Here is a 72,089-nt window from a genome sequence, read left to right on the forward strand (position 1 = left end):
CCCTAATCAGCAGCAGCCAGCACCGTTATGATGTGTGCTCTCTCCCTACACTACAGCAGACTGACGCACCGCGCTGTGTCTCTTGAGCTTATAAAGACCTGGGTCACATGCTTCAGCTGGCCAATCACAGCTACTAATACATTAGTAGGCATGGCTGTGATGGCTTAAGGCACACCAGTTAAACGCTTGTTGATTGGCTGTTGAAAGCCCGCCATTAAAACTGCGCCATTAAATACAGAAAATAAAATTACCAAACATGGATTTTAAACGCGAACATACAGTAAAGTTTTCGGGTCCGTGTCTGGGTAACAAAAATCCAATTATCCGGTACGGACCCGAACAATACAGTCTGTGTTCGCTCAACACTATTAACGGAAAAATTTGGCAATATTTGTGTTAAATGCTCCAATAAATATAAAGTGCAAACAATTAACGGAAAAATGCAACAATATCTGTGCTAAATACTGCAATGTATAAAATGCAGACAATCACTGTCTGTGATATTATACTCAAATAAATATAAAGTACACCTGTGTTTGATACTAAATTAAATGCCACAACATTAATTTAAATAAATAAATGCAACAGTGAATAAATTACATAATCATCAGATCCAGTGAATACAAAAATTAAGTGTCAAGTGCTGGTGCAGATCATTAATCAATTGCTTCTCCTTCTGTTGAATAGCCCTTAGTGATACAGTTCATATATATAGTGACCAGTGTCCCATGTGCAAACAAGCTACACTCGTAATTCCTCACTGTGCCCAAAATCGTGCTCCCCTCTCTCCTCCCTATTCACCAAAGGTAGGTAGGGTATGAGCCTCACAAGTCCCCACTAGCGGTTTGCACTGCACCTCCTGCAGAGATGTCGGTCACTCCACTGTATCTTCCTATATTCCTGAGTTATCTCCTCCTCATATCCATGCCCCAGCCGCCATATGAAAGAAACATACTCCCATAGTGTAGCATATTTGTAAACTTTTATTGAATAAAAAATAAGGTTGAACTCAAAGATTATCCGTACAACAAAGCGTTACTTCCTAGTGTGGTGGACGCCGTAACCAGCATGCGTTCCAACCACCGGAAACAGATGTGAGGTCAGACGTATAGCTCGAAGCTTGACCGGTTTCGCCCCTCCCACAAGGCGTCCTCTGAAGCTTATGAAGCTTCTGTGGGCTACTGCAGCTTATGTTTCAATGGAAGTTTTAGAAAAAACAATCTCTCTTCTGGTAGCATTCGTTAGGGATGCCGAAATGTAGGAGCTCAGTATTTGAAGTGATTTTAGTGCTTTCAGGGACTCTTTCCATGATTCCTATTTTTGTTGTTTCTCCCTCGGTAATGGGTTGTCCCAATATGTGTTTTCAGAAGTACACTGTCTTTGAGGTATCTTACCCTGAACGGTAAAGGGTGCTATAAAAACCTATAGGTTTTTAGATGCTGTTAACAGCAGACAAAACTCCTCACTTGAAGTGCTTTTCACAAATTGATACTTGAAATGTGAACATCTATTGGTTGACATTCCAAAGCAATCTGAGGCTGCATTGAATAGGGGAAAGATCCATTCTTAGCCTGGATCCCTTTACACTAACAGCACGGTCTTCAGAGGGAAAGGCTTTCCTTACCTTGTCACTGCTGCAAAATAATTTTGTGAAGCCTGAGGTTGCAAGTGGCAAGCATGTCCTAAGTTCTTCTGAGAGGATCAATTGCTTTTTCTTCTGTAGGCAGATATTTCAGCTCATCTACATAGAAATTATTTTCCACAAACTCACATTTATCTTCTTGAGCTATTCTCAGCCAATAAATTGCTACAGCATGAAAAGAGCTGTCACCGAAGACATGTACTTTCAGTTGGTAGGGAGGAAGGGGAAAAATGCTTCTAAGTGTAGTAGTTTAAAAAACACTTTAAAGTATAACTAAAGGCAAATATTTTTTTTTAAATTTTGGATAGAGTGGAGAGGGATTAGAACCCCTATCAGTTTTTATTATTTTCTGTGTCCCAAATTTTTGATTGTTCCCAGAAAAGTAATAGAGGGGAAATGTTCCAATAGGGACATTAGTTCCAGTGACTCAGGAGTCCCCAGGAGGATCCGCTAATTTGCAGGCATTTCTCCTCACTTTCTGTTTGACTATGGGACAGGAAGTGAAGGTAAATTTGGTGACAAAGATAGCACAAAAAAACCTTACAGGGGTTATAACTTTCCCTTACTCTAGCCAAAATTAAATAAAAAATGTTGCCTACAGTTCTACTTTAATGGGTAAAAGTAAACAACTCACAAGAGTACAAGTAATTGTGCTTTGTAAAAACATATAAGTCCCGCTGTGCACTTCTCGGGTGGTCCCGTTGGATGTCTCTGTGCAAGCTACAGGCTGGCGGCTGTGCCAGTGGATTCCAGCACTGACCACAGTGCTCATGGAGGCTGAGGACGCTGAAGACCAAGGAGTGACATCACTTCCGGGATGCAGGCAGAGGAGGTGGTACACATTTAGAGCATGTGTGCTCCTTCATCAGGCCATGCTGGGGGCCATCTTAGTTATATACAATACCTTGAAAAAGTATTCATGCCCCTTGAAATGTTCCCCTTTTTTAATGTTACAACCAAAAACATAAATGTATTTTATTGGGGTTTTATCTGCTAGACGAACACAAGGTGGCACATATTTTTGAATTGGAAGGAAAATGATAAACGATTTTCAATTTTTTTTTTTTTTTACAAATAAAATATCTGAAAAGTGTGGCATGCAATTGTATTTAGCCCTTTGTAGAATCACTTTTGCTGCAACTGCAGCTGCACGTCTTTTTGGGTATGTCCAGCTTTGCACATCTAGAGAGTGATATTTTTGCCTGTTCTTCTTTGCAAAATAGCTCAAGCTCTGTCGGATTAGATAGTGTCTTGCCACAGATTCTCAATTGGATTTAGGTTTTGACCTTGACTGAGCCATTCTAACACATGAATATGCTTTGATCTAAACCATTCCATTGCAGCTCTGGCTGTGTGTTTAGGGTGGTTGTCATGCTGGAAGGTGAACCTCCACCCCAGTCTCAAATCTTTTGCAGACTCTAACAGGTTTTCTTCTAAGATTGCCATCAACTTTGACCAACTTGCCTGTTCTTTCTAAAGAAAAGCATTCCCACAACATGATGCTGCCACCACAATGTTTCACAGTTGGGATGGTGTGTTCAGGTTGATGTGCTGCGTTAGTTCCCCCCCACACATACCACACATAGCGTTTTGCTTTTAGGCCAAAAAGTTCAATTTTGGTTTCATCTGACCAGAGCATCTTCTTCCACATGTTTGCTGTATTCCCCACATGGCTTCTCGCAAGCTGCAAACAGGACTTTTTATGTTTTGTTTTTTTCCACTCTTACATAAAGGCCAGATTTGTGGAGTGCACAGCTAATAGTTGTCTTGTGGACAGATTCTCCCACCTGAGCCGTAAATCTCTCCAAGTTCCTCCAGAGTTATCACGGGCCTCTTGGCTGCTTCTCTGAATAATGATCTCCTTGCCCGACCTGTCAGGTTAGGTGGACAGCCATGTCTTGGTAGGTTTGCGGTTATGCCATACTCTTTCCATTTTCAGATGATGGATTGAACAGTGCCCTGTGAGATGTTCAAAGCTTGGGATATTTTTTTTATAACCTAACCCTGCTTTAAACATCTCCACAACTTAATCCCTGACCTGTCTGGTGTGTTCCTTGGCCTTTATTGTGCTGTTTGTTCACTAAGGTTCGCTAACAAACCTCAGAGGGCTTCACAGAACAGCTGTATTTATACTTAGATGAAATTAAACACAGGTAGACTCTATTTACTAATTAGGTGACTTCTGAAGGCAAATAGTTTCACTAGATCTTAGTTAGGGGTATCAATTCAAATGCACGGAACACTTTTCAGATATTAATTTGCAAAAAATGTTGAAAACCATTAATCATTTTTTTTTTCCACTTCACAAGTATGTGCCACTTTGTGTTGGTCTATCAGATAAAATTCCAATAAAATACATTTGTTTTTGGTTCTAACATGAAAATTTGTGGAAAATTTCAAGGGTTATAAATAATTTTTCAAGGCACTGTATATATGCTGGAGCACAGATATCCCAGCCTTATTGTTTGTAGAGTACCTTATAGCTTGTATTGGAACCGGCTGCTCTCAAGTGTTGACCATGTTTATAGATCAAGAGACTTTTCTATGGACTTTTACATACATTCCATCATTCCATACTCCTTAAAATGAACCTTTAAAATCTAGCCTAACACGTAATATTACATCACTGCATTATGATGATATCACTTGTTTGCTAAAGTGTATCTGAAAGCACTAGGACAGAAATTGCACAGAAGTATTTACAGTTGTCACTGGAATAGGAAGTCGAGTGAAAGATTTTCACATGGACACCTAATTCAGTGTCAACCAGGAGGGAATTTTCCCTCACAATAGAGAGGTTTTGTCTCACTTCCTGTTGTGTCTGCATGACAGAAAGAAGTGGAAATCTCTCTAAGTTGATACAAAGAGAAATAAAGGAAAAAAAATTCTGAAAGCAGTTTTAACTATTTCCTACACTATCCAAAAAAAAAAATCAGACTTTAGATATACTTTGACGAAATATTCGAAACTGATTAAAAATAGAATTTGACTTTTACTGAGTGCTGTTTATGACCTTGAGAAGGATTTGGGTATCAGAGACTGTCAATAAAACCTAACATTGAATTTGCCCCTATAGTGGATAATTCTTGTCAGAGCCAAGAATTGTGCTGCTTTCTGAATTGGCATCCTCCTCAGACACAGTGGGGTGAGATCAGTAATAGACTTTCTTAAACATGGTTCATCAATTTTGTTAACTGTCCTAGGTCTGAGATTTATACTCACCTAAAAGCGCATTGTCTAATTAGCCAATTGATTAATAGGTCGGTGTTTCATTTTACTTGCCTTGTCGGATATTAGCGACTTAAAATAAATCCAGCACTAAAGCAGCCTGCTTGGTTCTGTATAATTAACTAACAGGTATCTCATTAGCTTTGACTTTCCTGGGTATCAGAAAAGTGCGCACTTAACACCTCCGGAGTCACTTCAGGATGATATAGGGAGGTTGGCTGATCTCTCAATGAGTGTAGCAGAAACCTCGCCCTCGGGTTATGGTTGCTGGTGCTCAGTCCTTGAAAAGTGATAAGGTAGGGGTGTCTAACCTGCAGCCCCATGAGCCACATGCGGCCCAAGATGGCTATGAATGTGGCCCAACACAAAATTGTAAACGTAAAGGTTAATTTTTTTTATTTTTTTTTTGGGGGGGGGGGGGGGATTTTTTTGTAAAAATGCATTTACACTTAGCGAACACATATGGCTGAAGAAAGATTTTACAGCGTCTCTTTTCTGGACTTTTATACGTTTTATCTTCTCAAAGAGAAATATCCCACTCTTCACAATCACGACTTATTCATGTCAGTTTTCGGCAGCACCAATATGTGAGCAACTATTTTCAAGGATAAAGCACAAGAAGGGCAAAATTAGAACCAAAATATCTGATGAGCACCTTAAGAATTCATTGATAGTTGCAACTGCATCCATCTAACCGCATACAGTTTTAATGCACCAGTTTATCCAAAACAGTGTCAAATATTGTACTAATTTTATGTTGCCCTCTTTTATTTGAATTTAATAGGCTTTAGCAGCTGGTTCTAGCAACCCTGGGAGACAGCCAGGGATGCCACATTCCATGTAGGAGGCTTGCTGTATTTTGACTTCAAGCTCTGTTCTGTGCACTTCTAGGAAAGACAGTAAACCAGTTACAGTAAAACCTTGGATTGCGAGCATAATTCGTTCTGGAAACATGCTTGTAATCCAAAGCACTCTTATATCAAAGCGAATTTCCCCATAAGAAATAATGGAAACTCAGATGATTCGTTCCACAAGTCCTTCAGTTTATAGTCTATATACAAAGATTATAGCAATGTGATCGGTTGTGTAACCATAAAATGTCCATCCACAATACGCAGCCTTCCCAAGGGAATTAGAAGCAAAATCTAGCAGAGCTACAGAATAGAAGAGAGATGAGAGGCGCCTCTAAGTGTAGCAATATGGTTACATTTAATGAAGGTTCAACATTTAGCAACTCACATGGTTGATGATTAAAATAGGCACATCTAAGTATGCAGGCATCCGGGGTAAAGCTGTCCACATAAACCATCTTCTGAATCACCAGCTCTCGCCACTGTCAGTCTGCAATCGTGACCGGGAAGAATAGCCTGCAGTAGAGTAATCTGAAAGTGAGGCTTTGAATCACTCGTGGAGTGCAGCGGGGAAGGGATGATGAAGATGGCGGTGCAGAGGACGGTCTATGTGGACAGCTTTACCCCAGATGCCTGCATTCTTAGATGTGCCTGTTTTATTCATCAACCATGTGAGTTGCTAAATATTGAACCTTCATTAAATGTAACCATATTGCTACACTTTAGAGGCTCCTCTCTTCTTTTTTATACATGACGCTACTTGTATATCAAGACATCGCTTGTATATCAGGTCAAAATTTATTTTAAAAATTTGCTTGTCTTGCAAAGCGCTCTCAAACCAAGTTACTCTCAAACCAAGGTTTTACTGTACTTGAATCTGTTATGTGTTATGGCAGAATGGGGCACCAGGCAGGGTAGCCACAGTAAATGTGCAATGTTTGCATTGGCTGTACTGCCAGTGCCAATCCAATCAAATACCAACTGCCTACAAGCATATTCGTCCTTGTAAAGTGAGAGGCAGGTGCACAATTTTAAATAACATTAAATTACAATATGACTTGTGTCACAACTGTACACACTATATTATTTTTTGTTTATTTGCTATTTTTTTCCCACAAAAGTGGAGTTACCCTTTAACTATTTTAATCCTTATGCTGCTGGCATTAGTAAATAGATAGGTATATTATATGTACAGTACTTGTTTTAACCCTTTTTTTTTTCTACATTTCTTCAGGGGCTCCCTAGTTTCTGGCCTAAGAAACTTTCATCTAGAGGAGAGGAGAAGGGGCTTTCTCAGCTAAGCACACCCTCCTACCTGCATGCCTGAGCTAAGGGCAGGTGGATTCCAGGAAGCAATTCCTAAATTAATCATCTGCTCTTACTGTTTTTAAAGTGATTTCTAAACAAAATAAAGCATGGAGACATGAATGGATGAGTGAGTTGGCTGTGAATATTAAGAATGAATTAAATAGCATTTTCCGTTTATAGTGCTTAGGTACACATTTAGTTTGGAATATATAAATGCTCCTGGCCTCATATTGCCTGTTACCTTTGGGTCATGGCGGCGAGGGCTGATGCTTAAGCAGACTGAGAATCATTTTCTAGCTGGGTGAGTGGACCTATTGGAGTCTTCCCCTTTTTTACCAACTTATACTATATTCCCTGCCTGTTTTTTGGCATAGCTAATTTCCCCTACTCCTTTACCTATCCCAGGTGTGGATCCGCTCCCTCTTAGGCACTCCTTGTGACCGCCGTGCGTTTATTGCCACCAGGAGACTAAAAACAGTGACTGAGGAGATATATAAGGATCACTAGTCTGCAAGGGGATTTATCCCTGGTCTATGACATGACATGACATTACCACTACCCCATTGGACCGTGTAATACCTGTGTATCCTTCTTTTCTATTCGGTACAACAGAAGTGGACCTTAGGAGTGAGCTGCACGGGCTGCCTGTTTAGATATTTACTCCCACTCTCCTTTAATGTGATATTGCAGGGACGTATGCATATTACCTCCTGCTATATGGGTAAGTGGATGTATCCTTACACACCTAGTCTCTATGCACATATAGGTACATATAGTTTGTGTTTCTTATACAGGCTTGTCCTGACCCTTTTTTGCAGACTAGTGGGTTTCCCTTTTCCCCATGTCCGCAAGGACGTATGTACCTCGCATCTTGTTGTGTGGGTAAGTGGATGTTTCTATACACGTTACTCTTATGCCTAGCCACACACCTATATACCCATACATATCTCCAAATAAGCATGCCTTGATGATCTGTTGTGGATTAGTGGGGTTCCCTCTGTGGATGGAAGGATGTGATGTGTATATGTACAATTGTTGACACAATATTATTGTTACCTTTATTTGTATACTTTTATAGATATCCAAGTGGTGATTGTATGGTTGTGTAGAAATTGCCCTGAAGAAGGAATTCTCTAAAAAATTCCGAAACATGTTGGACATACACACCAGCTTCAAGAACCTCTAACTTGTATCCATCACCAGGATATGTATATTGGATATTTTGTGTCAATATGATCTCTATTTTTATATATGTGATTTGTAATAGTTTTTAAAGAGCTTAATAAATGTTTGAAATTTTATATACTCTTCTCTACGTCCTTTACTATATCTACTACTCCAACCCCATCGATTTAAATTCCCCAGGGACATCGTTTTTTGTTTCTTTGATTACTCTAGCAATTTGGATATAATCTGGAAGAGTTAAAATCTCTGTTAGATTGTTATGTTTGCCAGTGATCCTTATAGACTTGTAGAAGAAGACAGGATTTTTGATTTAACAGTAAAATCTGTTTCTTAGAGTACAGTATGTTAACCACTCTAGCCCCAGATGTACTGTGGCAGGCTAGCTCTCCCAGGCAAAGTCCCGTACATGTACGGCGCTTGCCTGGGAGGAGCCAGGGGGCAATCGCGTGCCGCCTGAGGCGCGCTCCCGCCCCTGCTTGTCAGCGGGGAAGCTAGTGCGTGTGACAGGCGGCTCCAATGGCTGCCGGCCACTCGCGATCGCCGCCGCTAACAGAGAAGGACGGATGGCTGATGTAAACACAGCCGTCCGTACTTCTCCCTGAAGTGATCAAAGATGTCATGTGATCCTGCTATATAGGATCACATGTCTCTGTGATGACTTCACAAGCCACGCCCCCCACAGTTAGAATCATGCCCCTAGGGTCACATTTAACCCCTTGATTACCAATACTGTTAACCCCTTCCCTGCCAGTGTAATTTTTACAGTAACAGTGCATATTTTTAGCACTGATTACTGTAGTAATGTCACTGGTCCCCCCAAAAGTGTCAAAAATGTAAGTAAGGGGCTCGATCTGTCCGCCGCAATGTCACAGTACCGCAAAAAATCGCAGATTGCCGCCATTACTAGTAAACAAAAAAACAATAAAAATGACATAAATCTTTCCTGTAGTTAGAAAACGCAATAACTTTTGCGCAAACCAAGCAAAATACGCTTATTGCAATTTTTTTTTTTTACCAAAAATATGTAGCAGAAAACAAATTGGCCTAAAATGTTAAAAAATTTTGAATTCTTACTTTTTTTTTTGAGAATTTCATATAAAAAATTTGAAAAATATTGTTTTTTTTTTTTTCAAAATTGTCGCTATTTTTTTGTTTATAGCGCAAAAAATGGGTACACCGTCGCACGACTGTGCATTTGTCCGTTAAAGTCACGCAGTGCCAAATCGCAAAATAGGGCCTGGTCATTGAGCAGCCAAATCCTCCGGTCTGAAAGTGGTTAAACAGGCTCTTTCATCATTACAACTGGATTATATGCAGCTACCTAATTAATTAGACAGTGGAAAAAACAAAAGGTTGCAGGAACATCCCCAGTATATAACCCCTCCTACTCCCAGATAGCCTCAATTAGACCAACACTAATAAGTTCTACCTAAAGCAAAAAAACAAAGTTTTGGTTAAAGTTGGGTTTAAAGTACACATTATACATATTGTCAAGCAACTATGTGGAATTTGTAGTTTTTTTTCCATTCATTTACTGGACAGCAAGTCCCAAAAATCACTGGTCCACCTGTTTCTAAAATGTTTATATTTTTTTTCTGTGAATTTGATTAGATTTAAACCAGTGGCGGCTGGTGCTCAAAAATTTTGGGGGGGGCGCAAACAAACCAATGATGGGGGTTATTATTATGGACACTGACACCAACGAGGGGGAGGCGGCACACAGCACACACCGGACACCCCACCAGTCCGATCCCTCCATAGACGCTGTGCTGATCCATCAGCAGCATTAGTATTCCCATCCCTGGTTGTCACAGTGTTCTCAGCCCCGGCCCCCGGCCATCACAGTGTTCTCATTCCTGGCCATCACAACAATTCCATTCCTGGTCGAAACAGCATTCCCATCCCTGGACATAACAGCAACCTCATCCCCAGGCATCACAAAATCCCCATCCCTGGCCATCTAAGCACCTTCTATCCCTGGCCAACATTAGATCTTCATCTGTGGTCATCAAAGCATATCCCATCCTTGCCCATCTAAGCACACCCATACCTGGTCATCGCAGCATCCCCATCCCTGATCATCATAGCATTTATATCTCTGGCTGTCTTGACACCCCCAATCCCTGGTCATCACAGAATCTCCATCTCTGGCCATTATAGTATTCCCATACCTGGCCATAACAGCTTCCCTGACCCTGGTCATCATAGTGTCCCCATCCCTGGCCATCAGAGCATCCCCATATTACTGGCCATCACAGTGCCCCCATTTCTGACCATAGTGTCCTTATCCCTGACCATGTATGGTACCCCTTGTCTTCTCCCAGCCTGCCATTGCTGGCCATGTAGGAGGGAGCAGGCTGACATCTGGTACCTCCATCCAGTACAACTTTCCCCCGGTATTCCTCCGATCAGACAGGGAACCCCCCCATGGCACAGCCAGCCATAGAGGAGACAGCAGCATTGGGATGTCCTCCATGACATGACAGGGCATGCCCTCCACTTACCGTCCTAGCTCAGACTCCAGCTCGTAGTAATGGGCCAAAGTGTCCCAACAACATGTGATCATGACCCGACTCAAGTTTGCAGATCAGTTCTGACTTCACTTGCTGCATGCTATTTTGGGTCAGCTTCAGAGTTAATCTCTTTTAATGCATGTCTACCAGTCTGGTATGACTGCCTATGCATGGTGAGTTCTACACAGGCAAGGTGGATGGATGGAATCGAGGGAATCCACCACTGTGTGTCACTGCACCGCTTACTTACCGGTGTGGTGGTCTGGTCCCGGATCGATCCGATTCCGGTCCGGTGACTCCGGTGACGGTCTCCTCTCCGCCGGTCCTCTCCGCTCTCTCCCGCCGTATCCGTCCACTAGGCACCCGACTCGTGACTGACGCACGCGACGTGACGTCAGCAGGGTCAGTATGGGGCCATGGGATGTCCTGGATGATGATTGGTCCAGGCTGTAGCCTGGACCAATCACAGCCAGGATATGAAAAAGTGGGGGTGTCCAATCGCAAACACTTGCGCCCAGGTTATGCCCCAGAACTTCAGAAGGCAGCCAATCGACGCCTCTTCTGGGACGTAACCCCACCCCCCCCCCCCCCCCCCAGCCACCAGTTCCTTCAGGCAGGCCGGCGAACCCAATTTTTTTTTTGGACAACTTTATTTGTTCCTTTTGTAATTTTTTTTTTTTCTAGGGGTAGGGGGGCGGCGCCCTGGCGCCCCCTATGCACAGGCCGCCACTGATTTAAACCCTAACTGAATGGCTTTTAGTTTGCTAAAGCACTGAAAAATAGGAACAATTTTCATTTTTTTTATAAAATACTTTAACACTTTATTTCATTCTGATCTCCTGTAGACTATTAGCAGCTACTTCATGTCTACATGTACCACTCGTGTGAAGGCTGCCTACAATTTCCCAGGGCTGCAATTTGATGGTGACAACAGTGGATCATTCCTGCATAATGTGTGTTGAAACACTATAGTGTTGTCTCCCTAGGAAGCCTATGTAACAGGGTGACAACCCAAGAACTCAATAGTAGATCGGGACAAAGCATTGTCACCCTGTAACAGAAAGTGCCTGAACAATGACCTTCATGAAAGATTCACCAGGTTATATTTAAATGAAAACTTCAGATTTAAGTATATTTCAAATGAGCTTTTAAATTACATTAATGGTTTTTAACTTTATATATGATTTTAATGATCAGATTTACATATATTTACTGTCTCTTTATTTAATGTAATACAAATTAGCTTTTAATACTTTGGTGTAAATTTCTTCTTGCACTGGGGATATTATTAGGTGCTATGGTACATTAAAATGCATGCCACATACTATATGCATCATCATAGGGGCAATGCACACTCACAGGTGAGGTTTACTCTATAGTACTGCTAATTATTCAGTGTATGTTCTATATGTGTCACCACGTCCTTGTTACATGCATTCTCGGATGATGGACCTCGAAGGCTGGGTGGGAAAAGAATAGGAAGAATGTCAGCTGTCTCCATCTGATAATGGCAATCATACATGGAAAGGGATGCTACGTAATCTAATTGAGCTTCTAATATTCTGCTGCCCTGTGAATTAGAATTGAATTCCAGCCATACATTTGGCAGTTTTGAAAACTTTTTTCCCCCTTTTAAACTACAGCAATCAACCACTGCTATTAAAGCAGAGCTCCACCCAAAAGGGGAAATTCCGCTTTAAGGCCTCCTCCCCGACTCCTGTTTGTGAAATGGAGCTTTTAGGGAGGAGGGGGGAGATGGTACCCGATTTTGACAGGTATCTGCTCCCACTTCCAGGCCGATCGCCTTAGGTGATCGGAAGTGGAAGTTCTCCTCCCCCCCTCCCTCCCCAAGTTTTCTGGGACACATGACAAGTCCCAGACAACTTTAGGACCAGTCACAGTGAGGAGCAGCGCCTCTCGCGCATACGCAGTGAGCACCCAGCTGTGAAGCTGCAAGCTGTAACAGCCGGGTGCCCATAGTAAAGATGCCGACGAGGGAGGACACAGGGAGAACACGAATGAGGTGAGAACACCGCTGGATCATGGGACAGGTGAGTGGTTGTTTTATTAAAAGCCAGCAGCTACAGTTTTTGTAGCTACTGACTTTTCATTTTCACTTAAGAAACAGGAGCTCCACTTTAAAGGAGTTGTAAAGTCTGAAGGTTTTTTTATCTTAATGCATTATTTTCATTAACCACTTAAGCCCCAGAAGATTTTACCCCCTTCCTGACCAGGGCCTATTTTGTGATTCGGCACTGCGTGACTTTAACGGACAATTGCGCGGTCGTGCGACGCTGTACCTAAACAAATTTGACGTCCTTTTTTTCCCACAAACAGAGCTTTCTTTTGGTGGTATTTGATCACCTGTGCGATTGTTTGATCATGCGCTATAAACAAAAAAAGAGCGTCAATTTTGCAAAAATAACAATATTTTTCACATTTTTTTATATTAAATTCCTCCAAAAAAATGTAAAAATCTAAACTTTTTAACATTTTAGGCTAATTTGTTTTCTGCTACATATGTTTGGTAAAAAAAATCGCAAAAAGCGTATTTTGTTTGGTTTGCGCAAAAGTTATTGCGTTTACTAAGGGAAAGATTTTTGTCATTTTTGTTGTTTTTTTAACGCGTAATGGCGGCAATCTGCGATTTTTTTGCGGGACTGCGACATTGCGGCGGACAGATCGGACCCTTGACTGACATTTTTGACACTTTTGGGGTTACCAGTGACATTACTACAGTAATCAGTGCTATACATATGCACTGTTACTGTAAAATGACACTGGCAGTGAAGGGGTTAACTTTTTTGAGAGGGAGGGGTTAAGTGTGTCCCTAGGGGCGTGCTTCTAACTGTGATTGGCTGTGGCTTGAGGTGTAAGAACAGTAATCAACGGTCCTACATAGCAGAACCGTATGATCACTATTCTTACACAGGGGAGAATGACAGGCGGCTTGTTTACATTAGCCGCCTGCCTTTCTCCCGGTGTAACGGACGATCGCTAGGGCCCGGGGACATCGGGGTCCGTGACCGAGCGGGAGCGCGCATCCGGTGGCGCACGCTCGCTCCCCAGAGCCTCACAGGCTAGTGACATACCCCTACGTCACATTACCTGTGAGGGGCTGACCGCCGCAGTATATGTATTTGCGGCGGTCGGCAAGTGGTTAAGATTAAAAACCTTCTGGGTGTAGCAGCCTTCCCAGGACCCCCAATACATACCTGAGGTCCTTCTCTGTCCAGCGATGTCCATGAGTCCCTCGGCCATCAGGGACTCTCCGTCCTGATTGGCTGGGACACAGCCACGGCAGCATTGGCTCCTGCGGCTGTCAATGAAAGTCAGTTAGCCAATCAAGAGAGAGAGGGAGCGGGGGCCGAACGGCAGCTCTGGGTCTGAATGGACACACAGAGCTGCAGCTCGGCTCGGGTGCCCCCATAGCAAGCTGCTTGCTGTGGGGGCACTCACCAGGAGGGAGGGGCCAGGAGCAGCAACGAGGGACCTGAGAAGAGGAGGATCCGGGTTGCTCCGTGCAAAACCAACTGCACAGAGGAGGTAAGTATGGACCACACAGTCCATGTTTGCTTGGAATCAATTGGCATCACAATGGTTTTGACTTGTTTCCACCACACCGTGGATTGTTTGGACACCTGATAGCTGTGGTTGAAATCTGATTAAAAACGTACTTCAATGCAACAGTATTGTCATGTGTATCACCACATTGGGATTTCTATAGCAATGAATAATGTTTTTAACATTGCTGTCACACAAAACAGGCTTTTGAAGTAGCAAACTAGATTTACGCCTAAATATTTAAACTGGCATTACTATTCTCTGGAAGAAAAGATCTCCTGGGAACACCAAACTGCATTCTACGTTATCACAACTTAAAAGTGCACACAGTACAAACATGAACATTTTGCTAATAAACATACTCCAAGGAGGCCACCTGATGAGTAGATCTAAAATTCACTGTGGCATCTGTTTTGCACACCAGACTGCTCAGCCAGATAAAACCCCCTGGGGCTGCCCATTTTATAGCATACTAAGCAGCCCTAATATGAGTCTGTGAAAATAAAGCCAGTGTGTTCCCTAGTTCCACCCCGATGCGCTTTCTGATAATAGCAATAATAATTAGTTATAGTGTGTGAGGAACTATTTATCCGTAAGAAAGTTTTAGTCACCTTTGTGCCTGCAAGAAAAACAGAAGCCTGTCTATAAAACCCCTTTTTTTCTCTTAAATTCTGCCAAAACAATACCTACTTGCTGCCAAATAATGTAATGAAGCAATGGCTCCAACCTCATGCAAATATGATAAATGTTGCAAACAGCTACACTAACACATCTGATGGGTTTTAAAGTGATATTAAAAGTTTTTTGTTTTGTTTTTTCCAAATAAAAAAAACATGTCATTCTTGCCTACTCCGTGCATGCGTTTTACACAGAGCAGCCCTGATCCTCTTCTTCTCGTGTCCCCCGTCAGAGCTCCTGGCTCCTCCCCTTTGACCAGTGACCCCAATAGCAAGCCACTTGCTGTGGGGGTACGAGTGCGTGCTCGCTCCCGAGCCCCGCTCTATGCGTCCATAAGACACATTGAGCTGCGGCTCAGCCCTGTTCCCCGCTCACTACTCATTGGCTCACTGGCTGTGATTGACAGCAGTGAGAGCCAAAGGCACCTGCTGCTGTGTGTCAGCCAATGAGGAGAGAGAGACCCGGGACAGCTGAGGCTCTCATGCACATCTCTGGATGGAGAAGGAACTCAGGAGAGTATTAGGAGATTGTGGTGGGGAGCAGGACACAGAAGGTTTTTTAAAATACCTTCAGCCTTTTAAACCACTTTAACTTTTTTAACCTCCAGTGCAGGGACATCTTCAGCAGATAATAACAGGAAGTGTGACCTGTTTTTATAAAAGTCTATTGGTGAGCTTTCTGTTATCCAGAGTTCTCCTTAATAATGTGAAGCTGTCATCCATTATAAAGGTTAAAAGGAAAAGCCTAGTATGTCAATTATTGTGTCTGATAGCCAGAAACAATACTTTGAACCCCATTGATCCTGGTTTAATTTCTTTATCAAGAGTAAACCCCTGACATTGGCACTAAGCCACTACAAGCGCTGCTCGTGAATAGAAAGTCCTGATAACTTCAGCCAGTTGGAGAACAATGGCATATCCTTTGTGTGATATGTTGGCATATAACATAATTATATCACATACTTTATGTGATATGTTGGCATATCACATAAACATATCCAACACCTTTCACCAGGGCTTTGTAAATCTTGGTATACACTAGTAGAATTTCAAAAGAAAATTTGTAAAACAATTATATGAAAATATGAAAGTAGTTCAAGATTTATCAATCAGTGTCCACCATCAAGTGGATATAGGAGGAGTCCCCTGTAGTGCATTTGCACATCCTTCCCAGCAAGGAGTATTATCTCCAAGGGTTAGAAAGGCTGGATTCATCTCTTTTTCATGGATAGTGTAGGACCCACTGATAATGGGGTACTTTGACGCAGTAGTGGGCTTGAGCACGATATGGCCATATGGTGGGACCAAACCCCCATTTTTATTTATGGATTGTCTTCAGATTTGGTAGTTATTTCTTTTGCATTTGCGCGCTATTCTTTTTTAATATACATGTCTTTTGGTTCATAGCTGCAGCAGCTTTAGAAATACATGGGTATGCTCCCCCAAAAAATTTTTTGCCTGTTTATTATGTATTCGGTCTGACCAGACTATCGAGGTTGAGCAACCCTCCCCACCCCCCCACACACACCTGTACTCAATCAGTGTCCACCATCAAGTGGATATAGGAGGAGTCCCCTGTAGTGCATTTGCACATCCTTCCCAGCAAGGAGTATTATCTCCAAGGGTTAGAAAGGCTGGATTCATCTCTTTTTCATGGATAGTGTAGGACCCACTGTTAATGGGGTACTTTGACGCAGTAGTGGGCTTGAGCACGATATGGCCATATGGTGGGACCAAACCCCCATTTTTATTTATGGATTGTCTTCAGATTTGGTAGTTATTTCTTTTGCATTTGCGCGCTATTCTTTTTTAATATACATGTCTTTTGGTTCATAGCTGCAGCAGCTTTAGAAATACATGGGTATGCTCCCCCAAAAATTTTTTTGCCTGTTTATTATGTATTCGGTCTGACCAGACTATCGAGGTTGAGCAACCCTCCCCACCCCCCCACACACACCTGTACTCAATCAGTGTCCACCATCAAGTGGATATAGGAGGAGTCCCCTGTAGTGCATTTGCACATCCTTCCCAGCAAGGAGTATTATCTCCAAGGGTTAGAAAGGCTGGATTCATCTCTTTTTCATGGATAGTGTAGGACCCACTGATAATGGGGTACTTTGACGCAGTAGTGGGCTTGAGCACGATATGGCCATATGGTGGGACCAAACCCCCATTTTTATTTATGGATTGTCTTCAGATTTGGTAGTTATTTCTTTTGCATTTGCGCGCTATTCTTTTTTAATATCAAGATTTATTTGATTTTGAAATAATTGGACTTTACCAAATGAAAACCACATACAAATTTATACAATCCACTGTGGTTGTCAACAAAGGTTGATTTGACCCCATTGATATCAGTGTTCCAGAGTGACAATTGAGCCTGAAGTGGAAAACTTTTTTGGGCCCAAATCCCACAACATATTAGATTTGTATTATATCATACACCAATTAGTAACCATTGTTCTTCAACTGGCTGGAGTTTCAAAGACTTTCTATTTATATGCACAGACCTGCTCACCTTCTTCAACAGCCTGCACACGCTTGAAAGGACTCACTCCAAAAAGATCCTCCACGAGTCAAGCTGCCACAGACCTACCCACCACTACCAATCCTAGTACTACATGTTCATTGCAAAACATCCGTACAACAATGGCACTCTCACTGCAGGGTTACAGGTTGTTTTGGGATTAGTCCCAAAGCTCTTAGTAGGAAAGTAAAAATGGCTTTAGAGAAGTTCACAGAGAAAGGTTTTCTGGCTTACTTAGGTAATATTTCTACTTTTTTTTATTAGTTTAAAAACTTTAGCACAGCTGACAGGTTCACTTTAAGAATCTGTCTTTCTAGAGGTTAGAGGCAAAGACTTAAAAAGGCCATCCCGTTATATACAGAGATTCCCCAATACACGAACCTGAGCAAACTTCAAAAGGCTGCCTTCACAGCACGATGCTGTCAAAGGAGAGAGATGAAAGACCTGTTTATGCTGTTGAATTTGTAATTTTAATAAACAGAGATGGTGGGGAATTTCCTATAATTAATGAAGCTTTCTCAGAGAAAAGCTCTTTGAAGAAAGACATCGTTCCTCGACAGCGGTACTGAACCAGGGATGACCCTTTGGGCTTTGATACTCGGGGGCTCTCTAGCGGGAGAGGAGAAAGGCAGAAACATTTTAACTTTGCTCTCGTTTGAAGTGTTTTAACTCCATTTTTTTAAAAAATTAATTATTCTAAGCTGTTTTTTTTCTCAGAGAATGGGTACAGGAACTTGACCACGCCCCCCCCCCTTTCCCCCAGACAAGGGGGTGGGATAGCACACTGCAGCAAATGGTAGGTATGGCCAAACTACACCAAGAGTGGGAAGGCCTTAAAGGCACATTAACAGAGTGCAGAGTTCAGGAGTGTGATACATGCAGACTCCAGGGCTTAGGAATGCACAGAGTGCAGAAATCAGGAGTGTTATGTACAAACTTCAGGGCTCAGAAGTGTGCTACATACAGAATGCAGGGTGCAGGAGTGCACAGAGTTCAGAACAGTATATCTGACTGGTCACTTTAAACCAAAAATTAGCCTCTCTTTCTCCCCAGATCGCCCCAATTCCCAGTACAGAGTTCTACTTCCACCTCCAAATCCCCATCCTGGACAGGATTGACATCCTCCATCTAGCACGAGCCCCCCATTCCCCCTCACAGTATAAAACCTCTTCCCCTGCCAGCACACCCCCCCCCCCCAGTCCCCCTAGCAGTACATAGTTAGTCAAGTTAAACAAAGACACAAGTCCATCTGGCACAACCAAAAAAAAAAACAGTAATGAAAACCCAACCATACAATCCCATATACAGTACACAATCCTAAACCCGCAGTTGATCCAGAGGAAGGCAAAAAAATCCCAGCAAAGCATGATCCAATTTGCTACAGAAGGGGAAAAAAATCCTTCCTGATCTCCTGAGAGGCAATCGGATGTTCCCTGGATCAACTTTACCTATAAATATTAGTACCCACTTATATTAAGTACACCAGGAAAGAATCCAGTCCATTTTTAAAGCATTCTAGTGAGCTAGCCAGAACCACTTTTGGAGGGAGTCTATTCCACATTTTCACAGCTCTTACGGTGAAAAAACCTTTCCATATTTGGAGACTAAATCTATTTTCCTCTAGACGTAAAGAGTGCCCCCTTGTCCTCTGTGTTGACCTTAAAGTGAACAACTCAACACCAAGTTCACTATATGGACCCCTTATGTATTTATACATGTTGATCATATCCCCCCTTAATCTCCTCTTCTCAAGAGAGAATAAATTCAGTTCCTCTAATCTTTTCTTATAGCTGAGCTCCTCCATGCCTCTTATCAGTTTGGTTGCACTTCTCTGCACCTTCTCCAGTTCCCCGATATCCTTTTTAAGAACTGGTGCCCAAAACTGAACTGCATATTCCAGGTGAAGTCTTACTAATGATTTGTACAGGGGCAAAATTACATCTCTCTCTCTGGAGTCCATGCCTCTGTTAATACAAGAAAGGACTTTGCTTGCTTTGGAAACCGCAGCTTGGCATTGCATGCTATTATTAAGCTTATGATCTACCAGAACACCCAGATCCTTCTCCGCTATGGATTCCCCCAGTTCTACTCTGCCTAGTATGTATGATGCATGCATATTCTTATCCCCCAAGTGCATCACTTTACATTTATCAACATTAAACCTCATTTGCCACATAGTTGCCAATGAAACAGTGCATTGAGGTCAGCTTGTAAGTTTAAGACATCCTGTAAAGAAGCACTGCAAAGCTTGCTGTCATCTGCAAAGACTGGATTGGTACTTTTAATCCCAGACCCTATATAATTTATAAAGATATTAAAAAGTAAAGGTCCCAACACTGAACCTTGGGGTATACCACTGATAACCTTAGACCATTCAGAGTAAGAATCATTAACCACTACTCTTTGAATTCTAAACTGATCTTACCAAGCCTGTAGACTTTACCTTACACATCAGCCGTGTGTGGGGAACTGTGTCAAACACTTTTGCAAAATCCAAGTATACTACATCCACAGCCACCCCTCTGTCCAAGGTTTTACTTACCTCCTCATAAAAAGAAATCAGGTTTGTTTGACAACTTCTGTCTTTCATGAATCCATGCTGTCTGTTGCTTAAAATATTTTTTTTCAGCAAGAACTCATCTATGTGGTCTTTTATTAAACTCTCCAGTATCTACCCGACTGTAGAAGTTAAACTAACAACCCCTCACACCCCTAAACTTCTAGTAGCATTTAATTTTATTCCCTAACCCTAAACTCAACACTCAAACTAATTCCCTAAACACTAAACCCTATTCTAATATCAAACCTAACACTCAGAATATTCTTGTAAACCTAAACTCAGCACTCAGCCTAATTCCCTAACTCTAAACTTCATCCAAACTCCTAGCCCAATACTTAATCGATTATCTTAATCCTAAACTTTGCATTTAGTGATACCCTAACCCTATTCCTAACCCCTAATCCAAAATGTAATCTATTCTCCTATCCCTAAACACAAACTCAACACTCAGCCTAAACCTCAATCTAACCTATGAACACTCAGTCAAAAGGTCTAACTCTAAACATATGCCCCAATACTCTAAAGTGTTTCTTAATATAACTCCTCAATTAAAACCCTTTCATCCAAAATAACACATATATGCGGCCCCACTGTACTGGGCTGCACTGCACTGTACGCGATCCCAGCACAGAGACTGAGGTCTCACAGAGAGCCCTGGGCCCCATACTAATGATCGGGACCCCAAACTCCTGATTCTGGGTTTACCTTATTGTTGTAGTAGCCTGATTGGCTACCATAGAGATCCGTCACAGTGAAGCCTGCCTCTGTGTTTCTCTTTTTGTGAATGGAGAGGAAAGATACAATATATCTTGCCCTTCCCTTGCAGAGAGGGGAAAAAAAGTGTGTAAAAAATAGATAAATAAATAAATAAAAAATAAATTGAAAAATAAAGAAAAAATACCTAGATCAAGGTTTGATCTAGGTCAGTGCCAGGGTTAGTGTTTGCATCAGGTAAGGGTCAAAGGTCAGTATCAGGGTCAGTATATTTTGGGCAAAATGTATTTTATTTTTTTTAAATTAGCTTCAGTGTCAGTTTGTTTTAGGTAGGACAAAAAAAAGAACAAAATGAGCAACTCTTGATTGTGGGCTGTATTACAGGTACAAACAACAAATAACATACACATGTGTAGTATCCCTGCAATCATAAGGAGCAGGATCATTTACTTTGGGTTGTTCTTTGGTGGTAGGTTATGGTGGTAACAAAAAATAAACAGCTAAAACAAAAAAAAAATATTATTTTTCTACTATTTTGGGCTATTTTTTCTTTGATTATAAGAAAAAAAATCTGGGAGATATCCATAACCATTTACTACCAAATGAAAGCACAATTTGTCCTGAAAAAACAAAGGTATAATCCACTTGGATGCACAAAGCAGCTATGATGATATGTAAGGTTTTGCTAACACATGTCAAAGTTGCAAAATTGTGCTTAGGCATTAAGATCTGTTTTACCCTTAGTAAGGGGTTAACATGTAATCTAATTTTCTGAATTGAAACTTAACACTCATCCTAAAGCCTAGTACACACTAGTAGTTTTTTTTTGGTTCCCCTCAGCAGGGCTGAATAAAAAAAAATGAACAGCTCCAGAGGAGCCACTGTACTAACCATGTGATGTTAGTACAGCGATCTCCCCTGCTGTTCTATTGTGTTCAGCCAGGAGGACTGCCCCCCTACCAGAACACTCTGGTCAGCGCTCTCAGCCATTGGCTGTGAGCACTGATTGGGAGCTGATCAGTAGACCTTTTTTCAGGCATGCTCCATTGACAAAAGCTGGCCGAATGGCTGCAGTACACACAAGCTGAAAGTCGGCTAGTTTCTATTGAACCAGCCGATGTCGCCCGACATTTGGCCCATGTCTACTAGACTTTATTCCCTAAACTTTATCCTAAATCCACACCTAACACTCAGTTTACTTGTCTAACCCTAAACTCCAGTAAAGAGGGAAAACTTAAGGCAATGCGCCCTATGAAATATGTACAAATGACTTAGCTGTCAACTCTGCCTGTGGACAAGAACAAGTTTGTAAAATCTCCCTCTGGGTTGTTTTTGATAGAAATACCCTTGCTATTTAGAACTGTGCCTATATGCCATATAATTATTTATACTAACTGAAGGAATCTAATTTGTCTACGACATTCAAGCATACGCTAAGGAATCATCAGCTTTAAAAATGCAGAAAGAAAATATATACTCTGATTTTAGTAACAAGGTAGCACTGTAAATCATTTTAAAGTCTTGGTTTCTATGCAAAGTCATGGTCCTTTCACACGGGCTTTCTGATCAGGTCCGCCTGTAAGTTTTTCCAGGCAGACCTGATCGGATGCTCCATGCACCCCTATGTCCGCTGACACCCGCTTCTATCCGATCCTGTCCATGAAATCCCAAAGATTTCCATCCATCACCTGGCCCCTTCCGTTCCAATCCTCCAGACAGATAAAAAATAGGGTTTCCATCCGTCTGAATTTCATGGACAGGATCGGATAGCAGTGGGTGTCAGCGAACATGCCACCCCTGATATCCGCTGCTCCTTAGGGGTGCATGGAGCATCTGATCAGGTCTGCCTAAAAAACTGACAGGCGGACCTGATCGGAAAGCCCGTGTGAAAGGACCCTAAGCCTTCCCAAAATGAGAAAGGGCTTCTGGGTAAATAATAAATTCTGTCTGAGATGTTTCTAAGTTAATGGTCTGTTCACTGGATCTATAAAGGCCATTGCTGAATCAAGACACAAGACCATGCACAGTACTGTTTCAGCATGTGAAGCTACAGCCATTGGTAGAATCAATGCCTGATTTTTTTAAATTGCATTTAGCATTGCAGTAAAGTCACCTCTCTGGCTCTTCACATGCTTAAGAGCATTCTTAGCAAAGTCCTAATGGGACATGATAGGCCAAAACAAATATTTAGCTGACCTTTAAATATGTATTTTAGCTCAACAGCCACTGGGTCATGCTCTTTCTCTTTCCTGGACTGGGGCACACATAGAGCTGCTAATATAGAACCTCTGAAATCTATCGTATTATTCTTCATAATCAGAATAATCTGACTCGATTTTACTGTCTGTGCTCGTCTGCAGTTTTGTCTTTCTTCATGTTCCCTGTGGCTTTCCGAGCAAACTGGAGCTTGTCAGCTCTAATTTTATCAAAGGAGCTCGGAGATCCCAATGAGCAGTTCACACGCTTTGCTATGCTGCGCATTGCTCGATAGACACATCTATCTAAAGGAATCCACTATTTCTTTGAAATGAACATTGCTCCATTTATGACAGGTTAAAGTAACATATGTGGCCCTTTAACTCTTCCCCTCGTTATTGGAAGTGCCAAGCAGCCCATATGCTGCGCCCAAAGTTCTCTCTCTGAAGTTTCCAGGCTATTTTTATCATTCGGCACAATGAAACAACTTCTGACGGCCTTGATGCGAGGGATCAAAGAAGGGACGGATAGCCTCTGCTTAATAAGAAATACGCTACAACTGAGAATAAAAAAACGTAGTTATTGTGAAATGATCAGAAGAAGCCGCAAGATTTGGTGCAGGATCTGCAACACTTTGCAGCCACTTGTAATGCTGGAAATGTAGTATGTAGAGAGAAAAGCATTATGGCTGCAATTGTCCAAACCACATCATAACCACAATTATCTTTTTTCATATACTGTATATATACAATGCTGACATATTATGAAGTGCTTACAGAGGACAAACAGGTTGACAGGCAGAAAGACATTCTCATTAGTCCTTATCCCTTACAATTCAGTATTCATGGTGAGGCCAGTTTGGTGAAGTACCATTAACTTGCCAGTGAGCTTTTGAAACATCTGGGGGAAATTTGCAAAACCACAGGTAGGACACACAAACTTTGTGCAGACAGTGTTACTAGGATGTTATCCAAGACTCACAGCTGTAAGGCAAGGGTGCGAACCACCTAGCCACCATGCTATACAATAGAATGCTGACTCTGTCCTGTCTAGTACATAGTCTAGGTATCAGATGGAGGAGCAGATAGGGTCCTGGAGCCGAAATATCGGGACCACAAATGAAGGTGCAACCAGCAAACTCAGGGGACAACAAATATGTAAATGATTCACGGTTAGAAGTAGTAGGTCGGAAGCCAAAAGGGAGCATAGTCCAAAAAAGAGGTCAGGAGTGAGCCATGTTTAAAACTGGAATCCATGCAATCCAAAGGGGAGATCCGGAAAGCGGTGAAGAGTGAGCCGAGTTCGATAACCAGAGTCGATACAATCCAAAGGGGTGATCCGAAGAGTGGTCAGGGAAAGCCAAGGTCAGCAACTAGAAGTAAAACATTAGCAACAAACAAAATAGGAAGCCAAACCTATACTAAGGCGCGAGTAGGAGGTGGAAGAGGGTATTTCTAGGTCACAAGATAGGTAACTTACTACAGCTGGCCACTAGGTGGAGAAAGAGACACACGTCCAAAGGTAGAAGATAATGAGAAGCTTGCCCAAAACTGGAATCATCCAGTGGCCCAGGCAGCACGGAAACAACCCAGCAAACACCCGATTACAAGATCGACTCCCAGCCAAGGCGTGACAGTATCCGCCACACAAAGAAGCCCCCAGGGCTACTTGGGTTTTCGGGGGATGTTTATCGTGAAACAAACTTACAACCTGCGACGCATGAACATAGCAAGCAGGGACCCAAGTCCTTTCAGCAATGGAGTAGCCCTTCCAGTCCACTAGATATTGTAATTGCCTACCCCTGCGTCTGGAATTTAGTATATTACTAATCTCATATTCCTGATGGCCATCAACCGAGACAGGAGGGGGGCGTGAAGAGGGTAGAGAAAACCTATTCTTTAAAAAGGGTTTCAACAAGGACACGTGAAACATATTGGGTATACGTAAGTGTGCGTGTAGACGAAGTTTATAGTCCACTGGGTTAACCTGACAAAGCATGCAGAAGAGTCCTGTGTATTCAGGGCCTAATTTGGGAGACAGCTGTTGCAGCTTGACATTTCTAGTAGATAACCACACCAGTTAGTTGAGACGATAGCGAGGTGCGGGTCACCTGTGACGGTCAGCGTACCCCTGGTACCTACGAATGGAATGAAGTAGTACCTTCCTTATGTCTTTCCAGTGTTTAGTTAACCTAGCTACAATGTGGGCATGCGCGGGAACTCCTATCGGAGTAGATTGAAAGGGTAAAACCTGGGGCTGGTAACCAAAAGCAGCTTGAAAAGGGGAACATTTAATAGAAGAGTGCCGTTGAGAGTTGTGCGCTAATTCAGCTAGGGACAGCTTTTCACTCCAGTTATCCTGTTCTGCATTAACATAGGCCCTCAAAAAGGTTTCTAAATCTTGATAAACCCTCTTAGTTTGGCCATTAGATTGGGGGTGGGGGGGGGGTTGATACTCAGATGCTTGCAAATGGCTCTCCAGAATGACAATATAAATTGGGGTCCTCAGTCGCTAACCATATCGACAGGGATCCCGTGTAAACAAATGACGTTGTCAATAAATGATAAGCCCAAGCTCAGGGCCGAAGGTAGGGCCAGTAGAGGAATAAAATGTGCCAGTTTCGAAAAACTGTCTACTACTACCCAGATGACAGTATTCCCTTTAGAGGCAGGCAAATCTATGATGAAGTCCATACTGATATGTGTCCAGGGAGCATGAAGGACAGGCAATGGTAAAAGTAGACCTTGGGGAGCAACTCGAGGGGTTTTGATGGTTTCACAAACAGTGCAAGTTTTAACAAAAGCTAAAATTTCTTTGTTAAGGGTGGGTCACCAAACTAGCATTTTTAGGCGTAAAAGAGTTTGTTTACCATCCAGGTGCCCAGAAATCCTTTGTCCATAGGCCCATTGCAAGACTTCCTTAAATAGTCCCGGAGGAACATTTAAGGTATTAGGCGAAATCGAAAGATTAGTAGGGACGTGAACAGGTTCCTTTGCAGGATGGTGTCCAGTTGAGCAATGATTCATTCTGGAGGGCCTATTTAATCCAGAGAACTTTGAGGAATCTCACAAGAGAATTGCCGAGACAGAGCATCAGTCGTGGTGTTTCTGGTGCCTGGGATGTAAGTCACAACGAAGTTAAACTGAGTGAAAAACTGAGCCCAGTGGGCTTGCCTGGGATTCAATCTTTGGGCTTTCTCTAGGTAAGTCAAGTTCTTATGATCAGTCTGAGCTACAATCGAAAGTTCAGTACCTTCAAACAAGTGTCTCCACTCGGAGAATGCCAGTTTAATGGGCAAAAGCTCACAATTCCCAATGTCATAATTTTGTTCAGCGAAAGAAAACTTCTTTGAAAAGAAGGCATTTGTAACTTGTTGGTAGTGTGGTCTCATAGTAATAATATCACTCCGGAGGCATCAACTTCCAAGACATATTGGGCAGAAGGTTGCTGATGGTGAAGAATGGGTGCAGAGCAGAAGACAGATTTGAGGCGGTCAAAGGATTCTAAAGCTTCCGGAGGCCACAGAGAACAGTTAGCTCCTTTCTTAGTGAGGGTCCAGATGGGGCCAGGATCTTGGAAAAGTTTTTAATGAACTTCCGATAGTTACAGAAGCTGATAAAACATAGTTACATAAACCCAACCATACAATCCCATATACACAATCCTATACCCGTTGTTGATCTAGAGGAAGGCGAAAATAAACCTCAGCAAAGCATGATCCAATTTGCTAAAGCAGGGGAAAAAAATTCCTTCCTGATCCCCCAAGAGGCAATCGGATATTCCCTGGATCAACTTTACCTAAAAAAAATTTTAATACCCATTTATATTATGTACACCTAGGAAAGAATCCAGACCTTTTTAAAAGCAATCTAGTAAGCTAGCCAGAACCACCTCTGAAAGGAAGTCTATTCCACATTTTCACAGCTCTTACGGTGAAGAAACCTTTCCGTATTTGGAGACGAAATCTGTTTTTATCTAGACATAAAAAGTGCCCCCTTGTCCTCTGTGTTGACCTTAAAGTGAACAACTCAAAACCAAGTTCACTATATGGTCCCCTTATGTATTTATACATGTTGATCATATCCCCCCTTAATCTCCTCTTCTCAAGAGAGAATAAATTCAGTTCCTCTAATCTTTTCTCATAGCTGAGGTCCTCCATGCCCCTTATCAGTTTGGTTGCCCTTCTCTGCACTTTCTCCAGTTCCCCGATATCCTTTTTAAGAACTGGTGCCCAAAACTGAACTGCATATTCCAGATGAGGTCTTACAAATGATTTGTACAGGGGCAAAATGATATATCTCTCTCTGGAGTCCATGCCTCTGTTAATATATCTCTCTCTGGAGTCCATGCCTCTGTTAATACAAGAAAGGACTTTGCTTGCTTTGGAAACAGCAGCTTGGCATTGCATGCTATTATTAAGCTTATGATCTACCAGAACACCCAGATCCTTCTCCGCTATGGATTCCCCCAGTTCTACTCCACCAAGTATGTATGATGCAATCTTTGGGCTTTCTCTAGGTAAGTCAAGTTCTTATGATCAGTCTGAGCTACAATCGAAAGTTCAGTACCTTCAAACAAGTGTCTCCACTCGGAGAATGCCAGTTTAATGGGCAAAAGCTCACAATTCCCAATGTCATAATTTTGTTCAGCGAAAGAAAACTTCTTTGAAAAGAAGGCATTTGTAACTTGTTGGTAGTGTGGTCTCATAGTAATAATATCACTCCGGAGGCATCAACTTCCAAGACAAATTGGGCAGAAGGTTGCTGATGGTGAAGAATGGGTGCAGAGCAGAAGACAGATTTGAGGCGGTCAAAGGATTCTAAAGCTTCCGGAGGCCACAGAGAACAGTTAGCTCCTTTCTTAGTGAGGGTCCAGATGGGGCCAGGATCTTGGAAAAGTTTTTAATGAACTTCCGATAGTTACAGAAGCTGATAAAACATAGTTACATAAACCCAACCATACAATCCCATATACACAATCCTATACCCGTTGTTGATCTAGAGGAAGGCGAAAATAAACCCCAGCAAAGCATGATCCAATTTGCTAAAGCAGGGGAAAAAAATTCCTTCCTGATCCCCCAAGAGGAAATCGGATATTCCCTGGATCAACTTTACCTAAAAAAAATTTTAATACCCATTTATATTATGTACACCTAGGAAAGAATCCAGACCTTTTTAAAAGCAATCTAGTAAGCTAGCCAGAACCACCTCTGAAAGGAAGTCTATTCCACATTTTCACAGCTCTTACGGTGAAGAAACCTTTCCGTATTTGGAGACGAAATCTGTTTTTATCTAGACATAAAAAGTGCCCCCTTGTCCTCTGTGTTGACCTTAAAGTGAACAACTCAAAACCAAGTTCACTATATGGTCCCCTTATGTATTTATACATGTTGATCATATCCCCCCTTAATCTCCTCTTCTCAAGAGAGAATAAATTCAGTTCCTCTAATCTTTTCTCATAGCTGAGGTCCTCCATGCCCCTTATCAGTTTGGTTGCCCTTCTCTGCACTTTCTCCAGTTCCCCGATATCCTTTTTAAGAACTGGTGCCCAAAACTGAACTGCATATTCCAGATGAGGTCTTACAAATGATTTGTACAGGGGCAAAATGATATATCTCTCTCTGGAGTCCATGCCTCTGTTAATATATCTCTCTCTGGAGTCCATGCCTCTGTTAATACAAGAAAGGACTTTGCTTGCTTTGGAAACAGCAGCTTGGCATTGCATGCTATTATTAAGCTTATGATCTACCAGAACACCCAGATCCTTCTCCGCTATGGATTCCCCCAGTTCTACTCCACCAAGTATGTATGATGCATGCATATTCTTAGCCCCCAAGTGCATAACTTTACATTTATCAACATTAAACCTCATTTGCCACATAGTTGCCCAATGAAACAGTGCATTGAGGTCAGCTTGTAAGTTGGAGACATCCTGTAAATAAGTTATTCCACTGCAAAGCTTGGTGTCATCTGCAAAGACTGAAATGCTACTTTTAATCCCAGACCCTATATCATTTATAAAGATATTAAAAAGTAAGGGTCCCAACACTGAACCTTGGGGTACACCACTGATAACCTTAGACCATTCAGAGTAAGAATCATTAACCACTACTCTCTGAATTCTATCTTTTAGCCAATTTTCTATCCAATTACAAACTGATCTTTCCAAGCCAGTAGATTTTACCTTACACATTAGCTGTGTGTGGGGAACTGTGTCAAACGCTTTTGCAAAATCCAAGTATACTACATCCACAGCCACCCCTCTGTCCAAGGTTTTACCTATCTCCTCATAAAAAGAAATCAGGTTTGTTTGACAACTTCTGTCTCTCATGAATCCATGCTGTCTGTTGCTTAAAATATTTTTTTCCAGCAAGAACTCATCTATGTGGTCTTTTATTAAACTCTCCAATATCTTCCCGACTATAGAAGTTAAACTAACAGGTCTATAATTACTTGGCAAAGACTTTGGTCCCTTTTTAAATATAGGCACCACATTGGCCCTACGCCAATCCAGTGGTACTATTCCAGTCCTTAACGAGTCCCTAAAAATTAGAAACAGAGGCTTAGAAATGACAGTGCTCAGTTCTTTTAGGATGTGTGGGTGGATGCCATCTGGTCCAGGTGCTTTATCCACCCTTATTCTGTCTAAATATTTCTGGACCATATTACTTTTGAGTCATTGTGGATCATTTGGGGCTGTGTCAATACTGTCCTCATTATGGTTGGACATTGGAGATCCTTCAAGGTGGAAGGTCTGGGCCATTGTAGAATGGCATTGAGCTTCCTGGAATCCATTTGGAAACCCGTGGAAGAGATTATGTATCTTAAGAAAGGTTTTTCCATATTTTAGAAGGAGCACTTGTAAAGTTTGGCATATAACATGTACGCTCTTAGACGTAGGAGAACCGTGCATACGTGACTACATTGGAGCCATAGGTTCTTGGAGTGGATTAGTATATCGTCTAAATAGACGACAATAAATCATCGAGAAGGTCTCTGAATATATAATTCACAAACTCTTGGAACAGGGCAGTGACATTACAAAGTCCAAATGGCATAACAAGGTATTAAAGGCAGTCTTCCACTCGTCTCCTGACTTTATTCTAATCAGATTGTATGCAGAGCGAAGATCCAGTTTGGTAAAGATCATAGATCCTTGAATGCGGTCAAAAAGTTTGGTACTGAGAGGAAGAGAATACCGATTCTTTATCGCAATATGATTGAGGGCTCTTAAGTCGAAACAGGGTCTGAGTCCGCCATCTTTCTTCTCCACGAAGAAGAAGCCTGCACCCACGGGAGAGGTAGAGGGCTGAATAAATCCTTTCCTAAGACAGTCCTCAATGTATTCCTCCATTGCCTTAATCTCTGCAAGGCTAGGAGGATATGTCTTACCCCTGGGAAAGGGAGACCCTGGAAGCAGATCAATGGCACAGTCATAGAGGCGATGTGGCGGAAGCATCTTTTTCAGAAAACACATCGGCAAACTCAGCATAGGTGAAGGGTACCACAGAGTCCAACGACACCTCATGAATGGAAACATTATTATGTACTACCTTGCGGAGACAGTGGGCAAGACAGGAGGAGTTCCAGGTGGAAATTTGACCCAGGGACCAGTTAATAGACAGGTTGTGTTCACATAGTCACGTGAACCCGGGAATTACTGGGTGTTTCGTGGGACAAAATGACGTCAAACGTTAAGATTTCTTGAAACAATGCATCCATTAGGACAGAGAGTGGTTTGGATTTGTGGGCAATAAGCCCATTGCCCAGAGGATCCCCACCAAGAGTCGTTACACAAAGTGGAAATTTCTTAGGAACGGTAGGATTTTTAAGTCTTTTAACCAGTGCTGTGTCAAGGAACACACCGCTAGCACCAGAATCAATAAAGGCTGTGGTGGAATAGCACTGGTATGTCCAGGATAGGGAGATAGGAATTAATAGCCTCGCTTGAGGAGCAGTCAGATTTCTGTTTCCACCAATATGGTTGGTGTACGCCACCGTGGTGTTGTCAAGCTGAATCTGGATTGGATGACTCTCCAGCGGTGGAGGAGGACAGTGATCCACTTTGCGAGGGTTATATTATCTATTGCGCTCCCTCTCAGCTCAACCTTCAGATAAGTGAGCGTCTACCCGGATACATAGATTAATAAAAATCCTCCAGAGATATAGGGATCTCTCAGTAGGTCAATTCATCCTTAATGCGTTCAGCTAGACCCCTGCAGAAGGAAGCCTTAGGGCGTTATCACCCCAGGAGGTGTCAGCTGCTAATGTGCGGAAATCAATAGCATAAGACACTACCGTGCGTTTACCCTGATGTAAATCCAAGATACTAGACTCCGCTGCAGACACCCTGCCAGGAGCGTCAAAAATGCTTTCAAAAGTTTCAGTAAAAGGCGGAGAAGTCATTAAGTAGAGGAAACTCTTTCTACAGAAGAGGTGACACCCAGGTCAAATCTTTGCCTTTAAGTAAGGAAATTAAAAAAGTCACCTTGGCTTGAGCAGAGACAAAAAGAGGGCTGATTCCTAAAGTGCAATCGGCAATGATTAAGAAAACCCCGGCAATCAGAAGGGTTCCCATCGTACTTTTGAGGAAGGGGTATCTAGTTTCTCCTCCAACAACTTTACCTGGTTGGCCTGCTTACCGATTAGTTGTAACTGAAGAGAGGCCTGCCAGAGACACCAACCGCCCCTCTGGTTTCCAGACCAGTAGTCTTGTTCTCCCGGTATCAGGTGGAGGAGTGGATAGGGTCCTGCAGCCGAAATATCGGGACCACAAATCACAAATGACGGTGCAACCAGCAAACTCAGGGGACAACAAAGATGTAAATGACTCACAGTTAGAAGTAGTAGGTTGGAATCCAGACCCCAAGGAAGAGAGTTACTGGAGTTTACTAGTCTGAATAAATTCTATTAGCTGACCAAAAAATGACCAGCAACCATCTGTTCACATCTTCACTACAAGTCAACAATCCAACCCTGAGATGAAATATCAGTCCACATGATTTCTGGGGGTCCCTGATAGCATTTATGAGGTAAGGGGGTGCTACAGTATTAGCTGTCATAAATTTCTACTTACAGTATTAGCCGTTGTAAATTTCTACTTAGTACAAGCCAAGAGCAAAATTTTGATGAACGGTTAAAAAAAGGTAGGTGCTGGTAATAAGCATTTTAAAAGGGATGGGTCCTGTTTAACTAGAAAGAAGGCTACAGATATGAGTTTTAAAGGATCTAAAAAACCTTTTAAAGTTTCTTGTTTATTTCTGGATGTTGGGTGCCTGGTGACTCACCAGACGAAGTACCTGTGGATATAGTTGCCTCTGGCATCGCTGTTCTCTGTCTAGTTCAAAACAGTGCTGCAGAGTTCCTGTGAGCCGAGCTCTCTGGATGGAAACACGAGGTGACGTCTCTTCACTGGCTGCAGGCGATACGAAAATATTCATCAAGTAATTGTGCAGGATTACACAATGTCTACATCAAATGTAATATGTTTCCTGCTTCAAGTTTTTTCATCGCATTATGATGAAACCATTACCACTTCTATATCAAAATTCTAATTTTTCATAGACAAGAGGAATATGACTCAGTAGCATGAGCTCAGTAGTGAGACCTGATTGTGGTGAACGCACAATTTGTGGGATGGCCTGTACAGTACATTAATCTTCTGTTTTCTTTTAGAGCTTTGGGTTTGCTTTATCAGCCTTGCTGTATATAATCACTATGTTCCCAACTGTCTTTATTTTGGAAACAAAAAAACAAAACAATTAACAAAAAAAACAATTAATCAAAACAATTAAAACAATTAATCAAAACAATCAAAACAATTAATCAAAAAAACAAACAAAAAAAAAAAACAATTAACCTAACCCTATAATGGACATTTGAGTGGCTTTAAAAGTTTGCATGAATACATTGTCAAAAATGGCAGAAGTCCTTGGTCTCCAGCATGGTGACTCTGCCTAAGCTGAGATACTGTGATCAGTTTGCTGTAGCATTTGCTCAATTCAGTGCTCGGACGAAAATATTGCCACATTGTAGCTAGTCACAAGCTGAGAGATTGCAGCAGACATTAGAACCATATTTATGTACTTATTTATCCCCCCACCCTTTTTTTTTCCTTTTTCCTCCTCTTCCCTATCATCACCAATTCCCCTCCACTCACATCTTTTTGGCATTTCTGCCTCTCGACTGTCACCCCCATTCGTTTAATTCACTTGATTTGATTGACTTGGTTAATGTGGATTTTTTTTAACTCACACTATTGCCCTGTCATGCCTTTGTATCATGTTACTCTGGCTACTTCCGTGCTATACCATCTAAATAAATAAAAATAAATAAATGTCCACAATTCTTATCTTTATATGCCCATGAAACAGATTGAATAAGAAAAAAAAATATTTAGCGAATGTCATATTTATTGCTTTAGAAAGGTAGCTTCATCCCTGAAGGAGCTGCTTGTTTAGATGAGTCCCCTGTTCCTGGCCTTGACCTGTTCAAAGTCCTGAGCCCTTCTGACACACCCAACTGAGTGTTCAAACCCACAATATTGCAACAAAATTACCAGTATTAGTAATGAATGCCAGCAACAATACAGCTTCAAGAACACACTTACACCAGGATTGCTAAAAAAAAAAAAATACAAATCTAATTGTATTGTAAGCAGTACATTTAAGAAAATAAAGAAAAACATGTTATAGGTAGCAATAAGAGATTAACCTGTTATCCAGATTAGTGTAAACTAAGACAGCTCCACCCATAGTGCAGCTATGATCAGAGAATGTAAGGAAGTAACAACTCTAAGGTGATTAATCTGCACTAACAGTGACTGTTCAGCCTAGAGCAGTCTGGTTAATTCAGCTGTAGAGAAAAGACAGGCGCCACTCTAAGTGCAGTAGGAAGGTTTTAATAAAATATGGCAATATACACCAATGTACTCACAATTGAGCAAGTATGGAAAGCATCATGCAGTTGTGTGTGATGTCCGTCCGTGGGACAAGTAAGTCAGGGTGGCTCCGGCGGTCTCAGATCCTCAGCTGCAGCCGATGGGTGTCGGCGCTTCCTGGTAGCTGGAACGCAGGGGTAACATCCGATGTCACTTCCTGGTTGTGACGTGATGGCGCAGGCGGCGACGCGTTTACGGAGCTTGCGCTCCTTCCTCAAGCCTGAGAGTGGCACCTGTCTTTTCTCTACAGCTTCCCTCCAGTTCCCTTCTTACTTGCAGCAGAGCAGCCTTCAGTGCCAAGGATTTTTGTATACATATGGACTTAGGTATGGACTTTTACATGTGTATATGTGTATTAGACACTTATATATTTTAAGGTAGAAGTCGCTGGCTTCCTTCTGTTTCACTTGCGCCAGTATATATATATATGTTGTTTGGTTAATTCAGCAACTGCTTAACAGGAAAAACAGCTATAATTCAATAAGGTGAGGATCAAGCCAATCAGGCCAGTTTCAAAGAAGGAGCAGTCTTTAAGAGTTTCTTCTGCTGGCTTTCGATGGGGCCCTTTATTAGAATTGGTGCACTTTATCTTGGTCTCAAACAGATTTTGAATAACAAGAATACAGAGGTAGCTCTGGAGTAGTCCTTTCTTTCTTCTAGATAAGGAAGAGTATTGCTCAACAGGAATAGTTTAGCTTAATGACAGGTTTGAGCTAGCACGAATGCAGTGTTAGTTTAGCGATACGGGAGCTGTCTAAAGTGTATTAATGTAATTCTCATTCTGCCTTCAGTAATACAGGTCTTCAACCAGTAACACGTGTGGGCCCAGGGCCCTCTCACCATCCCAGGATGGTGCTGACAAGTTTCAGGAGCTGCAAGTGGCACTCAGAAGTGAACTGCCGTGGCCTTTTGAATGCAGGTCTTACTGAGGCTGTGTCCCACAAAGGCTGTAGGTCCAGCTGCAGAGGTCTTCTCTCTCTCTCAGCCCTGTGCCAAGTGCCCTAAACGTTTCCGGGCAAAGCGAGAAATTGTCTACCACCCCACCTTCGCAGTCTCCTTGTTACTTGGAACCTGTAGTTCTTACTCCTTGCATTGTACCGTTCTCCCTGCCTTTTTAAAATTACACCTCCCAGTGTGCAAAGAAACAGCTCTGCATGCCTCAGAAGTGGATTGGTCAAAAGGGGCTTACAGCCAGGAGCAGGTAGAAGAGAGTAGGGGGAGGGACATTATTACAATGTTCATGCCGCAGTGACCGTAGCCATTGACACCCTGCTAAAGAAATATGCCCCAAAGTTTTCACTTTTAAATTCATTTTTATTTAGCCATCCCCAAAAGGACCAGATCATTCTGTGCTAATACTGGCAAATTGCAATCCCCATAGCAGGATGGGGAATTTTTCTTGAATAAATAAATTACTTTCTAGTGTATGTGTTTTTAAATTGGTAAAGTCCATTAATTCCAAAATCAAATGTTATAGGCAAACAAAAATTTTCAAATGACAAACAAATGTTCTGAGAATATTTGTATGAATTTTTCTAAGACTTTTAGTTTGGAATTCTATCCATCTATGGCTAGCTTAACCACCTCCCGCCCACTGTATAAACAAATGACAGCAGGGCAGGGCGGCTCTTGTTCTGGGAAGACATGATATGACGTCAAACCAGTTTAGCCACAATCGTGCCACAACACGGCCCTGATCCCAGCAAAGAGCCGCTGCTCTTTACCCATGTTTATCGGCTCTTCATGCCTTACACTGACAGAGTGTGAGGTGCGGAGAGCTGATCAGCCGCATCTCCTCACAGAAGAGAAGTGTAAAGGTAATCAGGGCACTGATTATCAGTGCCCTGATTACAATGCAGCCTTAACAGTGCCCCTCAGTGATGCCACTCTATGCCCATCAGTGACACCAGTATGTGCCCCTCAGAGACACCAGTCTGTGCCCATTAGAGATACCAGTCTGTGCCCATTAGCGACACCAGCCTGTGCCCATCAGTAATGCAAATCAGTTGTGCCTTCCAGTGCCCATTAGTGCCTGCCCATCAGTGCCACCTATCATTGCCCATCAGTGCCACCCATCAGTGCTGCATATCAGTGCGCATCAGTGCTGCATATTAGTGCCTCCTCATTAGTGCCACCCCATCAGTGCCCATCAGTGTTGCCTCATCAGTGCCGCCTCATCAGTGCAGCCTCATCAGCGCACATCAATTAAGAAGAAAAATTACTTATTTACAAAATTTTCTGACAGAAATGTTTTCTTTTTTTTCTTTTTTTTAGTGTAGCACTACTCCCATGGGAGCTGCTGTGTGTGGGTTCCCCTGGGTTACCATTAGCAACAACAGAACAGTCTGGCATTTTTCCAAGTGTTTTAAGGGAATGAGTGGCATACTCCAACTTAAAGAACTATGCACAATAGGCTGGGACAAATTAAATAAAGCTGATTAACGCTGTATAACGCTGTGTAACACTGAATAGAGCTAGTCACGGCTAAGCCGCTGCTTTACTTTGCCCGTGGCAGCGAATGAAGTAATAGAGCTTCCTGAGGTAAACTGTATCCTGAGGTAAGCTGCACTCTGAGATAGACTGTACTGCTGAACAACTTCAGGGCCCTTCCTAGCACTCTCTTTGTCCCTTATCTTCAGGGTTAACTACTTGGCACCCCCTTTCCTGTAACAATCTTTGTGAGCTGGCTCCTTGATCCCCTGACTTCTCCGGAGTGGTCTCCTCTCCTAGGCAGACCCTTGCGCAGATCCCTCAGTACTCACGATACTGTTTTTCTCAAAGTCTTCTGCCCAACAGCTCCACTGGTCAGCACACTGGATCCTTTGCAGCCCAGCTCCACACCTGGTTCAACAGGCCAACTGCCTAAACCACCTTCCTCACATCAGCAGGAGGAGAGACAGCCGTCCACCTCCTCCTGGGACTTTGCTCCCGCCAAAAGGCACATGCCCCCTTCAGGTTTATTCCCAATCCCAGGATGCATTTTGGCAATGCCCACCGGGACAGTCACCCTGGTGTGCTATTGGCCCACCGGGACAGTCACCCTGGTGTGCTATTGGCTAGGTTTCCTCCACTGTCCAACCAGGTCCCTCATTGGATACAGTGGGGAGACTCCCCAGACTCAACAGGTCACACCTGAAAGCATGTGACAGGCTAACTAACAGATCAGGCCCTCCTGATAAGCAGAACAGGGCCACACATATGCTTTGCCTAGCATCTACCTGGGAGGGTGCTACATCAGCAAACAAATATAAAAAAAAAAAAAAAAAAAAAAAACAGTGGTGATTTTTTACCACCAAAAGAAAGCTCTGTTTGTGTGAAGAAATTGATAAACAATTAGTTTGGGTAGTTTTGCATGACCGCACAAGTGTCAATCAAAGTGCAACAGCACTGAAAGCTGAAAATTGGCCTGGGCAGGAAGGGGGTGAAAGTGCCCAGTATTGAGGTATTTAAAGTGGTTGTAAACCCTTACATATATTCAGTGCAATGACTAGCCTCAGGTGATACACTGAGATGAAACAAATCCTCCTACATACAGTGCCTTGCAAAAGTATTTACCCGCTTGGCATTTCTCGTTTTTTGTTGCCTCACAACCTGGAATCAACATGGATTGTTTGAGGAGTTGCATCATTTAATTTACAGAACATGCCCACAACTTTGAAGATGTTTTTTTTAAATTGTGAAGAAAGCAACAAATAGGATAAAATAACAAGTATAAGTCAGTGTGCATAACTAATCACCCCCTGTAAGTCAATACTTTGTAGAGCCACTTTTTGCGGCAATCACAGCTACAAGTCACTTTGGATAAGTCTCTATGAGCTTGCCACATCTTACCACTGGGATTTTTGCCCATTACTCCTTGCAAAACTGCTCCAGCTCCTTCAAATTGGATGGTTTGCGCTTGTGAACAGCAATCTTTAAGTCTGACCACAGGTTTTCTATTGGATTGAGGTCTGGGCTTTGACTAGGCCATTCCAACACATTTACATGTTTCCCCTAAAACCACTCAAGTGTTGCTTTAGCAGTGTGTTTGGGGTAATTTTTCTGCTGGAAGGTGAACCTCTTTCCTAGCCTCAAATCACGCACAGAGTGGTATGGGTTTTGCTCAAGAATATCCTTGTATTAAGCACCATCCATCTTTCCCTCAACTCTGACCAGTTTCCCAGTCCCGGCTGCTGAAAAACATCCTCACAGCATGATGCTGCCACCACCATGTTTCACTGTGGGGATTGTGTTCTTTGGGTGATGTGTTGGGTTTGCGCCAGACATAGCATTTTCTTTGATGGCTGAAAAGTTCAATTTTAGTCTTATCAAACCAGAGCACCTTCCTCCATACATTTTAGGAGTCTCCCACATGCCTTTTCCCAAACTCAAAACGTGCCATTTTGTTTTTTGCTGAAAATAATGGCTTTCTTCTGGCCACTCTGCCGTAAAGCCCAACTCTATGGAGGGTACTGTTTGTTGTCGTCCTATGTATAGATACTCCAGTCTCTGCTGTGGAACTCTGCAGCTCCTCTAGGGTTCCCTTTGGTCTCTGTGCTTCCTCTGATTAATGCCCTCATTGCCCGGTCCGTGAGTTTTGGTCGGGGGCCGTCTCTTGGCAGGTTTGCTGTTGTGCCATGTTCTTTCCATTTGGTTATGATAGATTTGATGGTGCTCCTGGGGATCATCAAGGATTTGGATATTTTTTTATAACTTAACTCTGACTTGTACTTCTCAACAACATTGTCCCTTACTTGTTTGGAGAGCTCCTTGGTCTTTATGGCAGTGTTTGGTTTGTGGTGCCTCTTAGTTAGGTGTTGCAGCCTCTGGGGCCTTTCAAAAAAGGTGTGTATATGTTATGACAGATCATGTGACACTTAGATTGCACACAGGTGGACTTCATTTCACTAATTATGTGACTTCTGAAGGTAATTGGTTGCACCAGAACTTTTATGGGCTTCATAACAAAGTGAGTGAATATATACGCACATGCCAATTTTCTGTTGTCTATTTCTAAAAAATAGTTTTATGTATATATTTTTCTCATTTCACTTCACCAACTTAGACTATTGTGTTCTGATCCCAAAATAGGTAAAAAAACCGGGGGGGGGGGGATACTTTTGCAAGGCACTGTAAGTTGTAACTGTTTATCTGTGGTTTTCTCTTCTCTATATCCGCTTATCTTCTCTATATAGCTTATCTGAGAGTTCAGAAAAAAGGGGGCAGACAGCTACATTCTGCAGAGCTTAGTGAGCAGAGTTCCTAGAGCTGACTGGAGGAAGAGATCAGCCCCCCCCCCCCCCTCTGGTGCTGTCCTGTCGGTTGAAAACTGCTAAAGACTGCACACTAATTTTGTCGGCCAACAACAGCCGACTGCAGAAGTGATGTCATGTGATGGTTAACTTTCCGTGTGTTTTCTCTTCTCTGAGCATGCCCAGTCTTGCTCATCTGCTGTTTGTCGGCCAAATTCTGTACTGACTGAGGAACAATCAACCGTTCTGGTGTTGACCAACAAAAATTTTATAGCCTGCACACTAGATTCTGTTCGGCCGAAAATTCGCAGTCGGTTGTGGGAAGCATCATACTAAAAAGCCGAAAATCGGCCGATCGGTCGGTGGCCGAATATTTATGGCCGACAATCGCTACGTGTGTACGAGCCTTAACAGAGCTGAGGCTGGCAATCTGCTGGAGGTTACGCTGTTACCATTTTTCTCTTGGTGTCAGGAAAACTTGAGGTGATTATCAGAGGAACCAAGCAGCAGACAAAAATTACAATTAGTGCTCTTAATTGAGACAAGTATACACTATAGAAGGATATGCTTTGTTCATATGTCATGTCTGAGGTTTACAACCACTTTAAGTCGCCAAAGTTTCCAGTGAGTAGACAAGCTGTTAGGCATACGTAATTATTTGTTTAACTGTGCATACATTTTATCATAAGCACCCTTTTATTATGTATTCGCTCACACAGCTTCCTGCAGTCCCAAACCCCTCTAATTAATAACCAGCTCATGGACACTGGGTACAATATCAGCATCTGGAACAATCTGTGATGAGGGTGAAGTGCAGTTTACCTCAATGAATGCTTTTAAAAGATGTTGCTGTATGAGGAATGACACGTGAAAGATGTATAGCCTGCAGCTAGAAACACAAGTGCACAAACAATCAGTCGAGACAGACTGAAAGCAAATGAGAGAGAGACCTCACAATCTGAGCTGACCACCATATTATTGGGATTATTGCATTTTCAACCCTTCAAGTGGCATCGGGGAACTGCAGACAGGGAAGTATTTGTCAAACTGAAAAGCGACTGCTAATGTCACCTGGATAATTTGGGTGGTTTATGGGCTCTATGCACACATTGATGGCGGGCATGTGTAGCTTGCCATCCACTGCTGCTAAATTAATGTTCTTGCCCCCCAGCAATGGAGCCATCTATCTGCAGAGATATCTTGATGTATTTAGCCGCACCAAAATATCTGTAAAATATCTTTAAATAGATCCACCAGGCAGAGTGGTAACACTACCTTCCAACATCTAAAGAAAATCTAAATATTTTATGATTAACTGCAGGATGAATGAACACTGTGCACAGGTTTAAACAAAAATAATCAATAACCTATTTAAAATAATTATATCCAGGTACAAGAAGCCACAGAAGAATGTTATAGCATTTTAATCATCAATAAATACCTACAGTTTACAGTTATATGTATAGCGTTACCTATGAGCCCCAGAATAGGATTAGTCCTCGGTTCTTTGCCTCAACCTTCTCAAGAAGCTCAGACCCTCTGACACACCAGGTGTAGTATGGTAAGCAACGGGTTAAGTTGCTGTCTGCAAAATGTTACAATTATGTATATGTCTGGGAGCTGGGTGTGGCTGAAGTTCAGTTTATGCGTGGTGTTCAGTGAATAAAGAAGCAACCTGTACAGCCTGGTCTGTGTTAATACACTACATTTTGGCGACGAGGATGGCTAGCTTTCTGGATTTACCGGCTATTGGACCGTTTGATATGTCTGGAGACCACACTAGTCTCTCACAGCGCTGGGACAAGTGGAAAAAGGGATTTCAGCTCTATGTTATAGCCACTGGAGTGACTGCACCTGCTCAGAAGAGAGCCATGCTGCTGCATCTAGCTGGACCTCAAGTTCAGGACATTTTTGAAACCCTGGGAGCAACATGGGAAGATTCAGACTATGAGACAGCCATGAATAGACTGAGTAGAAAGAAAAGAACAGGCGCCACTGTAAATAGCCAAACAATTTATTGCACAAAATACATAATGACTTACACATAGGTAAGCTGCAGTCCGTATCGCAGCGTCTCCAGCGCACGATCCGGCCGTCCACCGGTGAGGGTCTGCAAGGCTCTCACTAGTAATAAAATCACTGGACTAGTGTAGTTTCGTTGAAGCTGGTCAGGTTGCCGAAATCCATGAGGCTGCCATTGAAACCGGGGAAGGACGAGTTAAAGTGGTAGAACAAGTCCGTAGAATTGGAATCCTCTCCCGGAATGGAGTCCGCAAAAAGGTTCATCTGCAGCAGCGTCTTTAGAAGGTAGCGCAACATGTTGATGGAGGGCTGCAGGGGGTGGCTGCCTCCCCCCTAGTCTTCAACCTAAAAAGGTACAGGGAAGATGACAGCAGCTGATATCACTGATGATTCTAAACTTTCACTGGGCAAGAGGAAAATGCCTGAAGCTAATAAAAAACGATGCATAAACAAAAAGTGTATAAAATGCACAAAAATACACTAAAAATGCCGGCAAATCACTTAAAATAACCTTTGCTGAGCTGTGAGGGGAGGCAAGGCCTGCTCCACATCTAAATGAGCCCCCAATCGGTCCTCAGATCTAACATTTTTAGCATAAGAGAAAGTGTCACAGCTTTGTTTTTCAACACACGTCCTCCACTCCTCTTAGGCTACATTCACAGCTCAGCAAAGGTTATTTTAAGTGATTTGCCGGCATTTTTAGTGTATTTTTGTGCATTTTATACACTTTTTGTTTATGCATCGTTTTTTATTAGCTTCAGGCATTTTCCTCTTGCCCAGTGAAAGTTTAGAATCATCAGTGATATCAGCTGCTGTCATCTTCCCTGTACCTTTTTAGGTTGAAGACTAGGGGGGAGGCAGCCACCCCCTGCAGCCCTCCATCAACATGTTGCGCTACCTTCTAAAGACGCTGCTGCAGATGAACCTTTTTGCGGACTCCATTCCGGGAGAGGATTCCAATTCTACGGACTTGTTCTACCACTTTAACTCGTCCTTCCCCGGTTTCAATGGCAGCCTCATGGATTTCGGCAACCTGACCAGCTTCAACGAAACTACACTAGTCCAGTGATTTTATTACTAGTGAGAGCCTTGCAGACCCTCACCGGTGGACGGCCGGATCGTGCGCTGGAGACGCTGCGATACGGACTGCAGCTTACCTATGTGTAAGTCATTATGTATTTTGTGCAATAAATTGTTTGGCTATTTACAGTGGCGCCTGTTCTTTTCTTTCTACCTGTGCCAGCGGATTCCTCGGAGTTTTCCCGCCAGTGCTGCCTCGTACTCTGTCATTCAGGACAGTCTCCTAACAAGAAACTGGAGCATCCCCTGCGCCTCCCTTACAGCGGTGGACTCCTTTCCCTCTTGCCTGGTCAGAAGCGCCCAACAACCATTTTTCATGAATAGACTGAGTGAGTACTTTGAGCCAAAGAAAAAATTTCCCTATGAAAGATATAAGTTTAGACAGGCTGTGCAAGAACCGGGAGAAACCACAGACAGTTATGTGACTAGGCTGAAATATCTGGCAAAGTCTTGTGATTTTGGGACTGTAACTGAGGAGATAATCAGAGATCAGGTCATAGAGAAATGCACATCTGTGCACCTCAGGAGGAGATTATTGAGAGAACCTAGTCTCACACTTACTAGTCTGCAGGATATTGCAAGAGCCATTGAACTGTCTGAGCTCCAGGCTCTGCATATTGAAACCAAGGACACTGCATCTGCCAATACAGTCTCCAAACCTACCTATAATAATAGGAATACCTGGAGTAGAAAAGAGAGTTTTCCAAAGGGGACTTTACATATCACCTGCAGTAAATGTGGCAGAGAGGGACACAGAAGTCAGGACTGCACTGTGGTACAGAATAAAATGTGCTATGCTTGTGGAAAGACAGGTCATTTTGCAGCTGTGTGTAGAAGTACAACCAGAGATAACAAAACCAAAGGACCATCAGCACAAGTAAATGTTATAGCTGAGGATAAAGAGAGTGCTCCTGACTGTGAATTTATATTCTCCCTGTGTTCTCTGCAAGCTGGGACATTAACCATTAAGATTGGAAATACAGATGTGTCAGTGCTGATTGACTCTGGAGCTACATGCAATGTTATGGACTTAGCTTCTTGGCACAGTCTTAATGGCAGAGAAAATCACCTTAAATTGTGTACAACTAAACAGATTTATACTTATGGCTCCAGTACACCACTACAACTTAAAGGCAAATTTTATACCTCTGTTCAAACACATGAGACTGGTCCTCCATTGCAGACCGAATTCTATGTTGTAGATGGCACAGGGTCGCCTCTGCTTGGCCGTCAAACCGCAATGGCACTAGGGGTGTTAAAGATTGGCCGTGATGTAGGCAGCGCAAGAGTGAATATGGTGTCTCCTGCTATTTCTGCATTGAAAGTGGAATTTAAAGATTGCTTCTCTGGGTTTGGAAAATTAAAGGATTTTCAGTTGGAGCTTCACATTGATCCACATGTAAAGCCTATTGCACAGCCAGTACGCAGACTTCCTTATAGCCTGAGATCACCTGTTGAGCACAAACTGGCAGAGCTGCTAGACCTTGACATTATTGAACCTGTGGAAGGACCCACTCCGTGGGTATCGCCATTAGTTGTTGTACCAAAGGGCACAGATATTCGGATTTGTGTGGACATGAGATGTGCTAACCAAGCTGTGCAGAGAGAGAGACATCCAATTCCCACTATTGAAGATGTTCTACATGCAATGAATGGGGCAAGTGTCTTCAGTAAACTGGATTTGAAATGGGGTTATCATCAGATTGAATTGACCCCAGCATCTAGAGTCATCACTACATTTGCAAGCCATAAAGGTCTTTTTAGATACAAGAGGTTGATGTTTGGCGTATCGTCAGCACCGGAGGCCTATCAACATGTGATTCAGCAAGTGCTACATGGTTGTGAAGGCACGCATAACATTTCTGATGATATAATTGTGTGGGGAACAAACACACAGGAGCACGATGAACGTCTCCGTGCAGTGCTAACTCGCTTGAAGGAGAAAGGGTTAACATTAAATGAGAAGAAGTGCACATTTTAAATGAATAAAATGACTTTTATGGGCCATGTGCTGTCTGACAGGGGCATTGGTCCGGAGGACTGTAAAATTAAAGCTGTCTGATGCCAGAAATCCTGAAAACCCTGCAGAAGTACGCAGTTTTCTTGGGCTAGTGAATTACTGTGCTAAGTTTATTCCAGATATAGCGACTGTCAGTGAACCTTTGAGATTGTTGACTCGCAAAGCAGTCCCTTGGAAGTGGGGCCTTTTGGAACAAGGTGCATTTGATGAACTTAAGAGACGGCTGACTTGCGCCACAATTTTGGCTTATTTCAATCCTACTGCACACACCCAAGTTATTGTCGATGCTAGCCCTGTGGGGTTAGGCGCCATCTTGGTTCAGAGACAATGCACAGGCGATTACAGGCCTATTCAGTATGCAAGCAGATCCCTTACTGATGTAGAGAGACGTTATTCTCAGACCGAGAAAGAAGCTTTGGCTGTTGTTTGGGGATGTGAAAGGTTTCACACTTATCTCTACGGCCTTGATTTTGAAATCATCACAGACCACAAGCCTCTGGAAGTGATATATTCACCACGCTCAAAACCATCCGCCAGAATTGAAAGATGGGTTCTCAGATTGTTACCGTATCGATTTACAGTGCGGTACAGACCTGGACCGACTAATGCGGCAGATGCACTTTCCAGATTGCCTCAGTCTTCAGCACCTGTTCATAACCTAGCAGAAGAGTACATTCATTTTGTGGCTACTAACGCCATGCCTCAGGCATTGACACCGCGGGAGGTTGAAGAATTGTCATCTGTGGATCCGGAAATTGCTCGGTTGAGAAAATGTGTAAGACAAGGGGTTTGGGTGGATTGTGACCCAAGCTATCACAGAATCAAACAAGAGCTGAGTATTGCAGGACAACTAGTTTTACGTGGCAATCGTATTGTGATGCCTAAAGACTTACGGAAACGTACATTACATTTAGCCCATGAGGGCCATCAAGGCATTGTACGCACCAAACAAAGATTACGTGAGAAAGTCTGGTGGCCAGGAATTGACAAGGATGTGGAACGTTTGGTTTCTTCATGTCGAGCATGTCAGTTGGTGGGAAGCAAACCTAAACCAGAACCAGTAACTCACACTGTTCTACCTGAGGGACCATGGGAAGATTTAGCCATTGATCTGTGTGACATTCCATCTGGACACCATCTTTTAGTTGTTGTGGACTATTATTCAAGGTGGCAAGAGGTGGTAGTTCTTACTAAAGCTACATCATCAACTGTAATTGAGGGGTTGGAGAGCATTTTTGCGTCTCATGGGTTGCCTAAACGGATTGTGAGTGATAATGGTGCCCAATTTACTTCTCAGGAATTTCAGGATTACCTGAAATCAAATGCTATTGAACATCATTGTACAACTCCATACTGGCCACAGGCTAATGGGGAAGTGGAACGCCAGAATCGAACCTTGCTAAAAGCTTTGCGTATTGCTCATTTAGATGTGCTCATTTAGATGGCGGATGTGGCGCGATGACGCTCTACGTACGTTTCGTCGATTGACGTCTTCAGGAGTGGACGAAACGTACGTAGAGCGTCATCGCGCCACTTCCGCCCAAGGGGAACGCACATCCGGACCGTGGCACGCACGGCGTCCCGGAAGTGCGCAACCATCATTGTTTTTACCTGCCGATTCATTCTTTACGTTTGTAAGTACCCATTTTTGATTTAATAAAGCCTTTAAAAAACGGTACTACTCTATGTGAGTCTTCTTCCCCCGCATATACACCTGTGGACCCCAATTTCAAGGACCCCGACACGGAGGACTCGGGCAGGATATTGGACCAGACTAGTGACACAGTAACCAGACAAGGGGACCCCCAGGATTATATATCCAAGGCTTGATACCCCTGCAGGGGTGATCAAATCTGGTGAGTGCGGTCCAAGGGGTGCGGGGAGCACTGAATGGTCACCGGCACTCGAGCACCACCATAACTTCTGCCAGAGCACCTGCACCAGTCACTTTTTGTACCCCTAATTTAGGGAGTGGTTTACCATAGTGGGACTCACCTTTCCTTTAGGACTATAGCCATTATGGATTAACCAGTACCTGGAATTCTGATGTTATATCTTTGAGTGGTTTTACAATTTATATACCTGCGTTTTTACAGTTTTATGTTAACATTTGATGCTTCTTATTGCAGAGTTTGCACCTTTTAAGAATTTCACAGTTCACATATGTATTAATATATGATTTTAGGTTGATCCACCAGAGTTTTATTAATCTTTATAGGTTTGACTTCACTCATATTTATGGTTTTACTCACTTAGGAATTTCATTCATCTATTTATATTTGTAGTTGGCACTAGCACCATTGTGCACTTTTTACAGAGCTGGATCACCTATCTAAATTTTTTTTGCACTTACCATAGATTTTTCACCAGTATGAAGCACATGAAACTTTATTAATTTTATATTCAACATTTATCTAGCATCATTATAAAATACACGGATTAGCAGGTATACACTGGCAGCGCCATCAACCTTTTCTTGCATTTTCAATTTTACTATATTTCTAGGAATATAGTGTACAGGTGGGCTGCAGCCAGCATTAACAACTAATAAATTATCCTAAGCGCGGATTTTTTTCATTTCAAGAGAAAAACGAGCAACTAATCCACCGGCCTACCTTAAGGACTATGTGTATAGTCAGGAGTTTATAGTTTAAATTTTTAGTTGTTCATCCATGCATTTTGTTAATCTTATTAATCCGTTGTGCATGTTATGTTTTATTCAAAGAGAGGAGGGAATGTAGTATGGTAAGCAACGGGTTAAGTTGCTGTCTGCAAAATGTTACAATTATGTATATGTCTGGGAGCTGGGTGTGGCTGAAGTTCAGTTTATGCGTGGTGTTCAGTGAATAAAGAAGCAACTTGTACAGCCTGGTCTGTGTTAATACACTACACCAGGTTGAGTGTACAAACATACAATATCAGGGGAATTCACAAAAAATAATAGTATCCAGTAGTAGTGCTATATCCTTGTAGGAGTGCCTTTGCACTCAACCACAGTTTCAGTTAACATGCATGCAGTATAGGTACAGGGTAGCTATGGTATAGTCTCAGCACAGGTACATGGTAGATGTGGTTCATATGCAGTATAGGGTTGGTAAAGGTGCAGTCTAATGGGCCATACACACTATAAGATTTTCTGAAGACTTTTTCCTTTAGACTTACCAAAACCATATAATATGAGGTCAAACCTAAACACTTTCAATTTGTATGCAATCTGGCAGGCCCTTGCACTACATAGAAAAGGTAAATCTGAAGGAAATCTAACCACAAAAGTTGGATAGTGTGTATCCAGCTTAAGTTTGGAATAAGTGCTGTATAGAGTGCACTATGGTTGCCGTATGGATTGGGTGCATTTGGTGTCCCTGCTAGTTGTTTCAGCAATGAGGGGAATAGCCCTCTCATCAGACCCTGGGATGCTGCAGTGACCTCTTGATGTAGAAGGAGGGCCCACTCAGTTTTTCCCCGAAAGTCTCTGGTGACCAGTGGTGAGAACCAGAGGGTAAGTGGATGCTCCAGTCTCCCTGCTGCAGTGGTGCAGGTGCTGTGATGTGGGCAGTGCCCCCAGGTGTCCTAACTCCCAGTCGAAGACCCGAGATCTCCACTGGTATGGCCTCCTGCTGGCAGACGAATATCCAGACAGAGGTGCTATCTCTATAACTGTCTCGGTGCCAAGAGGAGGATTTTTCCCCAGGCAGTTTAATATAAATGATCTAACTTCTACTCCTACTGCACAATGCCTATTGGGATTGTAATGAGTCCATCCTTACCATTATATGGCCGCCGTATAAAACTACAACTCCCAGGTTTCTCAGTGCTCTGCATAGAAGTCTATAAGCTTGCTTGGCTTTAGCTTTCCCCCTGCTGGTGTCAGGAGAATGGTGCAACATAAGATCAGTATCACAGTAGAGGGACAGAAGAATAAAAAGCAATGTCTTCTTCTTCTCCATATTGCTGTAGCCAGCACCTGGCTACATCGGGGAGCCAAAAAGTTTTCAATTATGCTAAGCCACTTTTGTGATTATTGCTGGACCTTCACTTATTCTACCTCCTTTTGTGGTCATTTTCTGTGTGGTACCCCTGCCAGTATTTGCTCTGCATTTGTGCCATTACATCAGATCACATGACCAAGTGCAGGGTAGTTATCATTTCAGGCTCGACATTCTGAAAAAAGGTTTTAGCCTAAAATTCGGAATTACATAACCAGCATTAGCTCCCTGCAACCAAACCAGAAAATTGAATAACACCTACAAACTGGGAAGACAAATGCTAGTGATTGAGGTCAAATCAAGTGCAAGAATGTGCCTGAACTAAACCTTTCTTCAATAAAGCTAACCCTTTGGTTTCTGCAAGAAATGTGCATGATATCAATGCAGATGACATTCATAGGCAGTAGGGTGTATACTGCATATGTATTGATCCCAGAATCCTGTCTATTCTCTGCCCGTTTGTAAATAAATGAGCACAGGTTTAACCTCTGCAGTTGTTGGACACTGATCTGTATTCACATTGTTCCTGCAAAAAAAAAAAAAAAAGAAAGAAAGGGGCAGATCCTAATTAAACCAGCTGGTCGGTATTCTGCCTGCATTCCCTCTGCTAAGCTTGAGCAACGTAATGAACAGAAAAGATCTTTATGTGACAGTGTTTGGTACACTGACCCTGTCACTGCCCCTGTCCACTGCTGTCACTTTAACCATCACTCAGGACACTGTGTTTGATCTTCAGCAAACTGCAAGTAGCAGAAATTTGTTTCATTTATTTATTTATTTGAGATACTTATATAATGCTGACAATTTATGTGGCAATTATATACAGTACATTGTACATTCACATCAGCTCCTGCCCTCAAGGAGCTTTAAATCTTAGGTCCCTAACTCCTATTCATACATTCATCCAGAAAGTATTCACAGCGCTTCATTTTTTTCACATTTTGTAATGTTACAGCTAGAGATGGCCTTGCGGTTTGCCCCAGCGATCATTTTGCAGCGAACTTTGCTTGTTCGCCGAACATGCCAACATATGGCTATATTCGCGACCGCCATATTCTTTTACATTGTGAAGAACTTTGACGCATGACACATCTATCAGGTGGTAAAGGACAGCCAATTGAGACATTTCAGCACATGGACATACCCCCTACCTTATAAATAGACCTGATCTGGCTGCCATTTTACATTCTGTCTTTTGTCAGTGTAGGGAGAGGTTGCTGTGTGGAGCAGGGACAGACTGTTACTGACACAAATCGCAAGCTAATAGGTCCACAAAAGTCCTTTTAAGTACTGGTATAGGTGTACTATTGTTTGGTGTGCAGTGTATAGGGGTGTAATACACTTATAATATACTTTCTAATATAGAAAACATATTATAGTGGATTTGTATTGTGCAGCATTGTGACTGGTGAGTGGTTCTGCAGCGATACTACAACTACAAAGAGTGACAAATGCAATTAGAAAAAAGTATTATAACTGGTGTGATATACCAGTTTCCCCCCAAAAACGACAGATTAAAGGGGGGTGTTATATAACAATATACTTTCATATTAGTGTATTTGGGTACTGCAGAATTTTTCTTTCTGTTTTGCTGCGTTCCCTCTGCTACACACAGTGACAAACGTTACTGGAAAAAAAGTATTATAACTGGTGTGATATACCAGTGGCCCCCCAAAACGACAGATTGAAGCGGGGTGTTATATAACAATATACTTTCATAATAGTGTATTTGGGTACTGCAGAAATTTTGCCAGTTTTGCTGCATTCCCTCTGCTACACACAGTGACAAACGTTACTGAAAAAAAGTATTATAACTGGTGTGATAGACTAGTGGCCCCCCAAAACGACAGATTGAAGCGGGGTGTTGTATACCTTCTTCCACATATACTGCGCTTCTCTAGAGACTTTTGTCACAGGATCATTTAAAAAATGACAGGCAGAGAAAGAGGCAGGCCCTTCCGCAGGGGTGGTAGGGGTAGGGCAGAAGCACTTGGCTGGAGCCAAAGTGGGAAGTTGCAGAAGGTGCATTCGATTATGTCAAAGGATGCACCAGACTTGGTTGAGTGGTTCACTCAGCCTTCCCCCTCAGCACCCTCCTAATCCTCTCTATCTGCACCCTCTTCACTCTCTTCTGTGTGCACCCCCAAAGATACCACCACCAACACCACCACCACCATATACCCTCCGCTTGAGTCACAGGACTTATTTTCCGATCCATCACAAGACATTTCCGATGCACAGCCATTCTTGGCATTGGATCAGGAAGAGGAGGTAGCAACAGCCGCCACTCAGCAGTCTGACGACAGTACCCAGATCAGCCCAAGGAGGTTGGTCCCTGTCGTTGCTGCCTACTCCGAGATCTCTAATGTTAGTGGTGGGGAAGGTGACGTCGATGATGATGTGTCTATGGACGTCACGTGGGTGCCCACAAGAGAGGAAGAGGAGGGGAGTTCAGAGGGAGAGATGGACCAGCAGATAGGGAGGAGAAGCAGGCCAAAGTTACATTGCACAGGAGGGACAAACCAGACTGCTAATGTATCAGGAGCGAGCCATCAACCATGTACGGTCACATCTGGCGATCTCAGGACCCCGACACATGGCTCCGCAGTGTGGGCTTTTTTTAACGTGTCCGCTGTTGACAATAGTGTTGCCATCGGCAGCCTTTGCAGTCAACCCATAGGTCGTGGTAAGCCCAACACTCGCCTAGGGATGACTGCCTTAAGAAGGCACCTGGACTCCCATCACTGAGCCCAGTGGGAACAATGCCGTGAGAACCCACAAAGCCACACTCCAGGCTTCCATCATCCTCCACTCCACCTTCCATCATGCCGTCCTCACGTTTTTCTGGAAAAAGGCAGGCTTCCGTGGCCCAAATGTTCGAGCGTAAAAAAATGATGACGCCGGATAACCCTCTTGCCCAACGGTTGACTGCTGGCTTGTCAGAATTGATAGCCCCCCAACTACTGCCATATAAACTGGTGGACTCGGAGGCCTTACGTAAACTTGTGGCCATTGGAACACCACAATGGAAGGTCCCAGGAAGGAAATATTTCTCGCAGAAGGGCATCCCAGAGTTATATGGCCATGTTCAGCGGCAAGTGAATGTATCTCTGGCACACAGTGTCGGTGCCAAGATACATCTGACCACAGACACGTGGTCAAGCAAACACAGGAAAGGAAGGTATATAACTTTTACTGCCCACTGGGTGAACTTTCTGACGGCCGTCAAGCATGTAACCCGTGGCACCCATGTAGATTTGGTTTTACCACCACGGATTGCATGCAGGCCTTGTGTGTCTTCTCCAAAAATAAATGTGCAAAAATAATTTTTAAAATACTGTGTATGGAATGTATTCGTTTCCTATTGCAAATGTTTGAAAAAATGAACCTTGATTTTTTACATATAATTTATAAAATTATACCTTACGCCTTCTTTCTGGAGCGTGCATTGCGTTGTGTCATTGATCAAGCTGTCGAGGAGCAGGAAGATGAGGAAGTCGCAATGCTGGATGAATTCCCAGAGGGGGCTACTCCATCTGAGAGAAGTCAACAACAGCAGTCTGAAGAGGAGTCAGAGGAGGATGGTGCCAGGGAGGATGAGGAGGAGCAAGAAGAGCATACTTTAAACCCTTTTGGAATCCCTGGTGTTGTCCGTGGATGGGGGGAGGAGAACGAGGATGACATTATCCTGGATAATGAGCAGGAGCCAGGCCACTACACCGCTTCCAGTTTAGTGCAAATGGGGGCCTTCATGCTCCAGTGTTTTAAGAGGGACCCCTGTATAAAAAGCATAAAGGGCAAGGACCAGTACTGGGTGGCAACGTACTTAGACCCCCTGTACAAACAAAAAATGGTGGACATTTTACCACCATCACAGAGGGCTGTCAGAATGCAGCACTTCCAGGCCTTGCTTCGAGAAATGCTGCATTCTGCTTTTGCGTGCGCTGGCAGAGGAATTTCTACTCACAGAGAAACAGTTGGGGGTACCAATCCAACAGGGCCTGCAAGAAGAGGGCGGTTTGAAGATGCGTTGGTCACTTCTGATATGAGATCATTCTTTCAGCCGACCCATCGAAAGCTGTCCTCCGGATCCAGCATGAGGGAACGCCTAGACCGACAGGTGTCCGACTACATCGGGCTAACGGCCAATGTGGACGCTCTGAGAAATGATGAACGGCTGGACTACTGGGTGGGCAGGCTGGACCTTTGACCAGAGCTTGCAGAATTTGCAATGGAACTGTTGGCTTGCCCCTCGTCCAGTGTCCTGTCCGAAATGACGTTCAGCGCAGTAGGGGGTATCGTGGCCGATTAGCGCAATCGCCTAGCTTACGACAGTGTTGACTACCTCACATTTCTAAAAATGAATGAGGAATGGATCTCGGAGGAATTCAACACATGTGACCAGTAGACCATGTTTGATTCAAATTCCTCATGACAGGCCACAAATATCCGCCACCACCCATAACAATTCATGGTCCCTGTCTTAGGTAAATACAGTAGCATAAAAGGCCTTTCTATCATGTGAATGCCTAATGTACCTCCAGCCACAGAATACAAAGTTGTTTGCTGTCAGGTGAACGCCTGTGGGCTAATTTTTGGGGCCTGTAATGGCCAACACTTAATTCTGTATCCTGTGAATGCCTAATGTACCAGCAGGCACAGAATACAAAGTTCTTTGCTGTCAAGTGAACGCCTGTCAGCTAATTTTTGGGGCCTGTAATGGCCGACACTTACTTCTGTATCCTGTGAATGCCTAATCTACCTCCAGCCACAGAATACAAAGTTCTTTGCTGTCAGGTGAATGCCTGTTGGCTAATTTGTGGGGCCTGTACTGGCCGGGCGACACTTACTTCTTTATCCTGTGAATGCCTAATTTTTCAGACTGGAATTGAAAATCAATAGGTCTGTAAAGGTTCCGCTAAATTGTGGAACTGATGCGGACCCATTTTACAGATGTGTGAATGGACCCTATATGTATTTGACATGTATTTACCGGCTGCTGTCAGTTCTGGCTGATTTAGGCCGAGCTATTACACTAAAACCGAGCAATATTACAAAAAACAAAATACACGTTATAACTGTATAAACTGTACATAACTTATAAAAAATAAAATGTATGGCAACTTTTCCAATAGCAGGATCATCTCCTGCACCCCCTTCATAGCCTGGCGTTGCCTCTCCTCCTTGTGCTCCTGAATTGACGAAATTTCGCAGATAAAAAAAGAATGCTTGTCGATCGCAGATTCGCTTAATACTTCTGGTATGTCAGTGTCCATGTTGTGGGACTATGTGTGCACAGCTAGTAAGTATTTTGTGGCTGCAAATATGACCTGGAGGTTTTTCATGTTCGCCTGCCATTAAAATTAATGGGACCCGCCGCAAACCTGTGGTTCGCGAAGCATTTGAGCGAGTTTGCGCGATCGCTTCCACGAACCGCCCCATTAGATGTTCGTCCATCACTAGTTACAGCCTTATTGCAAAAGGGATTAAATTCATTGTTTTCCTCCAAATTCTACAAACAATACCCCATAATGATAAGGTAAAAGAAGTTTGTTTGAAATCTTTCCAAATCTATGAAAAATGTAAAAAACTTCTTTGCCTTGATACTCAAAATTGAACTCAGGTGCATGCTGTTTCCACTGATCATCCTTGAGATGTTTCTACAACTTGACTGAAGTCCACCTGTGGTGAATTCAGTTGATTAGACATGGTTTGGAAAGGCACACACCTATCTACATAAGGTCCCACAGTCAGCAGTGCATGCCAGAGCACAAACCAAACCATGAAGTCCAAGGAATTCTCTGTAGACCTCCGAGACAGGATTGTATCAAGGCATAGATCTGAGGATGGGTACAGAAAATGTTTTGCAGCATTGAAGGTCCCAATGAGCACAGTGCTTCTAGCGTCTGTAAATGAAAGAAGTTTGGAACCACCAGGACTCTTCCTAGAGTGGTCAGCCCGACCAAACTGAGTGATCGGGAGAGAAAGGCAGGAAGGTGACCAAGAACCTGATGGTCACTCTGACAGAGCTCTAGTGTTTCTCTGAAGAGAGAGAAGAACCTTCCAGAAGAAAAAACATCTCTGTAGCACTCCACCATTCAGGCCTGGATAGTTGATTGGCTAGATCGAAGCCACTCCTAAGTAAAAGGAAAATGACAGCCTGCCTGGCGTTTGCCAAACTGCACCTAAAGAACTCCCAGACTATGAGAAACAAAATTCTCTGGTCTAATGAAACAAAGATTGAACTCTTTGGCACGAATGGCAACCATCATGTCTGGAAGAAACCAGGCATCTATTATCACCTGGCCAATACTGTGGGGATGTTTTTCAGCGGCAGGAACTGGGAGACTAGTCAGGATCAAGGGAAAGATGAGTGCAGCAATGTAGAGAGACATCCTTAATGAAAACCTGCTCCAGAGCGCTCTGAACCCCAGACTGTTGTGAAGGTTAATGTTCCAACAGGACAACGACCCTAAGCACACAGCCAAGATGACAAAGGAATGGCTATGGGACAACTCTATGAATGTTCTTGAGTGGCCCAGCCAGAGCCCAGACTTTAACCCAATTGAACATCTCTGGAGAGATCTGAAAATGGCTGTGCACTGACACTCCCCATTCAACCTGATGGAGCTTGAGAGGTCTTAAAAAAGAAGAATGGGAGAAACTGCCCAAAAAATAGATGTGCCAAGGGTGTATTATCATACTCAAAAAGACTTGAGGTTGCCAATGCCAAAGGTGCTTCAACAACGTATTGAGCAAAGGCTGTAAATACTGTACTTATGTACATGTGATTTTTTTTTTTTTTTAATAAGTTTTCAAAGATTTCATACAAACTTCTTTTACATTGTCATTATGGGGTATTGTTTGTAGAATTTTGATAATGAATTTAATCCATTTTTTAATAAGACTGTAACATAACAGTGAGGAAAAAGTGATGTGTTGTGAATACTTCCAGATGCACTGTACATACTTATACTAGGGACATTTTAGACAGAAGCCAAATAACCTACCAACACATCTTTGGAGTGCGGGGAGGAAACTGTAGAACCCAGAGGAAATCCATGCAGGTACATGGAGAATATGCAAACTCCAGGCAGTCATGGTTGGTAGATTCAAACTGATGCCAAGCAGAGATGATAACCACTAAGCAATGTGTTGATATATTTTAACAGAATAGGCATCATCCAGTCAGTACCACCAACTGTTAAAATCATTTATGAACAAAAAAACAAAAAGAGAGACAAGAATTGAAATGTTAATTGTCTTCACTCCCTATGTAAAAAAATAAAGCGGTTTACTGAGCAGTGAATAGCATTTTAAACTCCATGGTCAATTTAGTGGCCAAGCAGGGCCCTTCTGTCACAGAACTGTAAACTGATCTATGTTTTACTTGTGAAAAATTAATCCCAAAAGGCCTCAAAGCAGAGTTGGTGTTTAATATGCAATATTAGCCACAGTAACAGTATGTAACTTGGCTGTCTTCATTCTTCCACAGAGTGGGTAATAAAAGGCACCTCTCACACACACACACACACACACCAAACTGCTACAGTTGCAGCTGATACACATATATAGGAAGTACTACATACAGGACCCTGGCTTCTCTGTACTGGGTTAAATGGGCATACAGTGGCAGATACACAAATATAGGAAGTACTACATACAGGACCCTGGCTTCTCTGTCCTGGGTTAAATGGGCATACAGTGGCAGTTAGGAATGGTAGGAATTGTATGCAATGGCTGATGGCACAGTCAGTGCCTCTTACTATTTGATGAAAACAATATCATTAGCAGTAAACTGCATTTTATGAAAGATTGTAAACTGATTTTTGAAAGATTGTTTTTGCCAGACCAACCTTTTAACATTTCATTGAGGGGGTGAGCTGTAATTTGGATAGATAAAGGCATGAGGATGTGGTGTATGCAGGGCCAGATTTACAGCTTAGGAGCCTATAGGCAGAGAATTCTGAAGCGTGAAAATTTTTGTAAATAACACACTATAGTGAATTTTAGGGCAAACAAACGCAAAAAAAAAAAAAAAAAAGACATTTTTGGTAAAATTTAAAAGATGAGATTGCACCGAGTAAATAGATACTCAACATGTCAAACATTAAATTTGTATGCACCAGTGAAATGGCGACCTACTTCAGTACCCTATTTTTTCTATAGGGGATCCTTCAAAAGACCCCTATAAGATCAGTGTAGTGTTACGGAGGAGGTCTTGTGCTAGAATTATTGCTCACACTCTGGCGTTCGTGGCAATATGTAACATGTGTCGCAATCAACCTTTTCAAGTGTAGGTGCCCACGACATGTGCGTTTATGTTCGTACATGTGTATATGTGGGGATGGGGAGCCTAAAAATATTTGAGGAGGGGATTTTATGTACTTGGGTGTAACTTTTTTTTGTGCAAAAAAAAACAAAACTATTTTTTCTGCCTAACTTATTTTTTATTACATAGGGGACAAAAAAAGTCCCCTATTTGATGATTTTTAGGTGTGCGGTTCTCTTTAATGAGACATGCAGGGTCTAAAAGACCCTGCATGTCTTCTCTGGGCTCCACTAGATGTATTACAATGCAAATTGCAGGTAGCAGGGGTGTGTGGAAGCAATCGGGTGGCAACGCAGCCGATTGAAGTCTGCCTGTGTATTTTACACACAATCTGCTGCAGCCACCGGATTGTGTGTGAACCCCCCACTGTCAGGTTTGTACAAAGTGAAAGGGTTAAAAAAAATGGGGAAAAAAAACTCATACTGACGGGCTCCCCTCTAGGAAGGGCACCTGTAGGCATGTGCCCAGTGGATAATTCGGCCCTGGGTGTATCTGGATTTTACCAAAGCATTTGATACAGTATCCCATATACGCTGTATGGTGGTTGGAGAACTTTGGAATATTTACCACTTCTTTATATTCAGTTGATTGCGGAAGCAAATATATATATTTTTTCAGTATGGACATTTATAAATAACAAAGCACTTTTTTAATATTTTTTTTTTTTTAATGTTCTGTCACCTGTAGATGTTTTTTTTTACACTTGATGTTTCACCTACAATTTCTGTCAATTCTTTTATAGATCACAAGGATGTGGACTTTATGATTTGTTTATGTTGATATATTTATTATATACCTAAAATTGCACAGAGTAACTAAGCAGGGAATTTAAAGAACAGCACACCACTTTTTAAGAAATTTTAGTGGTGAATGATACTAAAGGTACAGGATGGAGAAAGAGCAAAGTGAATGGGAAGAGGTGGGGCAGTGGTAAAGAGAACTGCTGGCTCTAAATTCATTATGATTTTTATGCCTTGCAGCCATATTATTCACTTACAGTGAGGGGATCACAGTAGTGATGTCACGAACCTAAAATTCGCCGTTCGCGAACGGCGAACGCGAACATCGGCAAATGTTCGCGAACCGGGCGAACCGCCATAGACTTCAATAGGCAGGCGAATTTTAAAACACACAGGGACTCTTTCTGGCCACAATAGTGATGGAAAAGTTGTTTCAAGGGGACTAACACCTGGACTGTGGCATGCCGGAGAGGGATCACGCAAAAAAAAGTTCTTAAAAATTATAATTTTTTGATAGAGAGCCAATTATTGGAAAAATTTAAAAAAAATAAAAATAAAAAATTTCTTTGGATTTAGCATCTGGGGGGTCTAAAAGGTGTACCTGTGAAGTTTCAGCTCTGTAGCATGTCCAGAACCCCTAAAAAACAGCATTTGTCTTATATTTTCAGGAATATGGCTTCTCTGCGGCTGGCTTTTTCTCTTGCAGGCATTTATCGGGCATTTTTTTAGGCAGGCATGTCATTTTTTGTATTTAGTGTCTGGGGGGTCTAAAAAGTGTACCTGTCAAGTTTCAGCTCTGTAGCATGTCCAGAACCCCTAAAAAACAGCATTTTTCTTATATTTTCAGGAATATGGCTTCTCTGCGGCTGGCTTTTTCTCTTGCAGGCATTTAGCGGGCATTTCTTTTAGGCAGGCATGTAATTTTTTGTATTTAGTGTCTGGGGGGTCTAAAAAGTGTACCTGTCAAGTTTCAGCTCTGTAGCATGTCCAGAACCCCTAAAAAACAGCATTTTTCCTATATTTTCAGGAATATGGCTTCTCTGCGGCTGGCTTTTTTTCTTGCAGGCATTTAGCGGGAATTTTTTTAGGCAGGCATGTCATTTTTTGTATTCAGTGTCTGGGGGGTCTAAAAAGTGTACCTGTCAAGTTTCAGCTCTGTAGCATGTCCAGAACCCCTAAAAAACAGCATTTTTATTATATTTTCAGTAATACGGCTTCTCTGCGGCTGGCTTTTTCTCTTGCAGGCATTTATCGGGCATTTTTTTAGGCAGGCATGTCATTTTTTGTATTTAGTGTCTGGGGGGTCTAAAAAGTGTACCTGTCAAGTTTCAGCTCTGTAGCATGTCCAGAACCCCTAAAAAACAGCATTTTTATTATATTTTCAGGAATACGGCTTCTCTGCGGCTGGCTTTTTCTCTTGCAGGCATTTAGCGGGCATTTTTTTAGGCAGGCATGTCATTTTTTGTATTTAGTGTCTGGGGGGTCTAAAAAGTGTACCTGTCAAGTTTCAGCTCTGTAGCATGTCCAGAACCCCTAAAAAACAGCATTTTTATTATATTTTCAGTAATACGGCTTCTCTCCGGCTGGCTTTTTCTCTTGCAGGCATTTAGCGGGCATTTTTTTAGGCAGGCATGTCATTTTTTGTATTTAGTGTCTGGGGGGTCTAAAAAGTGTACCTGTCAGGTTTCAGCTCTGTAGCATGTCCAGAACCCCTAAAAAACAGCATTTTTATTATATTTTCAGGAATACGGCTTCTCTGCGGCTGGCTTTTTCTCTTGCAGGCATTTAGCGGGCATTTTTTTAGGCAGGCATGTCATTTTTTGTATTTAGTGTCTGGGGGGTCTAAAAAGTGTACCTGTCAAGTTTCAGCTCTGTAGCATGTCCAGAACCCCTAAAAAACAGCATTTTTATTATATTTTCAGTAATACGGCTTCTCTGTGGCTGGCTTTTTCTCTTGCAGGCATTTATCGGGCATTTTTTTAGGCAGGCATGTCATTTTTTGTATTTAGTGTCTGGGGGGTCTAAAAAGTGTACCTGTCAAGTTTCAGCTCTGTAGCATGTCCAGAACCCCTAAAAAACAGCATTTTTATTATATTTTCAGTAATACGGCTTCTCTCCGGCTGGCTTTTTCTCTTGCAGGCATTTAGCGGGCATTTTTTTAGGCAGGCATGTAATTTTTTGTATTTAGTGTCTGGGGGGTCTAAAAAGTGTACCTGTCAGGTTTCAGCTCTGTAGCATGTCCAGAACCCCTAAAAAACAGCATTTTTATTATATTTTCAGGAATACGGCTTCTCTGCGGCTGGCTTTTTCTCTTGCAGGCATTTAGCGGGCATTTTTTTAGGCAGGCATGTCATTTTTTGTATTTAGTGTCTGGGGGGTCTAAAAAGTGTACCTGTCAAGTTTCAGCTCTGTAGCATGTCCAGAACCCCTAAAAAACAGCATTTTTATTATATTTTCAGTAATACGGCTTCTCTGTGGCTGGCTTTTTCTCTTGCAGGCATTTATCGGGCATTTTTTTAGGCAGGCATGTCATTTTTTGTATTTAGTGTCTGGGGGGTCTAAAAATTGTACCTGTCAAGTTTCAGCTCTGTAGCATGTCCAGAACCCCTAAAAAACAGCATTTTTATTATATTTTCAGGAATACGGCTTCTCTGCGGCTGGCTTTTTCTCTTGCAGGCATTTAGCGGGCATTTTTTTAGGCAGGCATGTCATTTTTTGTATTTAGTGTCTGGGGGGTCTAAAAAGTGTACCTGTCAAGTTTCAGCTCTGTAGTATGTCCACAACCCAAAAAAAACAGCATTTTTCTTATGATTTTTAGTAGAAAACTAATGCAGTGTCTTTCCAGCTGTCTTTTTTTCTTTCTGGCAAGCTGAAATATGATATGCCAAGGCAAACATGCCTATCAGTTGAGCTATGACACAGACAACACTGCACACATGGGGAAATATGTAAAACAAAAAACAGGAAAAGGAAATTAGGTGACGGTCACAAAACATGATATTGTGATTGGCCAAATAAAAAGTCGCCTCGCGATGAGGTCACGCCAAAGTCGCGCTAAGTCGCGCCAAAGTCGCACTGGAAGCGACGCTACTTTAGTGGTAGCGGCAGTGTAAACCAGCACTAAAACATCCAGTGTGTGAATACGATCAGGTATGATGTTTTATCGGTCAAGTAGTGTAAGGGTTACGCCCGTCGCCCGCTTCACAGTGACAGACCAAACTCTGACAGACCAAACTCCCCGTTTAACAGTCAGTCAGTCCATTTGCACAACCGCAAACTCCCCATTTGCACAAGGTTGGATACCAAGCTAGCCATGTCCCGTTCCTTGTCCTCACTGACATCATTGAAGGTCTCTTCCTCCACCCAGCCACATACAACACCAAGGGTCCCCGAAAGGTGAGAACAAGCCCCCTGGGACGCCTGCTGTGGCTGGTATTCCACCTCCTCAAAGCCACCTTCCTCCTCTGACTTCTCTTCTTCAGACTCCTCTCTCTGCGTTGCCACAGGTCCAGCAATTGACAACGACAAGGCTGCTTCTGGTGGTGATGAGGACCACAACTCTTCCTCTTCATGCTCATCTACAGCCTGATCCAGTACTCTTCGCAGGGCACGCTCCAGAAAAAACGCATATGGGATGAGGTCGATGATGTTGCCTTGGGTTCGACTGACCACCAGGGTTGTCATCTCCGCAAAAGGACGCATGAGCCTACAGCCATTGTTCATGAGCATTCAGTAACGCGGCCAAAAAATACCCAGCTCCGCAGAAAGAATGAAAGAAAATGAATGTTTTTTTTTATGAAAAATTATCCTGCGGATCGCTTTTGGTCTGTACACAATGAAGCAACGACCTTATCATCTGGGGTGTGCCAACACAATCCTAGAGGTGATCGCTTCATTGTGATACGCAAGCCCCTTCACCACGACAAGGTAACGATCACGAAGGGGAATTGACACATGTATGTGCCTTTTTTTTTGTTTTTTGTTTTTTTGCAGCCACAGTGTAGCACCAGAGGCCAGAAAAATTAGGCATGTACACATGCATGAAAAAGCAGGTATTGTTGCAGCCGCTGCTGTAGCAGCGGCCTGAAAAATTGAGGTTTTAAGGCAGAAAGTGCACTAAAACATTGCGGCTTGAACCGTAGTTGGTGGCGGAGACGTCACGTAAGTCATCCGGCATGCAGAGAATGATTATATACAGCAGCGTGTGGACCATTTTTAGGCCAAGGCATCTCAGTCATCACCAGGCCTTTTTTAGTCAAATGCATCCCCCACTGTCAGTCCCTTCGGGATCCATGCCTCATTCATCTTAATAAACGTGAGGTAATCAAGACTTTTTTGACCTAGGCGACTTCTCTTCTCAGTGACAATACCTCCTGCTGCGCTGAAGGTCCTTTCTGACAGCACACTTGAAGCGGGGCAGGCCAGAAGTTCAATGGCAAATTGGGATAGCTCAGGCCACAGGTCAAGCCTGCACACCCAGTAGTCAAGGGGTTCATCGCTCCTCAGAGTGTCGATATCTGCAGTTAAGGCAAGGTAGTCTGCTACCTGTCGGTCGAGTCGTTCTCTGAGGGTGGACCCCGAAGGGCTGTGGCGATGCATAGGACTAAAAAAGCTCCGCATGTCCTCCATCAACAAGACGTCTGTAAAGCGTCCTGTCCTTGCCGGCGTGGTTGTGGTGGTAGGAGGAGGATTACTTTCACCTCTTCCCCTGTTGGATTCCCGTTGTGCTGTGACATCACCCTTATACGCTGTGTAAAGCATAGTTTTTAACTTATTTTGTAGCTGCTGCATCCTTTGCGACTGCCGGTAATTGGGTAACATATCACAGACTTTCTGCTTATACCGGGGGTCTAGTAGCGTGGCCACCCAGTACAGGTCGTTCTCCTTCAGCCTTTTTATACGAGGGTCTCTCAACAGGCATGACAGCATGAAAGACCCCATTTGCACAAGGTTGGATGCCGAGCTACTCATGTCCAATTCCTCGTCCTCACTGATGTCATTGAAGGTGTGTTCTTCCCCCCAGCCACGTACAACACCACGGGTACCAGATAGGTGACAACGAGCACCCTGGGATGCCTGCTGTGGTTGGTGTTCCTCCTCCTCAAAGCCACATTCCTCCTCTGACTCCTCTTCCTCACACTCCTCTTCCAGTGTTGCCGCAGGTCCAGCAATCGATGGTAAGGCTGTTTCTGGTGGTGGTGATGGTGACCACAACTCTTCCTCTTCCTCTTCACGCTCATCTACGGCCTGATCCAGCACTCTTCGCAGGGCACGCTCCAGGAAAAAAACATATGGGATGATGTCGCTGATGGTGCCTTCAGTGCGACTCACTAGGTTTGTCACCTCCTCAAAAGGACGCATGAGCCTACAGGCATTGCGCATGAGCGTCCAGTAACGTGGCAAAAAAATACCCAGCTCCGCAGAGGCTGTCCTAGCACCCCGGTCATACAAATACTCGTTGACCGCTTTTTCTTGTTGGAGCAGGCGGTCGAACATTAGCAGTGTTGAATTCCAACGTGTCGGGCTGTCGCAAATCAAGCGCCTCACTGGCATGTTGTTTCGCCGCTGAATATCTGCAAAGTGCGCCATGGCCGTGTAGGAACGCCTGAAATGGCCACACACCTTCCTGGCCTGCTTGAGGACGTCCTGTAAGCCTGGGTACTTCTGCACAAAACGTTGCACAATCAGATTCAACACATGTGCCATGCACGGCACATGTGTCAACTTGCCCAAATTCAATGCCGCCAACAAATTGCTCCCGTTGTCACACACCACTTTGCCGATCTCCAGTTGGTGCGGGGTCAGCCACTGATCCGCCTGTGCGTTCAGGGCGGACAGTAGTGCTGGTCCGGTGTGGCTCTCTGCTTTCAGGCAAGTCAACCCCAAGACAGCGTGACACTGTCGTATCCGGCATGTGGAATAGCCCCTGGGGAGCTGGGGGGGTGCAGTTGGTGTGGAGCAAGACGCAACAGCAGAAGAGGACTCAGCCGAGGAGGTTAGCAAAGAGGATGGAGTAGGAGGAGTAGAGGAGGTGGCAGCAGGCCTGCCTGCAAGTCGTGGCGGTGTCACCAACTCCTCTGCAGCAGAGCCACGCATTCCATGCTTGGCAGCCGCCAGCGGGTTTACCCAATGCGCAGTGTACGTTATATACCTGCCCTGACCGTGCTTTGCAGACCAGCTATCAGTGGTAAGATGGACCCTTGCCCCAACACTGTGTGCCAGACGTGACATGATTTCCTTTTCCACAATAGAGTACAGGTTGGGGATTGCCTTTTGTGAAAAATAATTTCGGCCGGGTACCTTCCACTGCGGTGTCCCAATAGCGACAAATTTTTTGAAGGCCTCAGACTCCACCAGCTTGTATGGTAAAAGCTGGCGGGCTAAGAGTTCCGACAAGCCAGCTGTCAGACGCCGGGCAAGGGGGTGACTCTGCGAGATTGGCTTTTTACGCTCAAACATTTCCTTGACAGACACCTGACTGTGGGCAGGTGACGAGCAGGAACTGCTGAAGGTGAGAGGCGGAGGGGCGGGTTGTTGATAGGGGGCATGGAGGACAGCAGTGGTTGACGTGGCTGAAGATGCTGGACCAGGAGGAGGATGGTGGCTTTCAGTTTGTGTGCTGCTTTTACTCATGTGTTGATCCCATAGGCGTTTGTGATGTGAGATCATGTGCCTTCGCAAAGCAGTTGTACCTAGGTGGGTGTTGGACTTCCCACGACTCAGTTTCTTTTGGCACAGGTTACAAATGGCATCGCTGATATCAGAGGCAGACACACAAAAAAAATGCCACACTGCTGAGCTTTGCAAGGACGGCATTCTGGTGGTGGCAACAGCTTGCGTTGATTGGCGTGCTGTCTGGCTGACCCCGGGTGCCGAATCTACACGCTGTCTGACTGCGCCACTAGCTCCTTGCGATGACCTCCTCCCCCTGCTTCCAACTCGTCTCCTCCTCCTCTCTGTCTCCCCATCTGAACTTTCCCCCTCTTCTTCTGCTCTTCGAGCAGGCACCCAGGTGACATCCACAGACACATCGTCATCATCAGCCGCTTCACTTGACAACTCAGCAAAGGCAGCAGCAGCAGGTACAACATCATCATCATCACAATGTACGTCCATGTGTATAATGCTGCCTGACTGAGACATATCCCCGTTATCTACATCCTCTGGCACTAATAGTTGCGCATCACTTATTTCTTCCAACTGATGTGAAAATAACTCCTGTGACGGATCAAGTGAAGCGGCTGTGGTGCTAGTGTTGGTGGTGGTGCCGGCGGGCTGGCGAGTGGTAAATTGAGAGGTGCCCGAAGCTGAGCTGGAGGAGGATGGTGCATTAGGGTTCCGAGCGGAAGCTGTAGACGATTGGGTGTCTTGTGTAAGCCAGTCAACTATGGCCTCAGAATTTTTTGAGTTCAGGGTCTGTGGTGGCCTCTGAACACTGGGCATTATTCTAGGGCCTAAGGAAATCACAGCACCACGACCACGACGGCCCTTGCGGGGTGGCCTGCCTCTGCCTGTCATTTTCTTTTTTAATGTGTTGTGTACTATGAGTGCAAGGTGCTGTGCCACCCTATAGGAGTGTTGGGCAGTGGGTACAGTACACTCTGTGGACCTGACAGTCACTGGCACTCAGGCAACTGCAATTAAAAAATATATATATTTTTTTTACTTGGCAAGCTGCTGTGCCACCTTATATATCAGTGGTGGGTGGGCAGTGGCACAGTACACTCTCTGTGGACCTGACAGCAGTCACTGGCACCCAGGCAACTGCAATTTTAAAAAATATATATTTTATTTTACTTTGCAAGCTGCTGTGCCACCTTATATATCAGTGGTGGGTGGGCAGTGGCACAGTACACTCTCTGTGGACCTGACAGCAGTCACTGGCACCCAGGCAACTGCAATTTTAAAAAATATATATTTTATTTTACTTTGCAAGCTGCTGTGCCACCTTATATATCAGTGGTGGGTGGGCAGTGGCACAGTACACTCTCTGTGGACCTGACAGCAGTCACTGGCACCCAGGCAACTGCAATTTTAAAAAATATATATTTTATTTTACTTTGCAAGCTGCTGTGCCACCTTATATATCAGTGGTGGGTGGGCAGTGGCACAGTACACTCTCTGTGGACCTGACAGCAGTCACTGGCACCCAGGCAACTGCAATTTAAAAAAAATATATTTTATTTTACTTTGCAAGCTGCTGTGCCACCTTATATATCAGTGGTGGGTGGGCAGTGGCACAGTACACTCTCTGTGGACCTGACAGCAGTCACTGGCACCCAGGCAACTGCAATTAAAAATATATATATTTTTTTTTACTTTGCAAGCTGCTGTGCCACCTTATATATCAGTGGTGGGTGGGCACACAGTGGCACTGCAGTGGGCACAGTACACTCTGTGGACCTGACAGTAACTGGCAGCCCAGGCAACTGCAATAATAAAAAATATTTTTTTTTTAAATTTGCAACAAGATGCTGTGCCACCGTATATATATCAGTGGTGGGCAGTGCACTGCAGTGGGTACAGTGCACTCTGTGGACCTGACACAGCACTCACTGCAATTATGACAGAGGAAAAAAAAAAAATATTTTTTAAAATGCAAGGTACTGTGGCTGTTCCACACGAAATGAGTGTGGTGTGCACACAGTACAGTCTGTGGTAGGTCTGTGGCCTCTCACACACAGCGGGCAGGCAACTGCAGTGTACAATAGATATATATAGATATATATATAAAGAAAAAACTCTATTACCTTACCAGCCCTTAAAAGGGCTTTTGGGGACACTATATATATATATATATATATATATATATATATATATATATGTATGTATATAAATAAAAAAAAATCCTCAATTACCAGCCCTTAAAAGGGCTTTTGGGGACACTAGATAGATATAGATATATATATATAAGAAGAAACAACTCAATTACCAGCCCTTAAAAGGGCTTTTGGGGACGCTAGGTATATATATATATATATATATATATATATATATATATATATATATATATATATAAAAAAAAAAAATTACACAAATACCAGCCCTTAGAAGGGCTTTTTGGGGTGCTGATATTACAGCAGTAGTGGACCAAGAACACTGCAAGACCAGGAACACTGACTAACTGTCCCTAGCTTAACAGCAGCAGCAGCAGCAGCTCTCTCCCTACTCTCACTACACACACTGCTTCAGAATGATCTAAGATGGATGCTGCCCTTGCTTATTTATAGGAGGTGGGAGGGTGTGGGAGGGAGGTATGCTGATTGGCTGGAAATGTGTCTGCTGACTGTAAAGTTCAGGGTCAAAGTTTGCCTCAATGATGTCTTATGGGGGGCGGACCGAACATCGCATATGTTCGCCGGCAGCGGCGAACGCGAACATGCTAAGTTCGCCGGGAACTGTTCGCCGGCGAACAGTTCTATACATCTCTAGATCACAGGTGGATCATCTGTGGGTATAGGATATGGGATTGTATGGTTGGGTTTTCAGTACTGTTTTTTTTTTTTTTGTTGGTTGAACCAGATTGAGTGTCTTTTTTCAACCTGACTAACTATGTAACTATGTGTAGATGCATTCTATTGTCTTTGGGCAGGTTGAACAGTTTATGTAGATATTAGATTCCACCCCTATATAAGTAATTCACCTGTGTGTTTCCATGAGGCCCCAGTAGACCCTGTGACCTCATAATAAAAGGCTGACCTCCTAGTTTGTGAAGAGGACATGTAATGGCACTGTTACATTCCTATTCATTGAAATGACCTTCAACGTGACATTAGCGCTCAACATTCCAATCCAGTTTCTCTAAATAAAGGACATTCAGTTGTCCAAATTATCCTTCTTTTCAGAGACTGGATAGTACAGCTTGTTCTTCATAAAACACAGATAAAGAGAATCTAGTTTTATTTTGTGTGAGTCAGGAGGACTCTGTAATATGAAATCAATGTGGCCTCCTTTCTGACCTTGACCAACAAAGGTCAGAGGAAAGGATTGGTTGTCATCTGAGCATTGGATGATTAAATGTGATGAAGCCTCTGTCATTTCTCTCAGACACACACTATCAATCTTTTAACATTAGCTGACGCTCACTCTTTTTGCTGACTAGCAAGGAAGGTGTTACTGTATAAACTGTCCAAAGAATACATCAAATTTGCATCACACAAGCCTAAAACAACCTGGCCTAGTAACACTTCATTTTAAAGGTGCTTAAAATCAGTTAATTTTATTTACAGGTAGTGGTGAGTGGTCCCATTTAGGTCTGATTATTTGCCACTTCATTAGGTAAACTAGTAAAGATAATCCTTGGGACTGCTTAACAATACTACTCAATACTGAGGATGGGTCCTTCTCCTGCATTTACTTTGGGAAAGCATGGATCTCCTGCCCATAGCCGATGACCTCTATTCAATATGCGAATAGGTTGATATGCTCATTGACCACATCTTATATTATGAGTTATCCTTTATTTGTATATGGTCACGGGGACAGAAAGTGAGGAAAAGTATTCCCACTGACAATGTAGATAGTGACAACGGCAAATATTAACAACCTGAAACTGGTTCTAACTCTTTTATATTAATACAATTCAAAAACTCGCACTATGTACTCAATGCATCTACCCTCCTGTAGCTGCTGCTCAACTAGTGCTATAGCACTTATACAAAATATCAAATATTACCACAGCGCATACAGTATATCCCACATCAAATAATAAACTAAGAAAAAATAATTAACTGAAAATAAAATGTAGAATAGGTGCATACAGTGATCTGTCAATTACGCATGCATTCCACGGGTGCCGAGTGCGGCGAACCCCGATGAGCCCTGTACTTTGTAAAGTGATACTCTCTCTTACATTCTGTAAGTGTAATTTTAAAGCGGAGTTTCGGGCACAAAATCGACCTAATCGATTTTGTGCCCATCCGCTTGCTTTGCTTCACCTGAAAAGGAATTGGATAGTTAGGGTTATTTTTTTTTTTTTACTTACCTCGTAATTGTAGAAAGAAATACTCACCTTTTTTCACTTCCTCACTCTGTGGCCGCGGCCTGCGCCGTCACTTCCGGTTTGCAATGATTCCTGGGAGCGATGCCGCATTCCCTGCTAAACAGCTTCGGTGCATGCCCAGAAGCTGTGTAGGAATGCGGCACCGCACCGGAAGTGACGAGAGGGGCCGGTGAAGGCGCATTCTGGAAGAAGAAGACGCGGAAGAGGACGCAGAAGAGGATCGCGCTGGCTTCAGCTGCCCACAACAGAGATGGCAACGCTGTGGAAGAAATTTTATAAGTGAGTATTTCTTCTTGCAGGTAAGTGCGAACCGGGACAGATCAGAGGCTAGCCATTGTGGAATGTACTAGCCCTGACTGTCCCGGGGGTATGTTCATTGAAAAAATGTTTCTGTGCCCGGAACTCCGCTTTAATTTTGCTTAGGAATAAATTGAAAATACTATGCTATGATAGTGCTCTCCTTCTATTGAGACTGGTGGAAAACGAGCAACAAATACAGCAATAGCTACATATAGGACCAGCTTGTTGGAGGCATAGAAAGAGAGAGAAGATCTGTGATAACCCCTCACCAGATACAAGAGAATTTGATCCTCAGACTTAAAAGCTGAGGACCCATTTTCTCTGGTGAGTAGGGGCACAACAGGGTGTGTGCCACACTTCACGGCATGTTTCTTCAGAGTACTTCAGCACTTTGTTTAGGAATTGTTGAGCACTGAGCACTTTATTTGAAGATGGATGATTATGGAATGAATCACTTTTGAGTTTGTAACATCTTTTTGGAACAGGTTTTTGGACTAATTGACAGTTCAATGTGTACACTTATTCTACATTTTATTTTCAATTAATTATTTTTTTAAGTTTATTATGTGATGTGGGATATACTAACTCTTTTATACTTCAACCAAAAAAATAGCATTAAACTAACAAGCATCAAGTCCATTATTAGGTGGGATTTTCAGTAGTCTTTAAATGTTAATCCGCAAAAAAGGTTGACTCCATAAACAGATATAATCCACACATGTACTGTTGTGTTTCATAGGGGAAACCTTTTGGTGCAAGCCTTAAGATATTAGAAAATTCCCTGGGGCAGTTGGAAAAGGGCAGTGGGCTGAGTTGCTATATCAGCTACTCTGGGATGGCAGTTGAAGAGCTAGCACCACTGTAAAATTACGTTTTGAGGGTGCTTTCTGGAGAAACACAAGATTAAAGAGATTATCAGTATTTCAGCTGCATGAAGATTATTGAAAGTTATTGAAAGTTATGCCACTTTTAGACTCATGTCACATGAGCAATTTTGTAGCAGCAATTTTGCTGTCCTTGGTATTTTTGTTGCTGTTAATGGAATGCCTGTGTGTGGGCGGGACCAGTGAATGGGGTACCCAGTAACTAGGGAGTGTGCACAAAGACAGACAAAACATGGTATAGTTTTTTTGTATTTGGCTAAGGGGTTAACTAGATAAATTGCAGTAACACTTGCAGGCACTGGAATTACACAAGCAGCAGGTATTTATGTATTGCAAAGGTACAGTCATTAAAGGCACTGTTGCAGCTTTCAGTCATTTAATAAGGCACTGATCTGTAACTGTATATTATCTGGCAATGATGCAAATGCTGCCACTTCTCACACAATATAAGTGATAATGTACTCTTCCAGGCAAGGCCTGTTATACCAAGGATGGTTTCTGTTGGAGGGGTGGAGAGGCTCTTTAGATAAGAATAGGGAGTTGCTGCAGCTATTCGAGCAACCGGAATGATGACGTAAAAGTAGTGGAGTCCCTACACTATACCTTCTCGCACAGGAACCCCTCCCTGCATGCACTATGACTCACTTTAACCAGCTGTGTCCTGTCCCACTCGTAAAAAGCACACCAAACCCAGCAGGACACTTCTATTTAAAAGGACTGCTCCACATAAAATGGCCAACGAAGGTCACCAGAGATAGCAGCGTCCAATCAGACAGCTGCTGTCTCAGAGACACCTACGGAGTCTGCAAAGGAACAATGTGCCTCTGTTCCATCTGTACAGTGGCACCGTGCCACATACTGGATGGAAGACAAACTACACTTGCCTATATAAGTAGCTGGAATTCCAAGCAATATGTAACTCAAAGCTGAGCGATCAACTTCTGTTGCATTTGGACCTGGTTCTAGCAGATATTCGTGTCATCCAATGCAGAATGCAGCTGATGATGATTATGGCACACTAAGGTTTGTAGCTGCATAGAAAAGCACTGTAGCCAGCTACAGCAAAAACTCTGTAGCTAGCTATAAATCACCAGAGAAAGCAAACAACATAAATTTGTACCTGTTACAAAGATGTTCTTGTGACATAGATCTTATTGTCCCATGAATATGGGTGCTTACAACTCCACAGGCACAAAGAGTGGAAGAGAGATGATACAGAGTTGTGGCAGAATGTTAGACTGTAGCCCCATTAGATGCAAGGGCCAGTCCACTTTTATGCACCGTAAATTTTGGGGGTTGTGTATCTAAGTGTGGAGCTCACCAGTGAGTATAGTCCACACCAATCATGCTGTTTGAGGGCTTGTTGGCCCATGTTTATTAAAATAAAGACATTTCAACATAGAATTGTTGCCAAAACAGGGGTTTCCACCATCAACACAAAGTAAAGTCAGATTCAGCCTCCTGGCTCCCTTTAGCAGCACCACTGCTCAGGCTTTGTGCCTTGGTCCATGTGTCCATGTGTTCTTGTATGAATTCTCTACCTCTGTCAGCTCTTTTCCTCTTAGGCTCTCTGTCTCTTCTATCACAGACTGCACGGTGCAAATATGCACACACTTGTGGCTGCTCCCTTGCATCCACATGGACTCCTCGGGAGAGTGAAGCCCAGAACCCTAGTCCTGAGTCTACAAAAAGCCTTGCACACACACCTGCACAATCAGTGCACTGGCTTTTCCCAAAACCTGGTCCCTTTGGACTGAAGATTTCATAAGACCAAGATCACTAAAAAATCTCCAGGCTACAGGTCCCAAACAGCATTTTAACAACTAATTTCCTCCAAATTAAAAAAAAGCAACCTGGAGCTCCTCAGCCTGTCTAGTTGAGAATCCTGGGTGACATAACAGCCTTTTCCCATCATGACAGGGCTGCACTCAGAGTCCTGTTTACACCAACCTTTTAACCACTTTACCACTGAGTACTGGAATAGTACTGCGGCAAAGTGGCACGATCCCGTCTGACGATGTAGACCTACGTCGCCAGACTCCTCCCCTGTAGGCAGCGCTCGCGCGCCGCCAGAGGCGCGCTCCCACTGTTTCCATTCACAGCGGGAGTCGGGCCAGGGGAGGAGCAGCGGCGATCGCCACTGCTCTGCCCCGATCGTCGGGGAATCCAGTTTGGAGATCCGCCCGCCTGTGTAAACAGAGCGGGCGGATCTCCTCAGTGACAGGGAGTGACAGATCGGAGTGTTCAGCATAGCTGGACATCCGATCTGTCCCTGTCTCACACAGTCACCTCCCCCTCCCACACGTCAGTAAGCACCAGGCATACATTAACCCCTCCCTCTCCAATAAAATTAACCCCTTCCCTGCCAGTGTCATTTTTACAGTAACAGTGCATATATATAGCACTGATTACTGCAGTAATGTCACTGGTACCCCCAAAAGTGTCAAAAATGTCAGTCAAGGGTCCGATCTGTCCGCCGCAATGTCGCAGTCCCGCAAAAAAAATCGCAGATCGCCGCCATTACTCGTTAAAAAAAAAACACCAAAAATGACAGAAATCTTTCCCTTTGTTAGTAAACGCAATAACTTT

This window comes from Pelophylax lessonae (genome assembly GCF_965119305.1).
Source record: "Pelophylax lessonae genome assembly, chromosome: 7".
Taxonomy (NCBI): Eukaryota; Metazoa; Chordata; class Amphibia; order Anura; family Ranidae; genus Pelophylax; species Pelophylax lessonae.